General features: G+C 38.4%; 1 long non-coding RNA gene across 1 annotated transcript; it reads right to left on the bottom strand.

Moving 5' to 3' along the window:
* Positions 1-11,771: 11,771 nt before the first annotated feature.
* On the bottom strand, positions 11,772-52,142 carry LOC137159628 (uncharacterized). The gene is made up of 3 exons (XR_010921671.1): positions 52,084-52,142; positions 13,219-13,260; positions 11,772-12,490 (listed from the first exon to the last, which is right to left on the bottom strand). It is a non-coding gene; the product is annotated as an uncharacterized lncRNA (long non-coding RNA).
* Between the last annotated feature and the right edge of the window lie 19,947 nt (positions 52,143-72,089).

The following is a 72,089-nucleotide window of genomic DNA, read 5'->3' as shown; positions in this document are numbered from 1 at the left end:
GCAGGGCTGCCCCGCCCCCCCCCACTCCCACCGAGCCACACCACTGGCGTAGCTGAAGAAAGTGCAGGATCCATGGGAGCAGAATAGGCCTCCCTCGTCACACTATATTGACTTCTAAATTGATACAGTTACATCTGTAACTACTGTGGTTTCCTTTATTTGTCACTGTGACACACTGCACTCCCCATGATCACCCTTATAGTGTAATTGTGTATTGTTTAATGCAAAGTATGTCATGTAAGATGTTTCTGGAATGCTCATAATGTACTGAACATTATTGTTATAGTAATATATTTGTTGCAATAATATGGTTATGAGGCTTTGCTACGCCCAAAGATGCGTCTCATGGCTTAAAACATAACCAAGCAAGACTCTCTGAGCAAAGGGGAAGTTTACACCTCATTAGGGCTTGTATAGAACAACCCAGCTCAACATTCCAGGAACAAAGGACTGGGCTAGATGTCAACAAAGGAATCCATAAAGGACCTCAGTGACGCAGGGTATAGAGGGAATCATACATGGATATTGCATGTCACTTGACTCTGAAGCGGGGGACAAAGACCCAGAGGGGAGAAGGAACATTTTTTTTAAAAAAGAGAGGCATTTTGCTCTTCCGGCTCTCTTCAACCTCCATCTACAGACATCACCAAGCAACTGAAGTGCTAATCACAGCGGGGAGCCTGGCTGGAAAGGGACTGGCCAGCCTATGGTGAGAATCATCTGAGTTTGTAAGGTTGCTGAAAGTGTTATGCTTAGTTTAGAATGAGTTTTGCTTTTTGTTTTCTCTTGACCAAATCAGACTAGTTTTCCTCTGACTTATAATCACTTAAAATCTTTCTGTACTTAATGAATGTTTGTTTGATCTAAAACAGTGCATTTAGTTCAAGGTGTGTTAAAGACTCCATTTGAAGTGACAAAATTGATGCAAATCAATTTCTTTATTAAATTATGAGCTTGCAGTATCCAGTGGGCAGCACTGAACATTATAAGATGGAAGTTCCTAGGGTTACATCTGGGACTGGGAGATATTAACTTGGGTCATTCTGTTGCATGATTTAAAGAGTGGCTGAAGGCTGTGCGTGATCTGCTCAGGAGTGGGAGTTCACACAGGAAGCAGAATAAAACAGGCTGCAAGAGTGGGGGACTGGGATGACAGAGAGATTCACCAGTACAGATTACAGAGGGAAACGTTACAGTCACCATTAAGGGTCTGCACACAAAACAACAAAAAAGAAGCTGAGGATTTAATAGGCAACAAAAAGTGGGGCAATAATCAAAGACAATACAGAGCATTAAAGGTGGCTTCAGAGGCTTTTAGCTTCCTGGACCCAAATTTTGTAAACTTTGTTTCCTCTTACAACTGGTGACATCATTAACAACCTATTTGTTGCTGCAGTAAAAGGGCTTTAGCAGCTCCAGTTGCCACACAGAAAACTCTTCAAGAGTTTGGGGAGACAGTGGCCTCTATCAGCTAGCTTTCTGAACACCCAGCTAAAATAGAGACCACTCAATGCACCCAAATCCTGTCGGGGGGGGCAGAGAGAGAGAGAGAGAGAGAAGGCCGCCTCATCTAAAGACTGAAGTGGAATGTGACAGGGAGGAGGAAGGAGGAGATCATTAGGGTAACACACTGAAGATGTCAAAGATAAGGATGGGGAACACCCCTTTCAGAGAAGGAGAAGCAGTGGCAAAAGAGACAGAGAAACACACAGCCTCAGGCTAAGCTCACTAATATTTTTAAAAAGTTGGGATGAGTTTTGGGTTGGTTACATAAACATAAGGGTTCATATTAGAATGCCTGGCACCTCTCTGTTTTTCTGCATTTAATTCTGAAGTTCTTTTGTTGGCTCAAAAGATGCTGCTTTTTATTATTTTTAATTTCTCTTAATTAAAATTTTTTTAAGTCAAACTGGATGAAATTCAGAATATGCCAGAGTATGTGCATGTGAGTCAAACATCTGAACTGACTGTGTTCAAGTACGTTCAAAATTGGAATAAATGGGCCAATGTCTCAGTTGTGTTGACGCCTCTGTGCACCTCCAGAGCAGCATAAAAGGGCAGCTAACTGCGTAGATGGTCCACAAGAGAAATATCACTGACATGAGATTTCTTGAGGTCACAGAGATGGCAGAATAACCCTGTCCCAGCCCCTTTTGCAGTCCTTGGCATAAATAGAATATCAGAAGTATGCAAGGAAAGGAAGGGGTGTAACCAGTGTGCAGTGTGATCTTGGTAGTGGAGGAAACCAATGAGGATCATTGGAAGCTAATTTAATTTAGAAAGGCTCAAACATATTCCCATATTTAATAAGTCTAATTGTTTCATGTAGTGGGTTGGTGTTCAGAGATAATACATTAAAAGTTGAATCTTTTCTATTTTTGTGGCCAAGAATTAAGCTGACAACTACACAAATGCCAAAATCTTTTATGTCCAGTATTTATATCCCTGGAAATTAAAATTTTTAAATCTAATTAGTCTAACTGTATTTATTAGTCTAATTACTTCCAACCATTTAAAGCTATTTAACTTGTATATTGACATTCAAAAGTATGTTTTCATTCTATTAAACACTTCACAAAATACGATTAATGAATGGGGAAAATCCCATCAGCTATGTATACCTAGCAGGCAATATCCCATTCATGGTTTTTTTAAATTGCTCAAAAGCCATCAGAGGTGGTGACTGCAGATGTGGGGAATGGGACTGTTTGTGCATAAACTACACAGAAGTGCATTTACACCAACAAAAGATTTTATTTTCCACTACATTTTCCAATCAAAAAAGAAGTAGAATTAAAAGGGGAAAATGCAGAAATCAACAAAAACAAGATGCTTTGTCATTCACAAACATATTTCTCAGACTCACACATCTTTCCTTTTTAGAAATATGATTTAATTTTTAAAGCATTATTTTTAAGCAGTCTATAGATTTATGGGATATACATTACTTGATTACATTTTCCATTGTATCAATTGATGCATACTTTTAGTCTGTATTGGGTTTTTTTTTAAATAATTATATTCTGGTTCAAATCAGCAAAGGAGGCTGCAATTTATAAGAACAGACATTTTGTTTATTTTAATCATTTATGATATTACAATTTGTCCTTTTCATTTGTGTAGACTACTCTGTTGTAGATCTAAACAAGGCTGGTGTATGTGGGTATCCTATCTACAATGTACATGTTTGTCTATACCATATATAGAGAAATTACGTGTGACAGTGTAGCTTTTAAACAATTTATTTGTCCCTAATAAACATCACAGGCTTACACCTAGAGCATTGCAAAGCTGGGTGCCTAGCTCTCTTAGGCTCTTTTGAAAGTCCTGGCCTTTATTTATAAAAAATCTATACCCCTGCTTGTGGATAATGTGGCAGCTGAGGGCCTGATGCCTACATTCAGTCAGTTCTCTAAGTCAAGTTAACAATAATGTTAGGGTCAGATTGACCCCCTATGCCTAGGAATATCATAAGGCATATGCACTACCTAAGCCTCATATATGACCTATTTTGAGGGCTTAAAGGGGACTTATGTGGTGCACAGTTTTGTGCCAGCACTCTGCACAGGGATGAATTTCACCCCAAATCAGTTATGGCAGAGTAAGCTAGTGTAACAGTACTTGACTAGTACGTATTAGATATAATGGCTAACTAAGTATTAAACATTTGGCATTACAGAAATAGAGTTATATTTTGCTTTTGTGACACAACACCAGAATCTGCCTTGACATTGATCCCATGTATTGACATTGGCCACACAGGACAAAATTTGGAACTAAATCAATGTCCTTATTTGAAATTTCAGGTAGTCATGAATCCATGTGGTAGCAGCAGTTGCCCATTAGTCTGAAACCACATCCTATGCAATGACACTCTCTTATATAAAACTGGAGATGGAATTGCAAATGGAGATGAAATATGCTACCTCACTGCTGATACATATAGAGATAGTGTATAAAAACACACAATTTGGAACTATTTTCTGGTCCATTTAATGTAAAGCTGAAGCATCCAGACCCTGCTCATATAAGCTTTACTTAAAAAACACATGACTTACTGGATACCATATACACCATCAAGGTGATGGACTGTATTAAGTCCACTCTCAAGCCCTAGCAGTCTTATTGCAAAATAGCCCATATTCCTCTGACAGCATTTCATTTAATTGATGATAGCTGTGAGAAAGGAACAATCAATCAAACATTCCATCTAGCACAGTTACAGTTTCTGTCAGAAAAATCAAAGGAATTCATTAAAAATATCAAGGAATATTTGCAAGCACAAACTGTACCATGGTTCATATCACACCACAGAGGCCCAGAACACAGACCATTTCCATATAAAGTGTCTACTTAGGATGACTTAATGATACAGTTACCTATTTAATCATGCTAATAATATAAATAATAGAACTTTATGACAATGGATACAGTGCACTACAACACTGCTATTTGCAACACCACAGCTAAGGACTTGTCATCATTTCTATTCTAAACTCCTAATGCCAGTGAGTTTATAACTTTAAATCTGATTTAGGTTTACTGGACAAGAAAGTTCTCAGCTTTAAAAAGCACTCATTGTTTTGATCTTCATGAAAATTATATGAAGACAAAACTTTGCCAATCTGCCCTCCTGGATTTGCACAAGATAGTACTAAATAAATACTACACTTGGCTTTTGGAAATCTTACTGGTTTGAATCCAGTAGTGACCAAAAATAATTACCAGTGAATGACCTGTGTTAAAGTGGTAATGGTTTCTCTTTGTTTTCTAGTGGATATATAGCTTCAATCACATAGACACAAAGACAAGCACAGTTAATCAGTGTGACAATCAGAGTACAGATACCCTAAGGACAGAATAGAGGCCTGAACCCCAGAGAATAATCAATTGAATCAACCTGCTGTATAGAAAGTTATTTGTGTATAAAAATAAGAAAAGGTTTTTTTATGAAAGCATGTAGTGTTCTGAAGTTGGTCATTAAGAGACATACATACAGGTTATAGATAAAGGCAGGTATCTGTGTAACTGTGGTACAACTCCAGCATCACCTCACAACAGCATGGTGAGGAATCAGGCAGGGAGGAGCACCACCCATGCTAGTTGTTTAAATGAAACTAAGTTCAAGTATCCATCCATTGTCCAGCCAGGAAGAGACATTAAGACAATATTGAAACAACTTGAATCTGAAAAGAAAAGCCTACTCTTGGAAAATTAAGAGTGGAGAAAACTCTCTTCATCCCAAATCTCTGATTCACCATAGACAAGGGGAGGGAGAGGGGGGAGGAAACAGAAAACAGACAAAACCACTTTGATTTTGCAGCCTTTATGCATTCATAATTCTCATAATTCCTACTGAAATCCAAGAATGTTCTATGAACTTAAGAATTTCAGGATAGTGTATGTGAGTGCGGGGACCGGTTTTGTTTTTATTTTTTGTACATTTCTGGTGCAGTGTGAGGCCTGAACTAAATATAGTGAAGCACTGAGAAGTATTTTTATTATGGTAGTTCCGCCTCTGCCAAATCCAGAAATTACTGGGTTCTCTCATAAATGCCAACAGACTCTAGGGAAGAGAGAGGGCCATTTCCCTTTTCAATAGCCAACAGAGCAGGCCAGTCTTAGAGAGACTAGTGTCCATTCTCTTTCTGTCCAAAGAAGATTGTGAGGTCCTGCTGTAAGATCCTATGCTTCTTCTGGATCAATATGGCTCTAGAACATATGAACAGCAAACTACCAATTTGGCCCAACAGTTGTATCAGTTGCAGGTAGTGGTATCCCTCTTTTGCACTATAGGCCCACTCAGAGCATTAGATTTCAAACTTAGAGAGAATATGGAATATTAAGTTTATTCAACTTTTTGTACTATATTGCCTTTGTAACCTTTATGTTGAAATGTTCCCAATTAATATTAATTTGTTACGGATAAGTGGGCAATAAAACCCAACTTAGTTTTCAGGTTCAAGCCTCTAGGCTGGTTATAGAAAAAATATTTAGTAGAAGACCACTAGGTGACACTTTGAATGACAAAACCAAACTTCATTAAAAAGGAAAATGATTAATTAAGCAAATAAGCACGTGATTACTATTTACACAATACTGCAATTATAAGAACATAAGAATGGCCATACTGGAACAGACCAATAACCCATCTAGCCCAGTATCTGGCCAATGCCAGATGCTTCAGATGGAGTGAACAGAATAGGGCAATTTATTGAGTGATCCATCACCTGTCATCCAGTCCCAGATTCTGGCAGTCAGAGGTTATGGGACATCCAGAGCATCGGTTCTATCCATGACCATCTTAGCTAATAGCCATTGATGGACCTATCCTCCAGAAACTTGTCCAATTCTTTTTGGAACCCAGTTATAGCTTTTTGCCTTTAACACCCCCACCCCACCCCGCAATGCATTCCACAGATTGATTATGTTGTGGAAAGAAGTCCTTTCTTATGTTTGTATTAAACCTGTTGCCTATTAACTTCATTGAGTGATTCCTAGTTTGTTCATATTTGTGACATAGTGAATAACACTTCCTTATTCACTTTCTCCACATCATTCATGACTTTATAGACCTCTATCCTACTCCCGCCCTAGTCGTCTCTCTTTTCAGTTGAATGGTCCCAGTCTTTTTAATTTCTCCTCATATGGGAGCTGTTCCATACCCCTAATAATTTTTTTTGCCCTTCTTTGTACTTTTTTTCAATTCTACTATATTTTGAAATGGGGTGACTAGAACTGCACGCAGTACTCTATATATGTGCATATCATGGATTTATATAGTGGCACAGTTATATTTTCTGTCTTATCTATCCCTTCTCTAGTGGTTCATGACATTCTATTAGTTTTTTGACTGCTGCTGCACAGTGAGCAGGTGTTTTCAGAGAGCTATCCACAATGACTCCAAGATACCTGTTTAAAGTGGTAATAGCTAATTTAGACCTCATAATATGTATAGTTGAGAGTATGTTTTCCAATGTGCATTACTTCGCATTTATCAACACTGAATTTTATCTTTCATTGGGTTGCCCAGTGATTCAGTTTTATGAGATCCCTTTGTAACTCTTTGCAGTGTGCTTTGGATTTAACTATCTTGAGTAATTTAGTATAATCTGCAAACTTTGCTACCTCACTGTTTACCATCTTTCCAAAATGAACATGTTGAACAGCACTTGTCCCAGTACACATCTTTGGGGACTTTCTATTTTCCTGTCTCTCCACTATGAAAACTGACAACTTATTTCTAACCTTTGTTTCATATCTTCTAACCAGTTACTGATCTATGAGAGAACCTTTCCTGTGACTGCTTACTTTGCTTAGCAGCCTTTGGTGAGGCTCTTCTCAAAGGCTTTCTGAAAGTCCAACCACCCAATATCCCCTGGATCACCCTTGACAACACATTTGTTGACACGTTCGAAAAATTCTAATAGATTGGTGAGGCATGATTTCCCTTTACAAAAGCTATGTTCACTCTTCCCCAACCTACTGTGTTTATTATATGTCTGATAATTTTGTTCTTTACCATAGTTTCAACCAATTTCCCTGGTACTGAAATTAGGCTTACTGGCCTGCAAGCATGCCTTTTTTTTTTTAAAAAATCAACATTATATTAACTATCCTCCAGTCATCTGAGCTAAGTTAAGTGATAGGTTGCATACCACAGTTAGTAGTTCTACAGTTTTATATCTGAGTTCCTTCAGAGCTCTTGGGTGAATACCATCTGGATCTGGGGACTTATTGCCATTTAATTTATCAATTTATTCCAAAACCTCCTCTAATGACACCTCAATCTAGGATAGTTCCTTAGATTTGTCACCTAAAAAATAATGGCTCAGGTGTGAAAATCTCCCTCTTATCCTCTTCAATGAAGACCAGCACAAAGAATTTATTGAGACAACAGTCTTGTCTTTTAGTGCTCATTTAGCATCTTGATCATTCAGTGGCTCTGCTGATGTACTTAAGAATTTTTGCTCTTAATGTTTGTTTCTTTTGCTAGTTGCTCCTCAAATTCATTTTGGACCTGCCTAATTATATTTTTACACTTGACTTACACAGTTTATACTCCTTTCTATTTTTCTCAATAGGAGTTGACTTCCAATTCTTACTTAATGTTTTTTTTTTTTTTTTTTTTTTTTTTTTGTCTCTCATGGCCTCTTTTACTCTTTTGAGCTATGATGACCTTTTTTGGTCCTCTTACTAATTTTTTGGGGGAGGGCAGATATACATATAGTTTTAGCCTCTACTCTAGTGTTTTTAAATAGCTGTCATGCAGTTTGCATGCATCTGACTCTTGTGACTGTTTTAATTTTTGTTCAACTAGCTTTGTCATTTTTGTGTAGTTCCCTTTTTGAAGTTAAGTGCTATTGTGGTGGATTTGTTTGCAATTTTCTATAAGGATGTTAAATTTAATTATATTATGGTCGCTATTACCAAGTGGTTCAGCTGTATTCAGCTCTTGGATCAGATCCTCTGCATCACTTAGAGCTAAATCAAGAGTTGCCTCTCCCATTGTGGGTTCCAGAAGTAGCTGCTCCAAGAAGCGGTCATTAAAGGTGCCTAGAAATGTTCTCTCTAAATCCCATCCTGAGGTGAACGGTTCCCAGTCAAAATGAGAAATCTCCTATTAATAATGGGTTTTCTTCTCTTTAGCCTCTCTAATCAACCTGAGCATTTCATCATCACCATTCTTTTCAGGTGGTTGATAGTATATTCTTACTGCTATACTATTATTAATTAAGCATATTCTATCTGTAGAGATTCTATGGTACCATTTGAGTCATAAAACATTTGTATTATATTTGACTCTATTTCTTTCACATTTAGTGCCACTCCCCCACCAGTAGGATACTCTGTCATTCCTATATATTTTGTATCCTGGAACTACCAGATCCCATTGATTATCATCATTCCACCAAGTTTTGGTGATGCCTATTATTTCAATATCCTCACTTATTATACATACAACCAAAGATAAAATATTGTATTAAAGGGTAATGAGTCCTCTGACAACAGAGTGAAGTATAGATTTATAATTCTGGAATTTCACATACAGTTTGGATGTTAATTGGAGCTCTCCTACAATTTAGCAAAACTACTCTTTTTACAATCTGTTATAATACTAATTAATGTTAAACTGCCCTTTACCTTAGTTATATGTCTACCAGCTGCTTATTGGCTCTTTACTTTACACATTATTTAAATTAACTTCTGCACAAATGTCCTTCCCATAATTTCAATATAGATAACATTTTAATCAAATATTCACAATTCTTAAAAACGTTCATTAAAAACCTTGCTCAAACCATTTATAACCAAAACATAACTTCAACATAACCTTGGGTTATGTCCTTGCTAACTTCAGTTTTCCTATCTTATTACCTCCATCTTATCTCTAACTTTCTCAGATTAGCAACTTCAATTTACCATACTCCTCTACACTTAAAAATTAGGCTTTAGCCTACATTAGCCTATTTATTTCTTAATCTAAACCATCCCATAAGCTGCAGCTGTATCCATTTGTTGTATCTTGTCATACTTAGGCCTGGTCTGCATTTACCTCAGTGATTGGGCAGTAGTCAAGGGGAGTTACGCAGAGTACACAAAGAATTTGCATAACTCCCATCGACTTCTGTGCTTCTCTTCTGCGCGCCGTCTTCACTGCACTGCTCCAAAGGGAACCGTGTTCCCGTCGACACAGCGCTACGCCACTTGAGGAGGTGGTTTTAGTACGTCGACTTCTGGATCAACTGAGTGGGACTTCACTGACGTCTCAGTCGATCAAGATAAGTCGATCTGACTTTACTGCCGTCAGTGTAGACATAGCCTTAGACTGTGAACTGCTTAGGGCAGGGACTATTCATTTTGTTCTGTATTTTTACGGTGCCTAGCACAATGGGCCATATTTCATTACTAGGGATCCTAAATACTACAATAATACAATACATAATAATTTTCTCATGTTCTAGGTGTTTGCATAGTTTATGTGAATTTATTTCATTACAGTAGGCAGATCTGATCTCAGAAGTCTGGATTCAGGCAAGTGAAAAACAATGCATGTCACAATGTAATTAATTTTTTATAGACTGATATTTCTTGGGACTTCAGGACAGGGAATCAAATACTTCCATTTTATTAAAGGGCTGGTGAAGCCACTGACATCCCTTCTCGTGAAAAAATGTTCATGTAGCATAAGCAATCAACTTTGGCCTTTATTTGGTTTAATTTCATTTTTAAAATTTGCTGCTGTGTGTATTAGGGAATCTATGCATCCCCTCAGTGTGGTTTTTTTCAGTTTGTTAGTAGTAGTGATGTGCAAGATATAATATTTATACAGTATGTGTACTCCCAATAAAACTCAAGCCCCCATGGAATTAAATGTTACATCCACCTGTATATCTAAAGAAGTTATAATGGAAGTTATTATGGAAAATGCCATCAGCACCCATTATTATTCTAAGTATGAGCTGATTCATAGACATCACTAAATTACCTGAAAAGCATTCTGCGTAGCATTTAAAGAAAAGTAAACTGCACTTATGCTCTACTAATATTTTAAAAATACTTTTATCTTTTATTATACTGTGAGTAATGCTGTAAAGTAATGATAAAAAGATAGACTTACAAAAAGCTGCATGTTTTAGAAAACAAGATTTACCTTTTATCAGTAACATGCAAATAATAATTAAAATGAAAAAGACTTACTGTAAAAACTTAAGATTGGTTCTAAATGGGTCCCTCGTGCTTCAGTAAAAATATCACATTGGGAAAGAGAATAACATTTGTTTTAGTGATATAAGTTGGTATAGCTGTGTCAATATACCTGACTTATGTTTTTCTGTTTTGTCCCTTTCAGTTTAAGGTCCAGACCTAGGAAATCACTTAAGCACATGCTTAATTTTAACTGTGTAAATAGGCCCATTCAATAGGATTACTTACAAGCTTAATTTAAGAACATGCTTAAGTGCACTGCTGGATCAGGGCCTATATATTTATATAATTTAAATATAAGTGAATCACACAACATTTTCTTAGAAAAGTGAGGGTGTGTTGCTTCTGTGGACATTTCATGTTATAGGATATTAAAAGTGGCCTAAGGGATTTAGCATTTAATAACAGAGAGATTTAGACACCTAAATCCCATAGACGCCTTTGAATATCTCACTTTTTAATTAACAGAGTTTCATATTCAGTATCAGATGTTAAAACCACTACCTAGTTGAAACAGGTTACAATAATAACCTTTTTTTTTTTGTCAAAGCAACAGGCACATCCCAGTATGATAAATCTCTGCACTGATGAACAATTTCATGTTAAATTATCTTGCAATGGGAACAAAAACTCCCAATGGGAACAATCATATTGAAATATCTACTCCATTTGTTTCATACTCTTCTTCATTTGGTAAGTGAATATCAAAAGGTTCAAGAAGAAATCTTAGCCCTATTGAAGTCAGTAGGAGTTTTGCCATTAACTTCAGTAGGGCCAGGATTTCAACATCAAAGATTAGATGATTTTCAGGGAAACTCCCTCCTCCCCCAGTTGAATGTATATTCAAGGCTTATCTAAACCCTTGTGTCTGCAAAACTGATCTGGAAACCTCTTGACAAGAAACTTTCTTTTGAGAACTCTGCTACTTCTTGCTTTCATTTAGAACAGACAGACAATGAAAAAAAAATCTGCTGCTATCCATTTAGATTTTTATGTTTGTGCCCTAAACATCTTAAACTGTTCATGGACAATTTTTAAAATGTCAAAATTAATCTGTTATTTAGGCACTCTTGGACTAAGATATTGGGTTTGACATAAAACGAAAACCATCAGATAAATATATTCTTTTTATTCCTGTCTGTCAGCTCAGCTGTGATGATGGAGCCAAATGAAGTCTTTCCACCACTTTCCATCTTGTGCCAGCTTCATTCATCTTTAAATCTTTTTGTTCTGTCATTCTCCACTGTGTCTGTCCCCTGCATCCTCTGTTTCTAGTTCCTTGCACTCTGGTAAGCATTGCCAGTATTTTTCAGGTCCATTCTTGACACATGTCCAAGTCATTCACAGCTGTCTTTCTTGAATCTTCTGTAACAGTATAATTTCTTTTCCTAGCTGTTTTCTTATCACTTCATTTTTTTATTCTCTCTCTCTCTCTGTAGTCTTGAAACTGCTCTGCCATTTCATTTCTGCAGTCAGTATCTTTTGGGTTTCTCATACTCCAATTTTCTGACCTGTACAGTAGTATTGGCATGACAGCTGTCTAATAGACATGGACTTATTTTTATCTAAATTTCTTTAGCCTTTCAAATCTTGCAGAGTTTTCTGAATGCAACAGGGGCTAGTCCAATTCTTCTTTTTATATCATCGTCAGTATTTCCACTCTTTGATACTAGTCCTCCAAGGTATGCACATTTTCCAGTAGTTCTAGTATTTTGTCTTCAACTTTGAACTTTACCTCTTTCTCTTGTATTTCATGTGCCATAAATTTTGTCTTCCCTGTGTTCTGTGGAAACAATTGTGGCTTCATTCACATAGAAAACACTGGGAGATGGTGGCTGTGTTCTGATACCATACAAATATATATACATATTATAGTTTATGTTTAAGACATTTTAGTTTATGTGGACCTTAATTAGATTAATCTGATTTTTAAAGACACATTCAATTTTTATATTTTTTCTCCTCTTAGTGTCACTAAAGAGCAGAGTTATGATTTCTACTGAAGGAAAGACTTTGGAAAAATTGATCAATCTTTGAAAATATTCATATTTACCCTATGCACAAGATTTCAGAGACTTTTAGCAATATGGGAAGTTTGAAGAGTCTGTTACAAGATATATGCCCTAACTGCACACTTTCATACTTTAACATGTTTGGACTTCTTTTAAATTCATCTTTAACTGTGAATTTCCTTGTCTTTATAATGCTACGGTTTGAGATATTTACAACATCCCTTTACTATAGTTTACCTTAAATTGCAGATATATATTCTCAGCCTTGACTCTACTTTAATGTACTTAATGTTGCCTAAGAAGTGAGTTGTGATTTCTCTCCAAGTCCAGAACCTTGGATAGTGACTCATGGGGCTACCTTGTACTGAAGCACATGCTGCTCCTGCTTCACTGCTCTGGTACCCAAGCTAGCTAGATTAAAGATAGCTTGGTATGTCTACTCAGGATTCAGTCACACCCTCTGATTGTCTCTAAGAGTTGGGCTATTCTGGAATCTCACCAGCTGCCCCACTATCTTGTGTGCCAGGTCCAGTGCTGCTGTCTGAAGCAAAAAAAGATCACATTTTTAGCAGGATCTTTGTGCACTCCAACCTACAGTAGCTAGAAATTGTGCCTGAACATCTATTCCCACAATAATAGTGACTGTAAGGTGGTATAATGATATTCAGAACACAAAATAAAAGCCTGATAAACTTCTGTTTGAAAAAATGTGGAGATTGGAAAACCTATTACCTATTTTAAAATGAATTGTTCAAAATACATAAATCTATAAATACATGCATTATATAATAAATCCCAGCCTAACATCTTCTCTGTCTAAAAGTCTCAGGAATAGAATTAAAACTCTGCATTTCAGTATCAGTATTGCATTTAATTTGATTATATTCCCAGTAGAGACAGCTGATTTGTGTGGACCAGTGAGAAAATCTCACTACACAGCTGTAAGTCTTTTATGCAAAAATGAATGTGTTGAATCATTTCTTTCTCAACCATGCTTAATTTTGCCCTCTCTCCACCCCCAAATGCTGTCCATAGTACTTATTATCAAGTGATAATTATGTCTATAAATGTTTAATAACTTCCTTGCTGCACCACATACTAGGCATAGTAAATGATGAAACTTGAGCATGCAACACAACTTCTAACTTTTTAAAATATCCCTGGTCCACTAGACCAAAAATGTTGACAACTATTAATACAATACAGGTGCTGAATCTGGGGAGAGACAGTGTGGTCAAGTGGTTAGGAGTGGAGACGGAAGTGTTCTAGTCTCAGGTTTGCCACTGACCTGCTCTGTAATGTTAGGAAAGTCACTGCATCTCTCTGTGCCTGTTTTCCTTTATCCATATATTTAGATTGTATTAACAAAATAAATAAAATAAAGGACTGTCTATGTGTATGGGTGTCTATGACTATAATAACAATAATTGGATCTAGTCAAAAATTGGCACGTATTCTCCCTCCCCCCCCACTCCAAAAAATGTTTCTTTTAAAGTGGTTTCCCCCCCTCATAAAAAAAAACTGAAAAAATTGGGATTTTGAATTTGTTTCCACTGGAAAAAAGGGTGACGGAGGGAAGCAAATGGGGAGTGGGAGAAAGGGGTGGGGGGCATGATTGCAAACAAACCAAAAGTTTCATATTCTTTCATTTTCTATTAAAAAAATCAGATTTTGGGGAAAAAATAATTTCAGAAAGAGTCAATTTTCTTTAAAAATATTTTGGTGTAAGAATTTTGACTAGATCCAATAGCAACACTAATAACAGAACTTACAGCAACACTTGTCCCCAGGAGTAGAAAATGATAAAGTACTTTACTAAACAATATTCTTAATTAGTCTGAGGCAGAGTACTTTAAAGATTAAGATGAAGAAAGTTAGTTAATACATTTAAAAAAAACAAAAAACTCTCCAGTTGTGTAAGATCCCAAATCAGTAACTAGAATATATTCAGTTAAAGGTAGGCAAATTGGTTTTAGTAAAATATTTCCCTACCCTAAAAGCTTTGCCTATAACTGAAACAAAATCTGAACAACATAAACTGCAAAATTACACTACTTCATGCTTCTCAATCCTTGGTCATAGTTGACATGATAGTGTAAGGCCTCATGTGCTGGTCACGCTAAGGCAAGGTGGGCAACACAATGACTGCAGGTGAATCATACTACATGGGACTCCCAGCTGCTGCCTGTCTAGACTCAATGCCATTCTCCTTGACTACTAAGAGCTACAAAATTCTTGAACTCGGTTGACATTAAATTCAAAGATTCTTATGTACTCAAGGCCCAGATCTTGGTCCATCATGATTGTCTCTGATGTTAGTTGTGAATATTTATAGCCACTATCCAGTGTGTTTACTAGGTTTATAGCAAGGAGGAAAGGATCTGTGTAAACAAGAAACGAAGATAGTCTAGTGTTCACCCTGATCATAGCTGCTCCTCCTTTTACGTAAATAGGCTGAAAACACCCACTCGTTTGAAAAATCAGGCCCTAATTGCTTGTAACATCAGCTGTTGCACAGTAACAGGGAAACCTGAACTCCAGTCTTGGCAAGTAAGTGAAAGAGGAACTAATTTTCAACCCTTTTGTTTTTAAGACACAAATATTTGTTATTTTCAAGTCTAAACATATAATCTGTTACCAGTTTGGGATTTTAACAGTCTAAATAAAGAATTTGCAGTTCACCTTTAAGCATTTTTACTATTTCAATATTGAAGTTCACAGATAGCTTTTCAAAGACTACCACTATTTTTAATAATACTAGCTGCCATAAATAAGCAGTAAATCATTATTTTCTAAAGGTCATTCAGCAAAATTGAGCTCAGCTACCTTCCATCAAAATATACACCAGTTTTATTGCCAAGAGTGCTAAATGACATTCAAATCTAACGCTCTATAAAACGACAGAGGAAGAGAGCACTACTAAGACTATTTTCAGTAACTTGCTATAAGATTGTATCAGTAATGAAAAGCATAATACGATGGGATGTTCTGGCCATTTTGGTTTAAACGGGAGAACAAAGTCTTGCCAAAAATAACCAGTTTTGAACTGGGAGGCGTAAATAAAACCTCTTGCCCCTGAACTTACTGCAGAGCTGTATCCAATGCCGATAGGGCTTGAGAAGTTGGGTTTTCTTGGCATGCTTTATTATTTGTATTACGGTACAGTCTAGGAGCCCCAGTTAGATTGGTATCTCAATATGTTAGGTGCAGTACAGAGTGGAAGAATCCCAAAGAGCTTACAATCAGATTCAAGACAAGACAAAACAAGACAATTGTAGGTATAACAAATAATTGGAAGGGGTGAGGGAAGAAAAATGAGAGGAACTTCAAAAAGATTATGTATTAGCACAGGCCCTGTTTTATTAATTTAGATGGAACAAATGAGTTAAAGGAGTAAACATAAACCAATCACTGTCCAACGTTAAACAGTGTTAAACAAGTTGGAGTTTGGTATACAACCTGCTTAGTACCATGGCAAACACACCATTGAAAATCTTTTAAACTTTTTTATTAAAGAAAAGGAGGAAAATCAACTAAAGCTTTTGAATTGTAAAGTTTTAAATAAGGCTTTCATTTTACAACATTCCCTTTTCTTTAGCTGGAGACAGTTTTTAGAAAGAAAAAAAAATCTTGTTTGGCAGTTTCTTAGGTGGTAATAATAACTGTCCTTTTGGGGGAAAAGGGAAGAAGATAGATGGGATGGACTGGATCTATTGTTGTTACTGCTGCTGTTAAAATTTGATCTCATTTCATCCCAAGTGGTGGTTGGGCACCAATAGAGGTGGCAACGTTATCTTTGTCCCTCTCTTTGGCCCAGTCTGGCCAGGATATTTCCTAGTATTAGGATGGCAAAGGCTAGGAGTCTCACAAGATGCTGGAGGTGGCAGCCACAATGGTGAAGCTTGCTTCAGTAGCCACCATTTGTTCTTCCATCCCTCCACCCCAAGAAAGTCTCTTTCTTTAAGAACCCAAAATGAAAATGATGGGTGGAATAACACATCCCCTCATTATTTTGTCCACCAATTAGGCCTAATATCTGACACACCAATTTTTGTTAAATTGTTAAATGTAAAACCCACATTTTCTTGTTTACCAAGCACAATCTTAATACAGTCCTTGAGTTATACCAGGAGGACTTTTTGTTTAGACTAAGTCAGTCAATCAATCTCTTTTCTGTACATTTTCTCATCAACATTTGTTATTATGATATCTTATGAACTTTTACATACTATTTTTACAGTTGAGTTCACAATCAGAGTAAATTTGTAGTCCCAATTATCACAACAGCCCTCAATTTAGATAGTTCATTATTTTCAGCATTTCCCCCCATTTTTATACTTTAAACACCACAGGATGAATATCAGAAGTCCCTTCAGTGACAGTTCTTAAGGCACTGAGGACTGAGAGTCAACTTGTTACCCTCAGACTCCAGTATATGAGAGTCTTGCTTGATAAGTCATTGGTTGATAAAAGTTGATTGGTGAGAAGTCAGACAACAGAGGAAAAGGTACATGATCTACGGACCTCTGCCAGGGAGGTACCTAGGAAGCTAGAGATAAGCCAATGGATCTACAGGAAAGACTCTTGCCCAGACAGCTGGTAGATGAGGATTTCCTTGTTTTGAAATATTTATATTCTTGCTTCAGCTTGATGGCTGGGTAAGTAGCATCATCCTGTGACTCTAGGTAAAGGGGTCCTTGCTTTGATTCTTCTCCTAAAATTTTACTGAGCAAAACACCAGAGAAAGGGAGTGGGGAGAGGGAAAAAAACAAACAAAAAGCAGTGGGACACAAAAAGCTGAAGATGCATGGTGTCCCTCTCACACACATTCATATGTTCACAGATTAGCAAGTATAAGGATATGACTCTATTTACCTTTGTCTGACTCACTAATTGAATGGTGACTCAAATTGAAATACTGTCCTTACACTTGCTTACACTCCTTAAACTTGCAAGGTAAAATTAACATTCAGCCAAATTGAATTATTGTAAGGCTTGGCAACTGGCAAATGTCTATTAAGCACCTTATTAAAATAAGCTTTTTGTTTCACACAATGAGGACACTCAATCCATTAACCCCCATCTGTGTTTGCTAAATGCATATCTAAACTTAAACCAAAACAAAAAAAGACCCACAGAAACAGCCTCAGGCCAGAAACAAAGCTCACCCAAGTTTAATAGCTTCCAAACTATCACTGCTGGATTAAAGAAATAAAAGCTTAAGTGGAATTCACTGAGTGGAAGAGAAAAGGGTCATGTTAGTCATCAAAAAGGAAATAAAAGAGATCAACATTACTTATGTCACGGTTTCAGCAGCTTGGAATCAAATTAATGGATCGAATCCTGCATACCCTTTACTCACACCACTGTGCCCATTGACTTACTTGTGAAAGATAAGACTTCCAAAATTAGTAAGAATCTAAAGGATATGATCCAATATATGTAATGTGGCCCCACAGTATGCCAACATTTTTATGGCTGACCTAGAACGACGCTTCCTCAACACTCGTCCCCAAGCACCTCTGCTTTACCTACACTACACTGATGATATTTTCATCATCTGGACCCACAGAAAAGAGTCCCTTGAAGAATTCCACTGGGATTTCAATAATTTCCACCGCACCATCAACCTCAGCCTGGACCAGTCCACACAAGAAATCCACTTCCTGGACACTACAATACAAATAAAGGATGGTCACATTAATACCACCTTATACCAAAAACCAACTGACCACAATACATATCTTCATGCCTCCAACTTCCACCCTGAACACATTACACGATCCATTGTCTACAGCCAAGCCTACCCAGATTTGCTCCACCTACAAACACCTACAGGATCTCCATAAAACATTCTTAAAACTACAATACCCAGCTAGAGAGGTGAAGAAACAAATTGACAGAGCCAGACAGGTACCCAGAAGTCACCTACTACAGGGCAGACCCAACAAAAAAACAACAGAACACCACTGGCCATCACCTACAGCCCCCAACTAAAATCTCTCTAACACATCATTAAGGATCTACAACCTATCCTAGCAGATGATCCCTCACTCGCTCAAGCTGTGGGAGGCAGACCTATCCTTGCTTACAGTCAGCCCCCCAACATGAAGCAAATACTCACCAGCAACCATACACCATACAAGAAGATCACTAACTCAGGAACATACCCCTGCAACAAACCCCATTGCCAGCTCTGCCCACACATTGACTCTAGTGACACCATCACAGGTCCTAACCACATCAGCCACACCATAAGGAGCTCATTCACCTGCACATCTACTAATGTTATACATGCCATCATGTGCCAGCAATGCCCCTCTGCCATATACATTGGCCAAACTGGACTGTCGCTATGCAAAAGAATAAATGGACACAAATCAGACATAAAAAAATGGTAACATCCATAATCCAATCGGAGAGCACTTCAATCTCCCAGGACAGTCTGTAGCTGATTTGAAATTTGCTATACTTCTACAAAAAAACTTAAAAAAAACAGACTTCAAAGAGAAACTGCAGAATTGGAACTCATCTGCAAACTTAACACAATCAAACTGGGTCTAAATAGGGACTTGGAATGGTTATCTCATTACAATAAGTAATTGTCACTGTTCACACATTCTCACCTCCTAATCAATGGTTGTGAATAGGCCTCAACTACTCTAACTGAATGGACTTTGCTTATACATAACTTCCCCATTGTTGTTCCTTAACCTTAGACGTATATATATATATACCTCAAGTCTGATTTCTATTCCTTACATCTGACGAAGTGGGTTACAGCCACAAAAGCTAATGCCTGCAGAAATTAAATTTGTTAGTCTTTAAAGTGCTACAGAACTCTCGTTGTTTTTGCTGTATAGAGACTAACACGGCACCCCTCTGGTTTTTATTGTATATCCTGGGAGGTAAGGGAACTGAGACAACTATATACAATAAAATATATAGTCTGTTTTTAGAGATAAAGCAGAAATGTAAATAACAACACCTGAATCCCAGAATTCTGCTGTACATGTACCTAATTTAGTATTATTACTAATTTAGAAATGAGATCAAATTACTATGTACCTAATTTATCATAGATAACAATGTATTGGCAATTCTATAGCAAGAATTAGTGATTCATCACAAGCCAGGAAGTACCATGAACTCTGGTCATATACATAAGTTAAAATAGACTTGTTTTCCCTGCTATGCAATGGATGCTTTATAGGTGTGGTAGAAAAGTGATAGTGGAGACAGTACTCTGGATCTTACTCCAGCATGGCAGAGTTGGGAATGTCTTTGAGTTGTCTCTAAGACAGTGGGTAAGCTAGTCATAGATTTCCAGGTCATAAGGGACCACTGTGATCATCTAGTCTGACTTCCTGTATAACACAGATCATAGGAATATCCTGATTTTTTTTTCCTGTTTGAACTAAAGCATATCTTTTAGAAAACATCCAATCTTGATTTTCAAATTGCCAGTGATGGAAAATTCACCACAACCTTTGGTAAGTTGTTCCAAACTGTTCGATATGCACCTTATTTGAATGTCTCATTTGAATGTCTTTAGCTTCAGCTTTCAGACACTGAATCTTGTTTTTACTTTGTCTGCTAGACGGTAGAGCCCATTATGAAATTTGAATTCCCCATGTGGATACTTTTAAACTGATCAAGTCACCTCTTAACCGTATCTTTGTTAAGCTAAATAGTTTGAGCTCCCTGAGTGTATCACTGTAAAGCACATTTTCCAAGCCTTTAATCATTCTCATGGCTCTTCTCTGAACCCACTCCAATTTATCAACAACCTTCTTGAATAATTGATACCAGAACTGGACAACCATATTCCAGTAGCAGTCACACCATGCCTAATACAGAGGCAATAGAGTCTCTATATTCCTACTAGTTTCCCCTGTTTATGCATCAAAAGATCACGTTAGCCCTTTTGGCCACAGCATTGCACAAGAAGCTCTTTTTCAGCTAATATCCACCATGATCCTCAAGCTTTTTTCAGAGTTATTACTTCCCTGGATCAAGTTTCTCATCTTATAAATATGGCCTGTATTCTTCCTTCCCCCCATGTACATATTTAAGATAAATTTAATGTTTTTATGTAATTTACAATTAAAATGCACATTGTTTACTTACACCTACCTTACCAAGCAAGCTGTATCGCTCTGTATCAATGATCTGTTCTCTTAATTATTTACCACCCTCCCAAACTTTGTCTTATCTGTACATTTCATCAGTGATGATTTTATGTTTTCTTCCAAGGCATTGATAAATAGAGTAGGATCAACAACTTATCCCTGTGGGCCCCCACTATAAACATGTCACTCAATGATGATTTCCCATTTACAATTAAATTTGAGACCTGTCAGTTAGCTGTTCAATGGGTAAGCAACAATCAACAACATTGCTGTCAGCCAAATCAGTGTAGTTGGACAAAACAAAGTGTGCTTTGTGTAAGAAGTTGCAGCACTTTGGGGGATACCGTACAGTAAAATTAAATTGAAGTGCAATTAGCCATCATAGTAGAGAACCCCGGTATAAAATACATCAGAGTACTTCACATTGGCTTTTTTCCTATGGGGTGAAGTTAAACTAGAACTCTAAAGAACATATTCACAGATCAGGCTACATGTACTCATAAGAAAGCACAAAATGGGAAGGAAAGGAGAGAACCTTCTGCACTGACAAAGAAAAAAGCAAAAGAGATTTTTTTTTAAAGAATCTGGTTAACACGAAGCCCAGAAGTAAAGAATGAGTGATCCCCAGTCATGTTCCCATCGCAACCCTAAAGACTTTTCTAACAGCTTGATTTGCATGAGTCATGTTCTTCTGGCCTCCAAGAAAAGCTCACTTTGAACTGTCCCCCATATTATTGTACTAAAATGGCTTAACAGAGTAGCAGTGATTAAAAAAAAAAGTGCCATCCATGGAACTGGTGCCTAAATCTGTTCCCCTGGCATGACGAGAAGGGATCAGAGCCAGCTGTATATACACCATCAATGGTGTGCCTTAGCTGCCCTATATATAGTGGTATTTAATGCTACTAGGGTCATTGTCACTGAGAAGGTAACTTGTTTATTGCTGTCTAATATCAAAATCTGTGAACACAAACATTAACAAATAATGACCACCAGCTATCTACATGTTACACCACAGAAAAAATTCCAGTCCATCTGAGGAAGAGGATGGCACATGGAGGCAGGAGGAGAGGAGAGGAGAGGGGAATAAGGATTATTTTGTCCCTAATCACAGGCACTAGATTAGATTAAAGATCCATAAAGAAACAAAATTGTTGACCTGTGTGTGATTTTACTCATTTGGGTTTTTTTGTTCTTTTCTGTTTGGTTCAATGAACTGATTCTTCTCCTGAACAGTTCATTAAATTGGAACTACTTTACAAATTCCTACAAATGTCTGCTTACCATTTATTTTCCAGGACAATAGCATGTTTGCTTTCTTTGAGCTTGAAATGAAGAAAAAATATGCACACAATGTTTCGTTTTCTTTGATTCTGTGACATAAATTAGAGATTATTAAATTCTATTGTCATCTAGACCATCCCTTTGTCAGTGCATGCTAGGAATGATCTTATTTTCTAGTGCTTTATTTTTTCTCTATTTGTAAATGACTCAAGTAGGGTGTCTCTGACTTCACTTTGAAGACCATTCTACAGTCAAGTAAACACACACTATTAGAACAGACCTCAGCTGATCCCTCCTAGGGATCCAAGTTTTCATATTTTCTCTGGAGCAAGGTATAGAAGGACTGGTTTCATACCAGGGAATCACTGGATCATCAAAACGTGCATGGATCTTGGTTGGGTTTGTGATACCAATTCATGTGAGTTTTTATTTCATCCTAATGAATATACTTACCCTAAATTTGAAAAAAATAACCTTCAAATTTACAACCTGGGGATTTGTAAATTAATATTCAAATTGTTTTTATGAATCAAATAGCCATCCTAAAGAAGATGGGTGATATCCTGCTTCCATTGAACTCAATGGGAAAATGCCCATTAAGTTGAATGGGGATGAGATTTTACTGTCTCTATCTTGCCCATTAATATCAATTAGCTGCTATAAGTATTTTTTTTGCAGGGAGGTGGGGGGGTGGAGGGGGGGAAGGAAGACGAAGAGAAAAGATTATGTTGCTGTCTGGAAACAAACTTTGTCCTATCATTTGTATTCTGATAAATAGGTGATAATGTCATAATGTGTTTCATTTTGAGTTAATCGTGACAAAATTATATGGATCGGTGTTTGTAATTGTTGGATTTAATCCTGTTTGCTGACTAAAACATCCGCAAACTGAGATAACATTTAGAGAAGTTTTTCCAGCACAAAAAATAAAATAAAATAAAATAAAATAAAATAAAATAAATGAATTAAAAAACCCAAAAACTTCATTGACCAGGAAGTCAGGTAGCAATCCCAATAAATCCTAGTGATGCTTGTAGATTGGCGTTCTTTGTGTAACAGTTATTTGATCCAGGGCTTGCATTTAATACACTCCCTCCTCAGTTCCCTCTCATCTTCCTTCTCCCATGCTGATAATTTCCCGCAGAGAAGTCCTTGTTACTGCTGTGCTCTAATGGGTTTTCAATCATACCAACACTTGGCAGGCTAAAAGGGGAAACAAAACCCCAGTGCAGACCAGCCACTGAATTAATAATATATTTTATTATATCCAAACCCCCTCAGCCCAGGCCATGAAAGAGGAAAAAATCCCAAACATACCCTTCTAAGATACCAAAATCCTGATAAAAGTAATGCTAGCCTTTATTAAAAATAAATAAATAAAAGTGTTTTAGGGCCAAATTATCAGTCCAGGCTTAACTGGAACTACACTTTTCTGGTGCAGAATTTCAGACAAATAATCATGGATGCAATTTTGGGCCCAGATTCAGCTGTGCCTACAGTTCAGGTCACTTAGGGTCTGAATCCTGAACTTATTCCACAAACTGGGGGAGCTAAGTACTCAAGTGATCAAGTTTGCAGACACAAAATTGTCCCTGCCATTATACACACCCACCAAAAATAGAAGGCAGCAATGTCTGAAAATGTGGCCCTTACTCTAGTTTGAGTTTACAGAGCATTTCAGAAAGGAGCTATAAAGGAACTGTGTTCCTTATTCTTGTCATTGTTTGATACAGTGACACATATACACTCGGAATAGATTATTTAATGACTTAAATCACCAAGGGCTCTGAGGTTTGGTTCATATCCACATGAAAAGTTTTGTATGCTTGTGTCAGCAAAATAAGATTGGAAATCTTGGAAAAGGGTGAAATCTTTCATGTGAAATTTCTTGTGCTGGAAACTCTGTCCTAAATCACCTTTCTTGTGATATTTTTGTCCTTCTGATTTCAGTACCAACAGTCTTGAAGTCTTAAACTTACTTTAAGTGTGCTGAAAGAAAAAGATTTAATTAAGGGATCAGCAAAGATTTAATTGAGGGATCAGGAAGGGTTTTTTTTTTTTTTTGGAAGGCTTTTTTTTCCCTCTGAAGCATCAGAAATATCCATGACTGGAGGTGAGTCAGGACTGAGGTGGCACCACACATTCTCTCTCTTAGGTGCTTGGGATGGCTGGTTCTTGCTCATATGCTCAAGATCTAACTTACTGCCACATGAAGGGTCAAGAGGGATGTTTTCCCTCCTCAGATTGACAGTGACTTTTAGGAGGTTTCGCCTTCCTCTGAAGCATGTAGATGTTGGTCACTTGCCAAGATTATCTGGGTATATCTCACCTAATCGTTTCCCTGCTCTTACAGCTATTTATGCACATTCGTCCCTCCTCGTCTCTGCCTGTGGCACATAATGGTCTACTTTCCTGTGGGTTGTAATACTTAGGTCTTGTTTTGGTCGCTGGGTTTAGTGTGGGGGTGCTGGGTTGTGGTGGTGGGCTGTGATATACAGGTCAGAGTGATCCAGTGGTTCCTTCTGACCTTAAACTCTGTAAGTATTACAGGAACTCCTAGTGTTATACAATTGAAATCCCTCGTGAGACATGTAAAAACCTTAGGTGGGGCACTGCAATCCTCCACAGATGCACATGCTGTTATTAAAAATATTTTGAAATGGCCTTTGACTTCTCTCCTATTGCTGGCAGCATGTTCATTTAAGCGTGCATGTTCTCCCTTCCTGCTTCTCTAATGCCCCCTAAAGGAATGTATCTTACACAGCATAAATACAGTGAGGAAAACTTAAAATTTCACCTTTCCTATGAAGTGAGTATTTTTCTTTACAGGAAAATAATGACATTTAATTGGATGGCACTTTACTTCATTTAATTTTAGTTAATTTTTCAGAGCAGGGAAGCGCCCCTGGTGCCTTAGTGGTGGAACTGCCCTTCTATCACATAAAATCTGAAAGAAATGAAGGTCACTAAGGGGAAAATTTAACTAAATCTCTCCTTACCATTCTAGAAATGGATCAAAAGTTGTGGGGGGCTTTACTGAGGGGATGGAGAGGGATAGCTGGAGCTTAATGTTTCTCAACCAATCCCTTCTTCTGACTTATTGTAAGCCAATTTGAATTATTCTAAATTACAACACAACACAATATACATCATATTCCGCCTCAACAACTGATGACTTTTCATTGCGGTTACATTTTTCTATGACCTTTACATGTGCAAAGTGTGATAAATATTGTGCTTTATTCACACAGTATCATGCAACAAATTTAACATTACATTTCCAATGAACAGCAAACAGAACTCCAGTTTCGACTCTGTTGTTGGCATTACAGTGTGAATCCAGTCTGAACCCATGTCTTGCAAGAGCAAATTAATTGTTATTCATGTGTCTTAATAAGCTTTTGGCTGAACTGCAGGGAAGCCCTAGAAAAGCTTGCCAGCACAGAGCCAAAGCCTGCAAGTGTTTGGTCAGACTAATTAATAAGATGTCTCGCCTTTAGACAGAATAAAAAACAGTGCATTACAGGGTCAGAAAGATGTCTAATCAGTGGGCTCTTCTCTCAAGCCTCTAGTACATATGAGCTATTTGCTAAACTCGAGCATTAATTCTTAAGTTGCACAAACAAAAGGCTTAATTCAGGACCTGTTGTGGTTTAGGAACCACTGATCTCGACAGAAACACAGAGTTGAAATAACCTCTCTACTCCTACTCGAGATTCCCCTGTTTATGCATCCTAGAGTTTGATGCTGTATTTGGCACTGGTGCAAACACGGCTCAAATCCTGTGTCCAGTTCTGGCGTCCTCATTTCAAGAAGGTTGTCAATAATTTGGAGGGGGTTCAGAGAAGAGTCATGAGAATGATCACCACGAAGACATTTTTTCTAATTTTTTAGACTCAAGAGCTCAATCTATTTATCTTAACAAAGAGAAGATTAAGGAGTGACTCAATCACAGTTTGTAAGTACCTACATGGGGAACCAATACTCAAAAATGGGTTCTTCAAGCTAGCAGAGAAAGGTGCAACAGGATCCAGTTGCTGGAAACTGAAGCTAGGAAAATTCAGACTGAAAAATAAGGCTTTTTAAAAAAAAAAAAAAAAAAAAAACCCAGAATGATTAAACGTTGGAACAATTTACCAAGGGTTGTAATAGATTCTATATCACTGACAATTTTTAAAATTAAGATTGGATTTTTTTTCTAAAAGATGTATGAATTATTTTGACAAAGTTCTATGATCTGTGTAATACAGGAAGTCAGACTAGATTATTTCAATGGTTCCTTCTGGCATTTGAATCTATTAATCTGTTTCTTCTTGTGAAATTGACATTTTTAATCAATTTAATATGCGTGCAATTACTTCAGTATAAAAACTGAATTCCTCCCCCAATAACTGAGGGATAGCTCTGTATTCAGCTTTAAACCACCTGTGATGCTCAAGTTAAACAATAAGAACTCTTTTTTCCCCCCAATAGCTTATTCCAAAAAAAATGTTATCACTTTACTGGTGTTCAAAATTAGTTTTGTGCCATTTTGGGCAAGTTTGGAGGAAGGTAGGGGGAAAATACAGATAATTTGGACAACAATTTTAACATACAAATAACCTGCCCATAAATACAGTAGGTTATGACAGTTTCAAATCAAGCATCCATTTAGGTTGGCATAATTTTGTAGAAGTTTTTAACTGAGCTTACAATTTTCAACTCTAGAAATCAAATAGCATTTATGCCTGTATCATTAGGATGCAGAATTTAACAGACTTCTTGGGTGAAATTTAAAAACAAAGAATTACAAACATTCACACACCTGGACATAAAGTTGGACTTTCCATACATCACACAAAATCAGTTTATTACATAATAACCTCCTTTCAAGCACCTCTTGAACCCAGTCCCCGCAGCATCACATAAACCAGAAATATATTTTTAGGTGATAGAGTTGGCTAGAAATTTTCAAAATAAATTAAAATTTTCACTTTTTAACTCGTTCCATAATTTTGTTGTCTTTTTGTTTTCCTGTATAATAATCTAAGTGTATAAACTAGGTTACTAAATAGCCAGTAAAAGTGAATTGGAGAAAAGCAGAAAGGCAATGAAATCATAGCTATTGTATGACAAGTTTATTTCTTTTTACTCCCACTTGCTATCCACTTCCTAGGGAAGTGGAATGCTTCACTTTCCATTCTATGTCTGGAAAGCATAGACAGCTGAGTATGGACTCAGTATGGACAATATGAACTGTTTAGGAAGTTGATGGTGTGATACCAGACACTTTATCATACATAAAACTGTCTGAATCTTCATAGAATAAAATGACAGATACCAATTAAGAGCTAATGTGAAGAGCTGTTAGAGGAAATCACTGGCAGTGCACAACAAGCTTTCCTAGTTGTACAAAACACAGGGACTATGCTACACATTCTTGAGTACCCTTTACTACCACTTTATCTATTAACTAATTATTTACATATATACACACAAACATTGAGTAATCCTGTAACAATAACCAACCAACATCCTGATAGGAGAAGATGGTGTATCTGTGTTATAATACTTCACCTTTGTCTTTAAAAAAAAAAAAAATACTCATTAGGGCACTGCAAATCCTTATTCAGCAAGTAATCCTAATTCAGGGTATGTTATTGTAGCATGTGTAGGCATACACGAGCTAGCCTTAAATTAGCTAGCTTGGGTAACTAATAGCAATGAAGTTGCAGCAGCACAGCCTGTATAAGCCCACCCCTAGTACCCTGTATACATACATGACCAGTTAGCCAGTGCTGAAGTCTACGCTGCTGAGGCTTCACTGCTATCAAGATAGATAGCTTACAGCTGCCTTGAGTATGTCTACACATGCTACGAGCACATCTCTGATTGCAGTGTAGACGTACGCTCAGTGGCGTAGCCCAATTGAAATCAGTGGGAATGAGTTTGTAGAATTATTATTGTTTGTTATTATGTATTTGTTTCCTGTATCAGTTGTGAGCACACAGCAAAGATAAAAAAAATCTATTCCTTGAAGATCAGACAGTCTAGAAAATAGGTATAGAAAAGAAAAGTCATAGTGGAAAATCCCAAGAGGGAATTATTTAAGGTTGTTTTTTTTTTTTTTCTTTTTTTTTTTGGGGGGGTGGGGTGGCGGGGGAAGGTTAAATGTCATTTTTGTTTGTTACTAGAGAAAACAATTTCTGGATTATGCCTATTTTTCTACTAAACATGGCATCCTACATTGCCATCTTGTTATAATGAAAGGCCAAATCTCAGAGTCCTTTCTCAGATTTTACTTAGCTAGTACTCTGATTCTGGGCCCAGTCTTCAGTGGTGGTGATCATTTACAATGAAGACTGTCAGAAATGAGGGCACAGAGACCCTAGCAAAAGGCTCTCGGCACCCTTCAGAATCAGGTTCTGAGTAAATATTAAGGGTATATTAAGGAGACTGCACCATTTTAGCTAAATTGGCGTAGTTATACCAGCAAAACCCCTTAAACAGACAACACCAATGGAAGGGATTTTTTTCTCTGTGTGTAGTAACACCACCTCCCTGAATGATGCTAGCTATGTCAACAGAAGTATTCTTCCACAGACATATGGAGGTAAGGTCAGGATAGCTATGTTTGTCAGGAGTGGGTTTTTTTTCATACCCGATGACCTAGGTAGCTATGTCAGCTTAACTGTCAAGTGCAGACCAAGCCTTAGCAAGCAATTCATGATGTACCACAATATTGGAAATTAATATTATTCTTAATTTATTTCTCTAGTCCCTCTACAAACATGACAGATGCCCTCCATTGGTTTTCATACTAATCTTGTCTGCCTTCCATTGAAGAAACAGCAATTTTTTCCCTCACAATGCTGATCTTACCCTGTGTTCATTTTTATTTTAAAAATTCTCTCTCAGTTATACAGCATGTTGATCATATATAATTTAAGGGTGTTCTATTTTTCCCCACAGACTAACCAGTGATTTAAATCCACCACTTTATATACCTCTTTAACCTATGCAAATAGATATTTAGTCTTGAACTTTCATTCAATATTTGATCTGGAATAAGATGTTTCTTTTCGACATTTTATGTATCTTTATTTTAACTTAAGAAATGTAAATCATACAGATAATGAGCTTACATGACATAGGACCCTTCCAAGTGTTTTGTTGTTCCAGTCTGATTTCCAAGACTGGTCAAAGTTGTCATTCTAAATGGGGTGAAGGAGACATGCAATAGAAACATCCTATTTCCCTGATAAGAACTTCTCATGCATTTTTATCAGCCAACTCCATGAATTCTCAACAAATTTATTTGAAAAGCAAGTAGTAAAAAAACCTCCAAAACCTGAAAACACTGGCATTCCCTGGATTAGTTGCAGAGTGCTCACAGATTTAGTGTGCTTCATCCCAACTCTGACCTTTTTGTGTGATCTTTGGCAAACTGTTCACCTCTCTGGCCCTTACTTTCCCCTCCCACCTTTTGTTTGCACTGTCTATTTGGAATGTAAGCTCTTATGGACATGGACTGTCTCTTCCCATGTGTCTATACAATACCAAGCATAATAGGACCTCAATCTTGATTGTAGTCCCCAATTGCTACTGGAATACAGATAAAATAAAAAAATAAAATAATTAATTTAAAGTGTCCAGAAAGGAACTCACCTTTGAAGTGAAAACAGCAGCTGGTATATTGAAAGACTACTATAAAAAGGGTGTAAGGTGGAAGCAATACTCCATTCACCTCACTCCCTCAAGACTAGTTTCACTACTGATTTGATTAACAACATACTTTGGCCTCAACTTCCCTACAGAAGAGTGTACACACCAGAGTAATGCTCACTCAAAGTGTAATCTCCATTGAAAGTTCTCCACAGAGTGACATACAGAAGAGATCGTGACTGTAGCAACCATTGTTCACTGTTCTTTTTTTCCCCATTAATAAAATATAATAATTTTGAGTATTTTGCTAGTCTTTAATCATCCCCAAATCATGTCCCCAAAGACATGGAAAGAACCCCATAAGACTAAATTGGCAGTAAGAGAGACAATCATTAAGTTTTGACCCTTACAATTTTTTTGTTTCTCTAGAAACATTTGTCATTTGGCAGATAAAATTATATAGACACCTCCATTGCAGTCAACAAAGAAGAGGCAAGTGATCCTCCTAACTAGTTACTCCATAATGAAAAATTCACAGAGCCAGTACATCACGGGTTAATGACAGTACCAGTTTCCTCATACAGCTACTCCACCAATATGTCTCAGCCCTGTTCTGGAAGACCATCTCTAGAAACTAGGAGGAATGTCAGATTCCAACATTTATCTCGTAGCTGCTTTTCTGTGAGTATCAACAAAGGGGAAGCTGGTGTCATGATAGGGTTTTTTGTGCGTGTGTGCATGCACATGCTACTGGACTGGAACCACAAAGTCATTTCACATGTTAAAATTGAGAAGATTTAATCCACTCTGATGTATAATATACACCACAGCAATTATCTGGTGATTTCCAGAGGGAAGAAAAGAATTTTCCTCGATCATTGCACAAGTAGAAGTCTCCTTCCCAGTTCCAGGCTGCATTTCCCTAGTTATCATTAGAGTTTTGAAAGAGATAGGGTTGGAAGATGAATGCCCTGACTAGGGCTGCTCTTCAGTTTTGTTCATCATTCATGGAACTATTGCAGAATCATAAATCTGGCCTCTATAATTCATAACAAATCTAATCAGAGATCTCTATACCATAACAAGAAAAGTGCATTTGCTCTGCTAGCTCCCCTCTCCCTGGCAAATCTGCATCTGAATAAATTGATGCAAGACAGATATGTTTACTGTTCATTCAAAAGTTGGCAAAAGAATCAAACCAAACACCATAACTTTGCTGGTATTTGAACCTTGTGAACATTTAGTTCAATTTTTATAATTAATTCTTTTTCAAATTATTATTATAAAAATTCAGAGCCAGATCCTAAGGTGTTGTTAAATACGTTGATATGAGGATTTTGTACACTGCTTGAGTCTGTAATCTCTGTATTTTAGATTCCATTTTGTCATGTATTAAATATAAACTCCTGGCTTTATTTAGCATAAAAACAAAAAAATACCAGATACTTTTCTGATTTCACATAAATGGGGTTCATCTTAGGAGGCAGAGGAAATAAGTATTTTTCTATTTACTCTGATAATTGAGCCTACATAGGATGATGCCTTATTTCTTCAATCTCTAATTTAAAAATACTAAACACAACAGTTTTAGAGCTCTGTAATTTATCAGGAACCCTACTTGGTCTCCCCAGTTACTACCATACTGCAAAAAAAAAGTGTGTGGGGTGGGGGAAGGGGGGCAAAGTCAATAAGAATTACACAAGATACTTGCAGAATCATTGGAGTCAATGGGAATTTCACATGAATGATTAGGTCGCTAGTGTATTAACAAAAACTTCCCTCTTCTCTCCCCCGCAAGCTTCATTGCAGCTTGCTGAACCTACATTCCCCAAAACAGCCACCAGATCACTCTGAAACATATCTTTTATTAAGAATTTGATCCTGTACCCATTGAAGTCAATGGCAGAACTCCTAGTTTTGTGTATCTCTATCTTCTTGTCTATGATTAAAAACTTCTATCTTGAGACCATATTCTGTATTCAGCTAAGTCCACTTTGCACTCCATAAGCATCTTCATTTAGCCAAGGATAGTTGGTAGAGAATTACCCCCTCCAAGGGGAATTCTTTGCCAGGCACCTCCTGTACCAGCTGATCCTAATACCCAGAATAAGGAGAATGGCAGTGGAGTAGGTGTGCATAGGATGAGACATAATGGAACAGTCCTAACCAGTCTCTGGTCCAGGCAGTCCTGAATCAGGGAGATGCAACTGGCCCCCTGCGTCCTTCCTCTCCATTCTATCAGAGTACAGAATCACAGCTTCTGTCTCCAAGTAGCTTCAACATAGTAGCATGGAGGGGAAAATGTTTCTGCATCCTATGTTTATTGTTTTATAATTGAAAATATGGGGTTACGTTATCTGATTCAGTAAATTGAAAAAAACAAAAACAGAAGAAACAAAACACAGCTTTCTTTTATGTTTTTGTTTATCATAATAACTGGCTTTCAGGCTTATCCTGTTACTTGCTTTCTCTGGGGGAACTTGAAGTCCCTACTATCAACTCCAGTTGGGATTATTTTTATTTCCTTTCTCAGAAAAATGTTGGTTCTCTGTTGAAAAAGAAAGGCTTAGATTGACGTGTGATGTCTCTCTCACACATATACCACACAGTTACACATTTTAATATCATGTATTTAGGAGCTGAAGTAAACAGTCTAGTGGCAAAAAAAAGTAGCTAGAAACACATGGGTCTTATGTTTTGGTCTTAGCTGAATCTCTCATAATAATGCAGGGGAGGCTTCAGCTGTCATTTCTGAAATCTTTCTCTATTGTCCTTTCTCTTCCACCACACAGAACAGCTGAATGGCTTTGAAAACATTTAAAATATACTGTACCCCTGAAACACATGAAGGTAAAAACTACTCTTCTTATCCCAGAATTCCCATTGGGTTTTCCACACTGTCAGAATCCCTTACTGTTGTGCCACTGCTTCTGCAGAGGGTGAAGAGCAATGCTACTGCTGTCAGTGCTAATACCTCAGCCAGAGCTGTGGTGCCTGCATCCTGTCAGTTAAGCTTTTGCCCAGTGAATGACATGGAGAGAACAGGCTGTCAATACTACTATCTGTGCTTTTCAGATAACACTAACACAGCCAGTAGGTACCTTTCTACTACCTAATCCTTCCAGTCATTAAACGGAAAGGACACATCTAGGATATAATGTAGTAATAAAAGCAATTACATTTTACCAATAGGTGTTGCTCACATGTTAGATTCCAAACACTGTAAATGTGCCAACATTATAATAGCCCATGCATTATACTCCTTCATACTGTGAGGCAACAAGCAAGCATAATTAATTAGTGTTCAGGCTTAAAGGGATCAAGTTACAGGGCACTGACTGAGGAGTTAAACTTTTTGCTTTTAGCTACAAATTATGTTACCAAAGATACCAAGTTACTGTCAATATGATTTTTCTAAAAGGGTTTAGGATAAGCAGATTGCGAGGTAGAAGTGTGTGTGAGGGGGAAGGAAGCACATGTCAGAGAATAGCTAACTTCCTGCTATGACTCTGGTACTCTCTACTCCATACTCATAGGCACCTGCTGCCTCCTATAAATAGTGCCTTTGGTCTCTGGAGTTGGGGAGAGAAGAAAGCATAATACTGCTTACTGTATTGTCTTGGTGATAGCTTATCAGAGCCCCTTCTATAAAAATACTTGCTGGATGGACCAGCCATGAATGGAAACTTCAAGATTTCCACATCATTTTTTTTAAGTATGTGTTCACCTCTTGTCTACCAGACAGGATAGCAGGTTTGTAGCCATATATAACAGATTCTTCAGGTTATACAGGAGATCAGACTAAATCATCATAATTGTCCTCTCTGGACTTAAGTCTGTGAATCTTGGGTGTTCAGTTGAGGTCCCTGTATCTCTGTATTGATTCTGGGGCATCTATCTCTCATCTAGCTCTTTGGTAGCACTACTCCAAAGAAGGAGCTTCCCTTTCTGTGGCTCCCCTAGCAACTTCCTTAAAGGAGAAGTTCCACAGGTCTGAGAGGAATTCACTGAGAAGTCAAGTCATTCTCGGGGATTTATCCATGTGCACTCATTTTTAGATGTATAAAGTTCATTTCTACTGCTCTGATAAAAGGGGGGAGGGGTTGGAGGATATGCTGAGGGAGGCAATTCATGTCTCTTTCTCTCTGGGTCTGTCCTGCCCCATACCCATTTGCACACGCCAGAGCCTCATGGAGAGCTCTTTTTATATCTGGGGACACAGAGAATAGTACCATAGAAACAGCTATTCCCTGAACCGTCTCCATGTATCAATGTCATTCCTGAATTGTTGACTCCAGAACTGGACTTTGTATTTGACATTGGTGTGACTGCTACTGGAATATTGAGTTAATATATCCACATTGCTCTGTATTAGTGACCTGTTCATTATTTACCACTCCCTCAATTTGCGTGAATCTCCAAACTTTATCAGTAATGATTTCACATTCTCATTCAGGTCATTGATAAAAATGAGTGTAGGGACATGAACTGATCTCTGCATATCCATGTGATGCTTATTCCCCGTTTACAGTTACATTTTGAGATATCAGTTCACCATTATTTAATCCGAAACCAAACCTCTCTATCTCATAACATGTATCTAGCCTGCAGTTCATTTCCAGAATCTTTTGCCTTCTATCTTCCTTCATGCATGGAACATGAAAGTTCTCATAGATCATCAGTTGGGCATTTTTTCTGCATTCCTTGAAGATGTCTACAATCTGTGAGATACCCTGCAATGCAATGTCACTAGTGCCAATTTGCATCATCACCAGTGGATCCTTACCCACAGACTTCAGAAGCCTATCCTATCTTAAAGTGACCTCTTGTGTCTTGACTCCAGGAAGATAGCATGCTACCTATTGTCCACCTATGCTTTGCAGAATGTTCTATCCGTTGTTCTTAGTATAGAATGCCCAACAAGGTTAGTCTGTCTCCTTGGATGGATGAATATCTCTTTAGAGAAGCATGATCATCCATTCACAGGTGTGTTCTCCACATCTCTCTGTTCCATTGGACCACCCGGATCTTGAGAAATATCTTCTGCTGTTTCCATATTGTGGACCTGGTATTGATTGGATACTTGTAGCTGTGGAATTCTGGTCCTCTTCTCTCTGGTGGTCACAGCCTGCCCATCCTCATCTGTCTCCAGATGTGTAGAACACTACCTTGTCCTCCAGCCTCTCATGGTTATGAACTTCTAGGCTTCCTCTCCTATATCTTCGCTCTCCACTTCTTTGTGGTGAGTTCCTTTCATTCTTGAATCTGGGGTAGTGATGCTACCCAAATCCAATTGTACAGGAACTCCTCAAATTCTTTCATTTTTCAAACTGTCTCTACTTGCCCTTCCAATCCAAGTAGCTTCACTTCCAGTACAGCCATCAGCTTGCACTTCATACATAAGAAGTCCCTTTTAGCTTCAGACAGGAAAGAAAACAGGACACATCCATTGCAGGTCACAACCACTCTTCTGTCATTTGCCATTACAGTAATGAGTGTACCACTGTAAGGAGAAGTAAAAGCATCTCACACTCCCTTTGGCCAAACCAGACTGTCACTACGCAAAAGAATAAATGGACACAAATCAGACATAATAAATGGGAACATCCATAAGCCAGTTGGAGAGCACTTCAATCTCCCAGGTCACTCTGTAGCTGACTTGAAAGTTGCCATACTTCTACAAAAAACTTCAAAAACAGACTTCAGAGAGAAACTGCAGAATTGGAACTCATCTGCAAACTTGACACAATCAAACTGGGTCTAAATAGGGACTTGGAATGGTTATCTCATTACAAGAAGTAATTGTCACTGTTCACCCATTCTCCCCTCCTAATCAATGGTTGTGAATAGGCCTCAACTACTAACTGAATGGACTTTGCTTATACCTACCTTCCCCATTGTTGTTCCATACCCTTGGATGTGTATATATATATATATATACACACACACACACACACCTCCTCTCTGATTTCTATTCCTTACATCAGACGAAGTGGGTTATAGCCCACAAAAGCTTATGCCTGCAGAAATTAAATTTGTTAGTCTTTAAAGTGCTACAGGATTCTCGTTGTTTTTATCAGGGAACAATTAGCCACTCAGAGACTTCAGACAGTGAAACTAATCAAAGATCCAAGGGTTAGAGCCACCAGGCCCTCATCAAGACACCAGCAAACAGACCTGTCTCAGCTGCTTATTTGGGGGCTCATGATCCAGCTACACAATCCATACACAGAGAACAAGGGCAGCTAGAAGCAACAGAAGAGGGAGTTGGCAATAAAGGTTACAACACTAATGAATATGGGCAGATCTGTTCAGAGGAAATAAAGTGACCCAGCTCAGCCCAGAATTCAAACAATCTTTTACTTTCAATTTCCCCCCCTCACATGTACAGCTTCAGGGGTGACTGGGCATTAGCTTGGTAGATTTTTTCCCCCCAATATTGCATAGTCATTGCTGGATAGGATGGACACATCGGTAATAAAATACCTGAAGAGATTGGATATAAAATGAAAACATTCCCAAAATAAGCAGTACAGGAAATCAAGAGAGAAAACAAGCTAGCTGTCATAAAATTTGCAATAGATTTTTGTTGTTCCCAGGAGGCTTGAATATTTGAAGGCTATATCTGCATTTTGAGGGTTTAGTCAAACCAAACTCTAGACTAAGTTTTACCTTTCACTGAAAATAGTTGACATGCAAGAAGTGGGAGTCAATTGTGGGAGAAAAATGTTGCAAATATTCTAGAATAGTAAAACAATTAAGGACAAGTGCTGCTGTTCTTATCTGAGCAAAATTCCCATAGAAGACCATTGGAGTTCTCTTGGATTATGGACTTCAGAATTTGTCTGTACATTAAGGTGGATCTCAATTTAAAAAAAAAAAAAAAAAAGCCTCTGTATTTAATAATTCATTTTAACACAAGATTTTATTATAGTCCTTTTAGTGTGTTTTGGTTTCTTTCAACAGACCAACCTTATTTTTAATAAAAGGCAGCATTGCAGGATTGTATTCCCTTGTGTGTTTCAATTTAATAATGATTTAAGACTGTGAAATAACAGGCTCAAATGGAATTATTTAATTAAAAAATTATGAAATCAAAGATTACTACAGCATTATACAGAACACAGAAAAGATATACCCCTGAAGATGGTGAAAAGAAGGTAGTTTGGTCCCTTCCTCTGCATCAGGTGGAATGCTGATAGAGTTCATTCCCCCAGCTAACTTCCCAGCCCTCTTTCCCTTCCTTTTATAGAGTGTGAAAAAAATAATCTTCTTTTTGGAGGGGGAAGATCCTTTCCCCATGATAAAATTTACTGTGTTTTCCTAATAACTGATGGAATTTCTTTTATGGTCCTCAGTTTACCTGATTAATGAGTAAAAAGGAATCTCTAACCCAATCATTATTGCTTACAGCTGTGACAACCAATGGTGCTTAATGAGTTAAACACATCTTTCAGTGAATTATTTTATCCATTACACAACCTAACTGTAATAAAATTGTTCTTTATTAATTACCGAGTTTTGTTTATAACATACTTCTATAGACATTTATTACTTTCAGGGTCTTTTTCCTGAACATCTTTATTCCCACATACTTGGAAATGCTGAGGATAATTATATACAGTCAACACTTGATCACATAAAAATTCCTGAGTACAGATCACTCACAAGTTAAGAACCAACACTTTTGACCTTAGAATTCAAACACACTCTTTGCTAATATCATAAAGATTCTAGGGGAATAGTTAATATGCAAATACATTTAATATATGAGAAAAAGATGACTAAAAAGGTTAATATTTTTAACACTCTATGGTTCCCCCGCCCCAACTGTTGTATTGTGCATCTCTTTGACTCAGAAACAGATTCCTTGGAACAGCAAGCCTGTCCCGTGCATTCCCTGAGTGATATGGCTTTATTTAATTGTCAAATTAAATGAAGACTGTCTTTCTCTCTGCCTGGCTCATTGCCCCCACCACCTTCCAAATTCTGGTTTTTACCTTTGGGATTCTCTGGTAATTAAAATACTGTTGTGTTTATCAATAATGTAAAATCATAGTTCATGATTATAAAAAATAGGCCTGAGACAACCACCTCTGTCAATCTCTGATCCAAACATTCTTGAACACTTGTGGAGTTTAGAATCTGACCCAAATTTGCATGAAATAAGCCAAACCTATAAACCTGAGCGCCCCAACATTTTTTAGGGTGTGGCAGAGGGTGGTTTGTAGGATTGAAATATGGATTGGGATCCAAATTTTGTATCACAGATCCATCTCTTATGCATAGATTTCTTCAGTGCATAAAACACTGTGCCACACATGAGGGATGCCCAAAAAATTAGTTCCTGCCTCAAGGAATTTACACCTTAAAAAACAAATTGTGCATACAAGTTAGACACAAAAGCACTCAGGCATTGCAATGCTGAGCATCATGGCAGCTAACTTTTAGGCACCGGGGGGCGGGGGGGGCGGGAAATCACAGGAACAGCATTGTGATCCACAAAGTTGAATTTGGCACCTAGATTATACAACAATGGAGAGACGGAAGTGCCTAAGAATGTGATCCACAAAAGATAACATACTAGGTGGGAGCCACCTAAGCTATCCAGTGAGAGATGCCAACTACAGGGGTGTGTACTAATCCTCACTCCTTTCTTGGAGATAGGCATCTAATTCCTGGATGCATCTACCTCTACTAGCAATCCACGGACAAAAAGCCCTCTCCTGGAGTAAGGCATCTTAGGCACCTAAGGCATTTCCTGTGGGAATGAGTTCGGCAACTACCTCACTCCTGGGGGGAGGAATGCAGTGGCAGTGGTGCCCACCTTATAACTTTTAGCCTAGTGGTGAAAGCACTTGCCTGGGGTGTTGGAGACCCAGGTTCAATTGCCACCTCTCTTCCAGAGGAGAAGAAAGGATTTGAATAGGGGTCTCAACACTCAGGGAAGTTCTAACCACTGAGCTTTGGGTATTCTGATGGGGGACTCCCTCAGTCTCTCATGTTAAAGCTGTCCCACTGTGATAAATCATTAAATAGTCATTGGGTGAGAGAGAGAAGGGGGGTGGGGAATACTCTGTAGTCCAGTGGTTAGGATACCACTGGAGACCCTGGGTGCAGTCCCCCTGCTCCAATCACTCTTCATTATTAATCCACAGTGGAACAGGTTCAAGATTTTAATGATAAGCTCTGATTATTATTATGATAGACAATCAACACACTATTTTAAGAAGTTTGGTAGCAGGGACTTTTTTTTTTCCCCCCCCAGTGTCCCTTTGGTACATGTAGTTTAGTGCATATTTATCATCCAGAATTCTATGTGAGGTCTACACGGAAATGGCCCATAACATTTTACTGAGGTGGCCTTAATAGATTCATCTTTCTATAGGAATTTATTTATTGTATAGGGAATTATTACTTATCACCCTACTCTGTATCAGGCCATCTGAAAGAAGCAAATGCTGTAGTCACCCATAGCTTTCATTACTGTAGGTCCGACATTGTAATGCGGGTTTCTTATTTTTTTAGTTTTGTATTAAAGTGATTCAGTACATGTCACTGTTCCTATTGATGGAAGAGTTACTACTGAAGCACCACACTCCATCGAGGTACTGTGTGGAACCCTGCTGTTGTAGGTCACAAAAAGAGAACAGATTTAAAACTGAAGTCCTGACCACTTGTGGTAATTAAAAATCCCATGGCACTTTTAATAACAGTAAAGGTGTTAACCTCTCTACACTGGCCACACTCCAGATCAGATAATTACATTTTGCGTCCCTGAATTCCCTCTGAAATTTCAATCATTTATATTTAATTTCCTGTGATACTCTATCATACGGTACTGCTGGCGAAGAAAGGACCCTGCAGCAAAATTAGAAAGGAGTGGAACCAGTGCCTGGAATGGAAAACAGAGACAGACATCTGGGTAAAAGGGGAGGTAAAGAAAAGAAAAAGGAACTAGAGAGTGGCTTGGGGGAAAACAAGAAGCCAGACGGATAGAAGGCCCGAAAGAGAGAAGCTCGGATACCAGACAAGACCTGCAGCGTAAGCATTTTTTGAAGATAAGAGAAAAAGGAGCAACTTCCAAAACAAACAAACAAAAAAACAAAAAAACAGAGCAAGACAAGATCTAGGATGTAATTCTAACAAAGGAATCCCTACCTCCAAAAAGCATTCCAAGGTGAAACCGGAGGACAATACAACAAAATGTTGGTGAAAGACTGATGTTTATCTCCTGACTCATCTCCAGTCATGTGACATGGGTAAGGATTACAAGAAAGTAATACCCCAGCGAATAGGAAGGGTCAATAGCCACTCATACTAGTAACTATAATTGGATTAGGGAATGTTGTGAGAATCGGACCTAAATTTATCCAAACTGTAAGCTTAACTGTAAAAAGTATGTAAAACAAAGTGATTGGATTATGTTAATGCCTTTAGCCCACATATTCCATCTAAATTACTACAAAAGGACTCGGGAAGGAAGATGCATATTGAGCTATAATATCTTAATTTTTATTTTCTATTTCCAAAATTGCAACATTCTAATTAGAGAAAAAGCTTATATTGCATCTTAAATAACTTTCCCTGGAAGAAATACTATTTTCCAAGAGTTTGCAAAAACAGAAAAAGGTTTCTGCCCCTTCCCCCCTCCATAATTAATGGGATTTTTTAACAACTTCATTCTTTTACCACCTGGGTTTAGCGCTTCTAGGAATGATTTGTGAGAAACTTCAGCTGTTCTTTGTGCAAGAGACTGAGCACATTGGAACAAAGTTGCCCTCCAGCAGCCGTTATATTCTTTACTTTTAATTCTCCTTTAAGCAACCTTGATATTCTAATTTCTAGTTACTTCCCCTTCACAGTTTGCAGTATCATCATATACCTGATATTATAGATGCATTCTGGCAGCAGCTTCTATAATCTGCAGTTGAACACCTGGTCGGCGTGGCTTTTTTGGGGGCGAGAAGGGGGCAGGATAAAGTTTGACGGCCTTCAGCCCACACATACTTAAAAGAATGTAAATAGTTGAAAAGGTAAGATTAATATCACAAAATTTGTGACTGAGCCTATGGAAAATAGTATTTTACATCAGCCATGTTTAACCAACAATCTCAAACAAGCCTTCCTCGCAGTGGCTAAACAAAAATGGGAGTGAATGTCTCAATGGTGCCTTGCACAGATTACAAAAGGTTTACAAAACACATCTGGGCCAGACTGATATTCACCATCATGATACAAAAGAAAGTATACATTTGTGATCAGTGCTATCTCCTGAATTTGTAGAATCTGCAGAACTTCTTAAAGGAGTTTCATATGATTTTCTCTACCTCCCGCATTTCAGCTTGCTTTGATTTCAGTACAGCTACCAGTGGACAGAAATCCATAAAAATGAGGCGGGAAGGGTGGATAGAAGGAAGTACGCTGCAATTTACACTATAGTTGTCACTCTTGTTAGTGTATGTCTTATACTGGAAAAAAAAATCCTAATAAATGTATTAAGGTATACTACGTATGACTCAGTTGCTACACAAGGATTCCTGTATTAGTTTAAAAACCACTTGATGTTGGTTACATCCAAAACATCTATATAAATATATGCACCTTTATATTCTTACTTTAGTACTACTACAGTTATAAGCATTGGCTGAATAGATGCAGTCAGATCAGGCCCTGGAGACATCTTCCCATCATGATGTGATTCCAGAGGGATAAGGAAAAGCTCTGACAAAGAACTTCTATAAAACATTGCTTTTTTATGCACTATAACAAACAAGTGAAAGCACTGCTGATTATTGGACCTTAGCTAAACTCAGCCGAAGCAGTTTAGCCCAGCACTTTACTCTCTTCAAGGCTTCCCCCCCCTATCTCTCTTGACATATCACCCCCCCAGCATTTCTAACTAATTATTTACTGCACCTGATGCTCGTTTCACTATGTTTACTATATTTCCCAAACATTAAATAAAGCAAGGCTGGTATACAAAGGGTCACTATAAACTTAACACAAACAATTCTTCTTTCTCAGTTCTTTTTTTCTTTTTTTTTTTTTTTTGGGGGGGGGGGGGGAAGGCAGTCACATGTTTTGGGCCTATTACTCATGCAAATATCCAAACTCAGTTTAAAGCCATAGTTCAGTCAGGCCTAGTGGGGGCCTATATTCCTACAGTTTAATTGTGCATCACTCAAGATTAGCTGATTTTCTTTATTTAAAATTGAAACTACCAGGAACCTTCATATTATGCGATAGTTAAGCTCTCCCTTATGCTTGTTTGTCAATCACTTGTTGCATCTTGTCTCATGTTAGACTGTAAATATTGTATGCACATTTTCTGTCTTATAGGTATAGCCTTCCACAATGGGAACCCAGTCCTGGCACAATTTAATAATCTCTTTACAGAGATTGAAAGAGCCAGGGAGAATGAAAAACTCTCTTACTGCTAGAGATGGTGTACCCCAGGTGTACTGTGATAGCAGAATAGCCCATGCAACTGATACATACAATATTCATACAATACATACAATATATGTAAGAGACGTATTTGCAGAGCTGTCCATCTGACACATTTTACCAGCAGCAAATTTACATAGGGGAAAAAAAGAAAAAAAAAGAAAAGAAAATCTCTAGAGTGAATTTTAAGGGGAAGTGTTCTTTAGGGAAAATAAAATACTCATCCATAATAATAAAGAGGGATATGGAGAAGGATAGAAGGAAGAAAAAAGGCGTATGTAAAAAGAGGTTGCCCTTCTAACAGTCAGACAGTTGAGATGAATACTTGAATTCACTCAAGTATGTCACAATATTATATAAGTGCTGTAATTTGTATTGACAGCATCTGTTACTTGTCGTGGCCCAGAGGGTGTCAAATTAGGTATAAATTTGAAAATGCAAATTTTATAGCTTTCTTTCAAAGTTAAATTTTCACATTATACCTGAAACCAGGAATAAATTCCACAGGTTTACTCTTCCCCCTCCACCTACGCAACACACATTAAAACACACAGTTTTAGATAGAACCATGCCTCTGTACTTTCTAGTTTTTAAAAAAAATGGATACACAGCTGAGAGGCGGTTGAATTATAGATGGTGCTGCTAGTATCATTAATGCACAGGGGCCCAGTTCAGTTCCTTAATCACAAGGCCATCTATCCTCACATTTTACCATCTCTTCATGCATACATTAATTTCTCCCAGGCAAAAACAATCTTTCCTGTCTGAATCCAGAAGGTCAGGCAAAGAAGTTTCCACACTGATAGTTGCAATCTAAACTTTGGAGACAGAGGACTAAATTCAAAAAGAAATTTAGACATAGTAACTTTTAGACACCTAGAAAACCACTGGGATTTTAAAAAGCCTGTGTTCAGCACCTAGGCTCCCTCATCCTCTCCTGTTGAAGCTGTTCCACTGTGGATAAATAATGAAAATCATTGGGCCAGAGAGAGAGAGCAAACATGAGAATGACTCTGTAGCCTGGGGATTAGAACCAGAATCTAATCCCTCTGCTCCAATGACATTTTCAAATTATTTATTCCATAGTGCAGTAGCTAGGGCACTCACCTGAGAGATGGCACAGCCCTTCTCCCTTCAAATCCCTTCTCCCACTCAAATATTCGGATGTAAGGCTTCCTCAATCTCTCCTATCAGGCAGAGGGGGAAAATTGAACCCAGGCTCAATGTTATAAATTAACTTTGAGCTCAATGGTTATAAATTGGGTGGTGGTAGCACCACACCCTCCTCCAGTTACCTCAGTCCACACAGGATAGGCAGCTAATTCATTCTCACAAGAGATGATTTACCTGACCCCAGGGAAGGGGTTCCCAGCTGCAGATCACTAGCAGACAGACACTCCTTGCAGCCTGGAATTAGATGCCTATCTCCAACAGGGGCTTAGGACACACCCCTGTCATCAGCATTTCCCATTGGCTAGTTTAGGCAGCTTCTCCCTCTGAATCCTGGCTTTTTTGGATCATATTCTTTGGGCCTTCTCCCCTACATTGTATAGGAGATGAGGCTCCCAACTGAGGCTTTGTGCCTCATGTTGTTCCTGTGACAGAACAGTCATTTGAACCAACATCTTCCAAGTCCTAGGATAGTTCTCTAATCACTAGACCATCCTTCCTAATGAATAAATTAACCACACGACAATAATTAAATACTGCTTCCCTCGGATATTCACATCCCTTGTAGAAAGAAGAAGAAAAATGGGAATAGTCAGAATCCCACAAAGAATGAACAAGTAAAACAGGTGTAACTTCTGAGTATTAGTTGTCTTAGGAGATCTGTTTTTTTGTGTTGGAGCGCTATAGGGCTGACCAGATAAGCATAATTTTTTTCAGTAAATTATCACGTTAATGTTGCAGGCCTTCACCTGCCTGCTAACACATAAGCCAGGATTTCCCTCACCCCATATCCCTTTCTTAGATACCCAAATATACCTAGAATACTCACTGTTGTAATGTCTTCTTTCTATGTGGCATGCAGATCATGCTCAGGACCAGAGAAGGTCAGTGGATGACTGAAAACATTCTTTTGTCTTCAAGCACAAGAGTGGCCTATTTTTAGAGGCTAATAGATGGTGCTCTCTCCCTGCATAGTGAAGCCTAGGAACAACTTCTCTCCTCTTTCTTCTAGACTACAGCCAGCTGACTCCTTTCTATTTGCTGCCTACATATATCTTCTTGGATGTGGAAGGATTAGTTTCAATATCCAAGATGAATGCAGATAGCTAGCTGAAGGGAAAACCATCTGTGAAGCTAGGTGATTCTGGTCAGCTGGGCTCCCCTTTTCAGGAAGCACAATGGAATTTTTCTCTCTCCTACCCTGCAAAGAGCAACTGAGAAGATGGTTTCCAGAAGCCATAGGAGACCTAAGTTCCTTACCTCCTTCCCCCCCACCCAATGTGCAGGTTTGGGCTGGACACACTTGCCTGAACAATTCTAGTCACATGTAGGCTATTTAGGGTATTATTGATTGGCCAGGCATGGCAGCCAGTCTCCTGGTCCTGTAACTCCTCTTCCAGCCCATCCTCCAAGCTGTCTGTATCTTTAAGTACACAGGCAGAGCTGTCAATTTAGGTTTCCCCACCTTTGTCTCTGTCTGTGGGAGCTGCAGCTCTCAAATCTCAAAATGGCAAATGGGCTATAAAAATATCCTATATATCAGATGCCTGAAGTTTACTTATTTTTCCAGTCTACTTCTGCCTATAATATTACTGAAATGGTATTTGTTACTCTCCTGATAATGCATACACCATACATTAAATTCAACTCAAAGACATAAAATCTATGACTGATTACTTTAAAATATGTTTTGATAGTAATAATTAATTTAGAAAACCCCATAACTATAATTAAACTTGCCAAAATATATCTATTACTTTATAACAACATGGGTGGAACACTGTAGAATTAAAATAAATATATATTTAAGTACCTAAATAAAAGTGGCCCAAAATCCAAAGGTGCTAAGAACTAGCAGCTCCCATTAATTTCAGATGAATTTCTGACTGTTCAGCAACTCTAAAAATCAAATAACTTTTTTTAGGTGCTCAGTTATGTAGTTTAGGAACTTAACTTTAGATATCTGGGTTTGAAAGTCAGGAACTTAGAAGACTAAGTGAAAACACCCAAGTAGGAAATCTAGAAATCTTTAATTTTTTTCCAACAGCAATCTTAATCTGCCCCCCTTAGCCCCCTCTGCTCTCTGCTTACCAATAGCAGAACCCCATATGCAAGAAACTAAAGTCTTCCCTATAGTGGCTATACATTAAAAATTAATGGTCTGTGGGTCCTATGTACAATTACTATTGAAACATAATATCAGTTTTTTTTTTCCCTGCATGAGCCAATAGAAAACAAATCGCTATAATCCCTGTGAAGCTATGAGTTTTGTCACATCTGTTCTATGTGCAAGATTTTGATCAGTACACCCGATGTCAACGTACTTATGAATTCCTTGTGCCTGTTTGCCATGTGATTCTTGGATACTTAAATCCCGTTTAAGCTGAAATGCATGGGAAGGAATACAGACCCACAAAAGTGCAGCAAACCATATTCATGTCTGTATCCTTTCCTATTTCCAAAATCAGGTAATGTGCAGAGAACTCTGCAGGATTTACGATTATGCTTTGCCTCATACATTTAAAGTTATTTTCCAAAGGATTGAAAATATCTGATTCCCATCGATTGTCAACATGCTGTGGCATGTTGTAAATTCAGTTTGGAAAAGCTCTAACCTGTGGCATTACTTTGACACTGCAACATGAAACTCGCATCATTTATTTTTCATTGCATTGTCATTAAGCCTTGCAATATGAAATACAAAGAGTAAAAGCAACACAAACGGCAAATTCTCGGGATATCTCATGATGTGGTGTAGGTTAATGGGAGCTTGAATCTGAAACCATATTAGTAAACAGCATTACATCCTTAGTCACCAGCTTATATCCTTTTGCCCATGGTCATCAAATCTCCCTGCCCTGGCTACCGGCAGCAACAAGCCCATACAGCCAAATGGCATCATCACATTATGTATTGTGTTGATCTACACAACACCACCTAGAAACTTCATAATGGTTTTCAGTGGGTATAATTTTAGCATCCTCCTGAAAATTGTGTTCTGTCCTTTTTTAATCACATAGCATTCTCTTTTAATGAATTTCATCCTTCCTGTAGCTGTTCCTAAAACTGGCTTTTTCTTTGATAATAAAATGTTAACCTGTGTATTTCCCATTTTATTGACAAATTCGTGTTTTCCACCTATGAATGTTAAGTAATTCAATATACCCCAAGTTTGAGGCTTCCTCCGCCTTTTCATTGCATTCAGGATTAGTCATATCCTAAGATAAAAATGTAAGTGACAGATAGTGAGCATGGAGGTAAAAAGAATATCTTGATTCTAAACAAAATAAGGAAGCTGTCATAAAATATCAAATAGAATAGATAGCAAACTAAATTCTCTCTATGAAAGCAATTATTTCTAAATCTCAGATCTAATCATCCATGATTCGGAAGGTCAAAGAAAGTGATTATTTATTTTATTTTTTCAGTTGGCTCAATCAATTTGAAGCAGAAATCTACATTATGGTGTAAATTTAAAGCAGAAATCTATGTTATGGTGGAGATAGTGGCAGAGACAAATATCCCTTTGTGCTGAAAGAATCAACACATCTATTTTAGTCCTTATTGGATTTGAACATATGACAACAGTAGTACAGTTCCAGTCTTTTTAATCTCTTCTCATGTGGAGGGTGTTCCGTACCCCTAATCATTTTGTAACCATTCTCTGTACATTTTCCAATTCTAATGTATCTTTTCCGAGATGGGGTGACCAGAACTGCTCACAGTATTCAAGGTGTGGGCATATCGTGGATTTATAGAGTAGCATTATGATATTTTCTATGTTATCTATTCCTGTTTTAATAATTCCTAACATTCTGTTAGCTTTTTTGACTGCTATTATGCAATGAGCAGATGTTTTCATAGAACTATCCACAATGACTCTGAGATCTCTTTCTTGAGTAGTAACAGCTAATTTAGACCCCCATTATTTTGTATGTATAGTTGGAATTATGTTTTCCAAAGTGCATTACTTTGCATTTATCAACATAGTATTTCATCTGCCATTTTGTTGCCCAGTCACCTGTTTAGTCCTTTGTAACTCATTGTAGTCTGCTTTGGATTTAACTATCTTGAGTAATTTTGTATCATCTGCAAATTTTGCCACCTCACTTTTACCCCTTTTTACAGACCATTTATGAATATGTTGAACAGCACTGATTTCGGTACAGATACCTGGTTCCTATCTTGGAGTTGGGAACTCTACCTTCCAAAGTCTGCGGTTCTGAACCATGCTGACTGCCTCAGAGCCACAGACCCCAGGGCTTTCAGGATCTGGGGTTCAGTGGAAGCCAGCCACCAAACTGCCTCAAAGCAGAGCTTCATTCTTTTTTATGGAGAAATCTGAATTTTGTGGTTTTCATTTAAAAAATTGGAGCTAAACCAAATTTTGAAACATTGAAATTGTCTGTAAAACAGAATTACTATGATTAAAACTGGGAAGAAAATAAGACTAAAAACTAAAGTGGGTAGGTTCTGCATATACCCTCCCGAAGTTCAGTCATTTGGGTATTTTATTTTTAAATATAACTATCATGGATGCAGTTATAGAAATATATATTAAACCTCATGCTTTAGGATTTAAGACAATCTTTAACTCCTAAAGATTAGGAAATTGCTTGCATCTACATCTAAAGCATCTGGTGCTGGCCACTGTTGGAGAGAGGATAATGGGCTAGGTGAACGTTGGGTCAGATCCCTAATGGCAACTCATATTTTCCTAACATAATAATCAGATCCATAGTCCATCTAGCATCAAGTCTCCAGGAGTGGGAAGCGCCAGATCCTGGTGGATCTACTTTGCAGGAGAGACATGAGATAATATGCCTCCTATTAAAATCTCAAACCAATCTCTATTAGGGATTAGGTTAACATCTCAAGTATGAGGATTTACATTCCTTCCAATTTGTTTTTAGCATTAACAATTATAACTTTAGATATTCTTGTTATCCATAAAAATGTCCAATCTTTGAATCTTACTAAATTTTTAGCCTCAATAGTCATCCTGTGTCAATGAGTTACATGCTCTGATCATGTTATATGAAATAGAATTTTCCTTTATCAGTTTTGAATTTGCCACCTTTTAATTTCACTCAGTGTTACCTTGCTTTTGTTTTATTGAATAGGGAGAACAGAAGCTCCCAGACTATCTTCACAATATTATTTATCATTTTATCTTGCCCCTTCTTATTCAGCTGCTTTCTAAGATAAACACCACCAATCTTTTCAATCTCTCTTCCTACAAGAATTTTTCTGTGTGCCTCATCATTCTTGTCACCTTTCTCTTTGTAAGATGGGATGACCAGTACTGTACACAGGGGGAAGGGGTTGCAATGGACTGTGAAGGAAGTAAGACTAGAGCACATTTTTATCTTTGATTAAAATACCCTGTCTCCATCTCCTGATACTTTCACTCTGGGCAAATAAAATTTCAGTGTCTCTAACGAATGTAATGGTCTCAAGGGATAGGGGCATGTTGGAGATGAGGCAGTTCTCATGTAAATCTGTTCCCAGATCATTGATGTTTTTAAATATTTGGACTAGAGAACATGAATTAGCCTGATGTCTGATAGGGAGCTAGTGGAGGGAAAAAGTAGTAGCATTGTTTGTATCGTGGCAGTACCTTAGGGCTTCATATAACTCAGAGCCCCATTGTCAATACAAATATATGTGTTTTCAGTTTTATTGTACTGAAAAGCTGGTATGATGAGTTCCTTGTGGCAAGTCCAAATAAAAAGGCAGTGTGATAGGGCAAGCTGCCTTTGAGGTAGGTAAGGCCAATGGGTCAGCTCACACCTATCCCACAGATGTGGCCTTTTAAGAGATCTGATGTACACAACGATCAGGGAAATAGGAAATATGAGTTGAAAGGAAGAGGTTTATCAACATAGAATGTCATCTGGCATTTTGTTTCCCACTCATTCAGTTTTGTGAGATCCCTTTTTAACTCTTTGCAGTTGGCTTTGGACTTAACTATCTTCAGTAGTTTTGTGTCATCTGCACATTTTGCCACTCACTATCTACCCCTTTTTCCAGATCAGTTATGAATATGTTGTAACAATACTGGTCCCATTACAGACTCCTGGGGGACACCCCTATTTACCTCTCTCTGTTCTGAAAATGGACCATTTATCCTACCCTTTATTTCCTATCTTTTAACCAGTTACTGATCCAGGAGAGGACCTTCCCTCTTATCCCATGACTTTGCATAGTTTCCCTTTAGAAAAACCAAAATAATTTAATCATAGAGAAGTAGCAATGGAATCCACAGTCTGGTAAGAGACACTAATGAACAAGGAAAGGTTACAGCTGCCCAGAGAAGCAGCAAGGGGTTGGAAGGTGAAGTTTTTAACTGGCTAATGTAGGGTCCATGGACTGGAACCCTGAAGAGAATGCAGACCTCGGTCCCCTACCTCTTCCCCAGCAGAGAAGACAGTATGAACCTCAGGACTGGAAGAAGCAAGGACTGGTTATCTCAGAAGGGGACTGAGGACCTGAGGTAGCCCAGAACACGGATTCCAGGAGATACCAACACCATAGTGGTAAGCTGTCCCATTAGTTTTTCTATCTAGGTAAAAGGATGAACTATAAATATAAGATCATTATAAAGTTAAATATATTAATTAGAAAATTGCTTTGGAAACCCCAATGAGCTTTTATCAAATTAATAAATGCAAAAATGAAAATATTTCACGTTTATCCCAGTGAGTATTTTCTCTCAGGACTGTATAGAGCTCAAGTAAAATATTTTTATAGACAAACTTAATAAGATTTAATTTGTTTGGCTTATGCTACCATACGACTAGAATTCCAAGGTGCCTGATACAGAGGAGTGGAGGAATGCATTAGGAAATCAATTCCAGTAGTAGTATGTGTTACCCATCCCATGCCCAGGGTAGCCACCTGAAAATGCCAAGGTCAGGGCAGGCTGCAAACAGAAAGCAGATTCTCCCAGCACTGGTGGGTGGCACTGAAGCTAGACTTCCCAACCAGCCACAAACTGCACTTCTGAATCCCCACAGAAACCAGTATACGAATACACAGAGCCCCCTTTACTGCATTTCAGCTTCTGGCTCCCAATTAGCCACTGGGTCCAGTAAAGAGACCAGTTATTTAAACTGTATGTTCTTTACTAAAAAGGTTCCCTCTGACCCCAAGGGGTCAGCCACAGTACCAGTTCAATATAAGTTTGGACCTTACCTAAAATACCATGCTGCCAGCCAATCCTTTAGTAACTCAAACAAAAGGTTTATTGTAGAAAGAAAGAAAGAAACCATAAGAAAATTAAAGGATTAGAGCAATCAAATACCTACAAATGATTAAAAGTCCATATACATCAGGTTTCTAAAAGAATTGTAGAGTTGCAGGCTTATACAGTTCCTCCGATATACATCCAATAACTGGATGGGTCTTAGTCCTTTGTTCACAGCTTCAGTTGCAGATGACTTGATTCAGAGGTAGATAGGTGTTTGAAGCTGTGTCCTGACTGGTGACTGAAGACAAAATGGATTCCTAAGGCCTCAGCCTTATATACCCTCTGGCCCTGGCCCTGTGGTTTGTAGGGTTTTATAGGAACTAAAATGGAGTTCAGAGTCACATGGGCAAGTCCTGGTGCCTCATCAGGTGTATCTCCAGCTTCTCCCCCTGGACTCCTTGCACCTGGGGATATCTTAATGGGCCATTAAGTAGGCTATTGTTCTGCAGCCCTCCTGTCTGAGTCATTACTCAGACAGCACCATTTGAAATATAGATATATAAAATATATCTATAACTTCCATTTCACACATCATACATCAACATAAGTATTATTATCTTACTTAGTATACTATAACCTTCCTAACAGTACATGACATGGCATATCTCACATGAATTAATATGATTTTGACATATTGATGTCAAACAATATAACAAATGTTCTCCCCCGCATTTACCCAGCATGACAGTATGGTCTTCTTCTGTACCTTTTAAAAAATAGATTGAAGTAAAAAATAAAGATTGTTATGGGTTTTAGATAAATGGCTTTTAATATAAAAACTGAAGTTATGCATTTCAAAGTCTTGACTTCTTTTTAAAACTTTGAATTAAGTGTTCTGTTTTGGGCATGGTTTGTTTCAGAGTTTTGAATGTAATCAGTTAAGTTGCTGGTACTTTAAAGGCCTGTCTCCATTCTGACATAGGGCCAAAATGTTATTCCTGTGAGGGGTTCAATTAAAATCACTAGGGCTACTTTCTTGAGAAAGGTGATTCAATATTGGCCTATCATGTATAGTGCAATGAAATAAACAAGTTCTATGTAACTGTTACATATGTATCAGACGTACTTATGGCTTATTGACTCTGTGACAGAAGAGTTAGTTATGATGTCAGAAAGGACTGAATATGATGAAAACAGCAAGTACGGAAAAATAAAAGAAAGAAGCCAACATAACAGTAAACTAAATAGCTATCTTGGAAAAATGAAGCTTCATCAATGGCCTGTTTTTTGTTTGTTTTTTAAGTAAACATAAACCTACAACAGCTCCCCAGACTATATATTGTAATAAGTGATTTTGTGCTTTACCTAAAATGTTGTGGTCTGTTCTCAACAAACCCTGGATCACTGATCGACAGTAGATATTGCCTTTTTTTTCAAGTAATCATTTCTTAGCTCAACAAATCTGATCTGAGATAAAATGTAGATGTCTTACCACAACAAAGGCATATTCTTGCTTGGCTGTCATAAGACCAGTTGGCTTCCTTGTTTGACAAAATGAAGTGTCATGTCTTAGTAGAGTTGCTACTTTTGGCTCTAATATCAGAAAGGAAATGCCAGTGGCTGGTGTTTGGAGTTGAATTAATTAAAATGATCACAACTGGCAAAGCACAGGTGTCTACTGGTAACTAAATCTGATTAACCTATTCATCCAATTTAATATTTTATCATTGTCCCAGAAATCCTATCAAAAGTGGGCCCCCATTCATGGTACTGTAAAAACATCTAGGATCCTGTTCACTGTTGCCATGCATCCACTTTGTGCTAGCTAGGTTAGAGCAAAGGGATGTGAGCACCTGCCCTGCTCCATAAGGTGTGGGATGGAGGAACGAGCAGTGGGAGGCATGATCATTGTGCTCTCATGTCCTGGAGATCCTGCATCCTTGAAATAGCCATTACAACACGAGCAGAATTTAAAGTAACTCTCAGGGCTGCACTAGCCTGCATTGATGACTGTACCCAACCTCATGCAGACCCTGAAAGATGGAGCTGAAATATGCCTTTCTTCTGTGTGTGTGGGCAGAGATGAAAGTGGAATAAGAGATGTTCCTCAAGAGTTAACATTATTCAATCACTGTAGGTATTTTTAAGGTGCCTATCCTTGCTCCACTGAAGATTCAGTGGCTTTCATTACATACTCCACATAAGTGTTGAAACAGCAATTGCACTGATAACAACTCCATTTTACATGGCTAGCTATTAAATGTCATGCGGGACAAGGAGTTTATAAACAGCCTGTTTTTGCAGAAGAGTTTATCTTGTGATGTAAAATCCTATAAATGATTTGTTTAATATATTTTAGGATAAAAATACAAAATTCACATTATTAATACTGAAATATGTTGTATATTCCATGCATTTTCTGGTCTACAATGACTTGATAATTGCTTAGGGGTAGTGAAAATGATGACTTTTTGTTTCCCTAGCAACTCAGTTGTTGTAAAGTAAAGAGTATGCGGGGAGGGTGAATAGAAGCCTGCTGTTTTGTTACTTAACATCACTTTCTCTTCTGGGGTTATACAGCATTCAAAGGGGAAAGAAAAACAAGTGTGGGAAGTGTGTGGGTAGCAGGGTGAGAAAAGGAAAGTCAAATACCTGCTCCTAGCCATGATTCTAGATCAGATTTTCAGAGCACCTGCCTGTGCTTCATTGAGAAGAGAAACACTGGAAGAAGCTCCCCAGCTGAAATCATCAGGTGCAGCTGAGCCTAGTTAAGGTCAGAACTAGGGAGAAAAGAGCTGGTTGGATTTTAGAGCCCCAGGGAAGCTTATTCAGACTGAGAGCTAAAATGGGGGTAAATGTGAAAAGTAAAACTGACCTGTTCATATTGTTTATTTTGTTGTGCTGTTTAAGGGCTATGTAGCTGTATAAAGCAACCATGGGCCAAAGGCTCTGATAGTTTGTTTTATTTTAATGGCTAAGAGAACTTACAACTAGATCTGAAGCTCAGAGATAGTTTTCTTTATTCAACATAGTTCCTGCTGAGCTTGTCAAGCTAGGTGGGGCCTATCCTTGTCACTCTTGTTCTTACATGTTTATGTGTGTTCAAGAAGAAAAGCTTGTAATATCTTTTACATCTCTGAAATGTTTTCATTAGTATATGTAATTTGTAAGTGTCTTGTCCATCCCTCCTTCTTCATACATATATATAAAATTAAAAAGAGTAATGTGGCTATTTAGTAGGTGCCGTGGAAAGAAGAAAAGATCTAATGGGATAATGCTGCCACCTTGCATGCTTACATTACTTATAATATGACTGCATATGCTTGCTGGATAAAGATCCTGAAAGCCTTGCTCAAATGGTGATTTTTTTTTTAATATAAAAGAGTGACTTGAAATATGTCTATATACCAAAAGTCTGAATATAGCCAGAAAAGAAAAATCTAAACTCACAAATATTGAAAAAAGAATTAAGGAAGCATATCTTGAGAATTATGCACATTATATCATATCCACAGACTATTTGAAGATCTTAAGGCACTTTTCAAATAGTACTTGAGCCTCTGGGGGTAGTTCCTACAACACACATTTTAAGGAGTGGGTAAATTAAGGTACAGATGTTTGCATGAGAATAATCACACAACTGGTCAGTGGCTGAGCAAAGAATTAGAGCCAAGAAACCCAGACTCTCAGTTCCCTGTTATTGTCATTAAGCTTCTGCCACAACTCTGAAAACTTTAAACATTTTAATCGGTGCATAAGATGACAAGTGTTCAGTAAGATCTTTGTCATTGTCCTGTATGATCTCAAAGAACTTATAGATGTAGTGACACTTAACACTACTGCATCCATGAGATGCTATAAACTAAATCTAGAACTAAATGAATTATCACTTGGAGATTTATCTTCCATTTCTTGAGATGTAGTTGGAGAATACAGAAACTTCCATACTGTACATTGGCTGGTACCAGAAACTTCAGAGAAAAGTGCAAGAACCCCATGGTACAAAGATGTGGGCAATTTGTCCCACACATTCTTGTTCTTGTCTTTAATAGAGATTGGCTAAAGTCCTGAAGCATGAGGTTTAATATCCCTTCCAAAATTATTGTCATTAATTATCTATCTAAATGTCCAATCCCTTTTTGAATCTTGCTAAATTCTTGGCCTCAGTCACTTCCTGTGGCAAAGAGCTCCACGGTGAAATTGCATGTTATGTAAAGGTATTTATTTTTACTGGTTTTGTATTTTCCTTCTTTAATTTCACTGAATGCCTCCTGCTTTTGTGTTTATGAGCAAGGAAGAACTGACATGAAAGTTTTTTCAAGGCCCTGGATATTCTTGACACCCTTCTCTGAATCACCCTCTAATTCTGATCTATCCTTTTTGAGATGGGGTGCCTAGTACTCCACACAGTATTCCAGATGAGACTGCAGCATTAATTTATATAAAGGCATTATAATATTTTCCATATTATCCACCCATCCCATTTCTGAGGCTATGTCTACACTATGAGCTAGGACTGTGACTCCCCTGTTCACATACACATACTTATATTAGCTCTCATTACATACTCTCAAATAGCAGTGTGGCTGCAGTAAAATAGGTTGCGTCAGCAGAGCCATGGCTGAACGATGCTGCATACATATCCACCAGTTTCAGGTACATGATCAGGGGAATTACAACCCTAGCTTGTAGTGTAGGCATAGTCTTAGAAAAGTTGGCTCTCTGAAAACCATAAGCTGCTGACCAAGCAGATAGTTTTAAGACATTAACAGTTTACAAATTGTGGTTCATGGACCAACAATGCTCCATTGGGCTCATTCTAATGGTCTGGCCTAACTCTCTTCTGTTAATGATACTACATGTGTCAAGATGGGGAGACCTCTCAACTACTGGAGAGAGCAATTCAACAACATGTCATGGATAAATGTAAGTTTTTCCATAATAAACTTATTTAAGATCTCATAAAAATACATGCCACAGGCTACCTAACTACTAGTTTTTAAAAATTAGTGGCCTACATGCAACATAGAGTACACTTACTGCAAATTAATTATTGCACAAGTGCCAATAACTAACTTGCAGATGGTGGTTCCATTTCTACGGTGAGTGAGTGATCCATACATTGATTTATGAAGCATTTTTCACATGATTCAGAGTATTGTGTAGGTGAAACATAAGTGCTTTCTACTTTATGGTACTATGGGATGCTTCATAGGAGAAGTGCTATATAATTTTAAATTGCATCACTGTAAAAGTCTGTATTAATAGTGAAGGGATGACTTATGTGAAATGTCTGAATTTTAAAAGCAAACTTCTGTAATAAGTTTCTGACTGAAATAAGGCACCAATCTCTCTATGTTAAAAGTAGAAACAACATTATTTCATTGAGTATAATGAAGTTAACTCTTGATCAAATAATTCAGGGCACTCTCATCACACCAAGCTCCTTTCTTCTCCTGCTTTGGCTGAAAGTATTAACTTTTGTGATGCTCTTTACCCCAATTGCCTGGTCCAAGCATAGGAGTCTGAGGTCAGCTTCAACTCTGAGACACACAAAAGCCCTAATGAAAGCTTTGACTACTGCGCTGAACACATGAATAAACTGTAGGCAGTCTCTCAGTCTTCATTCAAAGCTGTTTATTAATAGCAAAGTTATAGATAACCTTTACCTCACCTATTTAAAATATGTTTTCGAGATGATGTTGAAAATAAAAACAAATGGGTTGACGGAGATGATCCAAACATTTACCTTCTCCTTCATATTGCCAGGAAATAGTCTTTTATTGCACTGAACCTTAACCGCAGCAACCCATATGGTTCAAGTGGAACTTAGCTTATTTAAATGCATGGCATGATTTTGTGAAATGCATCCAAATATCTGGGTTATAAGGATTAGTACTCCTAACTCTCGTAGCATTTTTGACCCCCTATGTGCCTTCTTATTTGAAAATATTTCACAAGATCTCACAAATGCCTTTCTAAAATTAAATTTCTAATTATTTGGAAGAAGCCATTTACTATTTTCTTATCTGTGTAAAATGGCACCCTGTTTACTCCACATATATGTTCTGTATGTGCTTTCAAGTCATAACTGATTACTAACAAAGCCATTTTTTTTAGTTCTGCAGAGCTAGTATCTATCTAATAAAGTGTTCTTTATTTATAAAATTACATTAAAAATCCCCAAAACATTATGTTAAAAGCATGTTAAGGTTACAAAGTCAAAAGTTAAGAAATGCCAGAGTGAAGATTGCCTGCACAATCTTAATTTGTCCATGCACATTATGATATTCTTTAATTACAGGATCACATATCCTTTTTTTTCCTCACAGGACCCCTACCTCATTCACTACACAGGATGGACTGTGATGAGGCTGTCGTTTGCAGGATTGCTTCCTTTTTTGTTGCCGAAATTGGAAGGTGTAGCAAATGAGGAACAGTACTACAGGAAGAAAAAGGATGGTTCTACACCTTAACTAGGGTATGGGGGTTTTTTAAACTTAAAATTGAAAAAACAAAATCAGAAGCTGCATAATGTGAAACCATATTGATTTCTACATGGATTATCAGCAGGTTTGGGATCTCTAGGTCCAGAGCATAGTCCTCTACCATTTGGGCTAACAGAGAAATTGTGGTAGCAATAGAAGGCTGCAACTAGAAATTGATGGAGATGCCCTTTGCCAGTAGATTTCCCTCCTTCTTGCTGACAGAAAAGAAATGTTGAGACTCAGAAATAATGGGTTCATTCCCAGGTTCTGGAGGAAAGCATGCTTTAGTGGTTACAGATCCTTCTGCCTCCTTCACTCTCTCTGCTCTCTGGCCTTTTTTGATATTATCCCCCTCCCCGCCCCCATCTCCGGCCACTGCACTCACCTTTACTAGTGTCCCTCCTGGTTTCTGCCATTTCCCACAATGCTCAACTCCTGTGCTTATCACCACCCTGCTCCTATCCTCCCATATCCCCAAAGCTGGCCTATGTTCTTTGCTCATCCCTTCCACTGCTCCTGCCCCTCTCTGTCCACTCCTGGATCCTTTTTCTAATTCCCCATTCCCACTCCACTTCTGCATTTAACTGAGTGTGCTCCTTCTCTGTGCTTCCTTGGTGCCAGGAGGGAGAAACACTGAGAGCACAAGAAAGACATTCTTCCTGCTCTCACTTCTGGCACCTGTCACCACTGTGCTCTTCAGTAGGCAGGAGAAGTACGCTTAGTTGCTCTAAGGCAATGGCACATGTACAGTCTAGACAGCACACAGGACATGTGAAAGAGATGCAGCATGCTCAATGAAGATGGAATATTCAGAGGTTTTAACTGATAAACTCTAAGTGTCTAATGAGCTTGTGATAATTGCAAATTTTCAGTTTTCTGAAAACTTTTGAAAACAATTTTCTGCAAAACTTGGCCAAATGTGGGTGAATTTTTACAAAACCTCAATATCAAAAACCTCATCCCCTGACAGAAAGGTGATTCTCCTACCATATTTCAAGACCATGATCCAAAGCACTGAGGTTTCTAAGTGAAACAGTATGAAGAACTTGTTTTTAACATAAACAAAACATATTTTCCCCTAACTTAATTCTCTGAAGCGGCTGAACTGTTTTAACTGAAACTTTCTAAAACAATTCAGCCAATGGTAAAGACATTGAACATGGAAAATGTCATCCCAAACAGTTTTAAGTTTGGCAGTATTAAACAACTGAATTCAGGGTCTTATAATGGAAAGTGTCAGGCAACTGTAACTACAGGTGTCACTACCTGAACTGCTTATAATATACTCAATTGCACTTGTCAGAATATCTCTCTCTGATTCTGATCTCTCATTGAGCTCTCCAATTCTTCTAATATTTCTCATTCAGTCCAGCCCGTGACTTACTCCTTCCATAACTTAGAGTTCTAGTCTGCCTTCAGTACTCCAGTACATAATGTTTATTTCCAAAAGCAAACTAATATATACCTACCTTACCCATTGCCAAAGCCTGGGGTTGAGAGGGAAGGTCAACAACCTGGCTAGTTAGGCTAGTGAAGAAATGATTTCCAGTGTCAAGTGCCCTTTACTGAGAACACACAACCACTGCACTCAGGTAATTAAATCTAGTTAATATTAGATCAAGCAACATAGTTGACCTCAGTTGTTGTTTCAAATAATTTAGGGTATTATTGGTGAAAATCAACACATTGAGTTGCAACCAAAAGTAAATAGGTAGCCAGCACACTTGTTAAAAGTGATACGATATGTTCACTTGGAATAATACAACCTTCTAGAAAGTCAATCACGTTCTGTACCATATGTAGCTTCTGGTTGGTTGTCAAGTATAGCTCTATCTAGCACTTACTGTCTTCTAGACTAGATTGTAATATGGTATAGATCATATAGGCAAAGTCTGGATCCAAGGGAAATGTCTCAAATATCTAGCCACATACTGATGGAAAAAGGTGCTGTTGGACTATGAAGCCTGTTGCCTGATTGTGTATTATATTGATTACTCAAGAATTCCCAATTAATACTCTGAGGCTTGGTAGTTTATTGTCCCAAGATCAGGCCCAAGTTATTAAAATTCAAGTTTAATTGAGAACCCCGACATACATGGTTGCAACACCCACCTTTAGGAAAAACCTTCTCTATTTTATAATACTTGTATTGACATAGTGAGCAAAGTTACAAACACTGTAACCCAGAAAGGTAGATAGAAATAATATAGAATGTGTGTCTGAGCATCCATATACTCACACCATCCCTGCAAAAGGAACTGAAGTGTTAGTCATTATCATCGTCATCGTCATCATCATCATCATCATCACCACCACCACCAGTGGTCATCATCCTGACATCTCCATAGAGTTACATCTCCCAAGGCACACAGGCTGGGCTACGACATTTCTAATGTGTTATGATGATGACACTATGCCTAATTCATATTCAGTAGGGGTTTCTCCCCTTTTTCTTATTTGTATTTCCTCACTCTACTAATAGTAGGGTGCCCTTCTCCCATATATTACTAGCCTGTTTATCTCAAGCTTATTAATATATATGTCAGTTAGTTCCATGGCACTCTTGTGGTCAGACATCTGCTGATGATCCTAACTTAAAATATCCCAAACTGCTATAAACTAGCATCTTCTAGTTACCTGTCAGGAGTTTAGTCACTACAGCATTCAATCTTGTGATATCTTATGTTCTAGGGTTACTCCTGGTTAACTGTGTATGATAATGCTGTAGGACCTTATCTCTTGTTTAACTAAACTATTATCTTACAGGCCTGAGGCCTATTGCTTTACTGACCTAATTGATGCCCATGCCTTACCTAGAAAATACCTATATCTATAGGCTACAAGCCACTGATAACTTCAGGAGCAGTTGGAAGTCCAAAAACATCTGTACTTTTGGATATACAGTGGACCAACCCCTTCAGAAATGGATATGAAATCCCTTTAATCATGACCTCAAGATGATGAAAATGAAACCTAGAGCCTCATGTCCTCCGTGAACCATACAGTTGGGACAGTTCCCACCACACATGAGATCCTCAGGGCAAAGAAGTAGTGTCTTCAAATCACATCTGAAAGATCATAGAAAAGAAAATAGGGAGCCACTCATGACTGATATCTATCCCAGCTATGAAGTTAATAGAATTCCATCAAGCCTTACGGACAAGAGTACTAAGGGTTGCCGAGAGATCCAAAAGTAACAGTGTAGGTCTTTGATGATCTTCCTTATAAAGTGCAACCAGTAAGATTAGTACAGCCTCACTGCCAAATCCAGGCTAAAAGCTTGACTGAAAAGGACCACAAAGACTAAAGGATTCCAAATGGCTTTAAATTTCATGCACCACAATCTTTCTCAAATACAAAATCTTAGGCCTATGAAAGGGGGAATTAGATTATATTCTGCACTGTGTATCCTCAAGAAAATTGTCAGATGTGTTCATATTGCAGAGTCCTTGCTGAAAGTGATAATGTAAGACGTAGGAAGAGCACAGCTTAATTTTTCTTATCCAAGATTAAGTTTGCCGTGCTGGATATTAGAAAAATCATCATTTGGTTTGCAAATTAGCAATCTGTAAAATGAACACATTTGCTATGAAATACCTGAGTATGAATACATTATCATAAATCATACCTAAGACACTCAAGTACTATGATAAAGATACTCATACTACAGAGATGTATGCAGCATAAATATCTAAACTGACTAGAACAGAATAAATATGAAGCCCCCAATATCCCTTTTACACTCATTTTTCTGACTGAAATTACATTTGGAAGAAATGATCAATAACAATCTTATTTTAATACTAAATTTACAATTGGAATTTAAATCAAAGTATATAAAAAGTACTTTAAAGTGTTGTTCCCCCACCTTTAAAAAATAACAATGATGAATACTTCTAACATCTTGAGTGAAGAATAGTAATTAAGAAAAGTTAAACTCTATCAAAATCTATTAGAAATCAAATCAATTTTTAGATATCAAGTCAATCTTTTATATATCAAGTCAATTTTAAAAAAATTATTTCTAGACAATTTTGAAAATCTTGATTCAGTTTTGAACTCTACTTAGAGAAACCACATAAAAGCATATGTTTCCTGCTGCCGACCCTATAAAGTTATTTTTCACAGCAAGCCTGAATGCGATGGCTCATGCCAAATACCAGATTTTGTTGTTGTTGTTTTTGTTGTTTTGCATTGGATTCAAGCAATTCCCAGTGCAGGAGGTGGCAGAACAACTGCAATATGCAAAAGTGGCATTTGGAGTGAAACCAGAGCGGCAGCATCTCAGGCACCTAGCACACTTTCGGGAGCTTGAAAATAATTATGATCTCTCTTGTTAGAACAGGATATTTTTCTCTGTCGTTTATAAGACATCCCTTTAGAGTTAGTATGTGGATAATAATTTTCAAAGGCAGAGAGTGGGAAAAAGGAGAGAAGGAGGGTGGGGAAGCTTTAAACCTTATTAAATAATTTGTAAACATCCTTGTCAAGGCTCCTGCCTAGAGAGGGAGCATCTCACATCACAGACCCTTTTTTCACATCTTTACAAGCCTCCTCATATTGCCTACAAGTTCATGCAACGCACTACCTTGTCCAATTTCCATCTCCCTCTCCTGCAGCAGAGCAATGATCTTCCAAGTGAAACTTGCTTGCTCTGGTACAACTCACTTTGCTGTGTATTTAGGGAAACAGACAGGCAAAGTGAAAATTGCCAAAGCCAGTTAATCTTTGAAGTGTGCTGTAGTCACAGCACATCGGTCACATTGGAGCAACTCCTGGAGAAAGAACTAAGAATGGAAAAGAAAATGGGGGAAAGAGGGCAAAGGGTGAGAAAGACCTTTCAGGCTAAAAGATGTAAGAATCAATATAATGTTACTAGCTATACAAATTAGATAATACTCTGTCCATAGGAAAATGATCATAAAAATACTGGATTAAGCCTCTAAACGTGATATGATACTAGGCGACCCTGCATTCACACCCTGCACACTACTGCAACAATATTTGTACAAAATATGCCTTGTGAGGTATCATATGAAAGCTAATAATATGCTGGTTATTTATATAATTGTAAAATGCATCTGTTAATGCCATATGTGAAGTTATGAATTCTCTCTGTATGAAGTTCCTAGAGCATGTTTAAGACAAGACAGCCTCGCTGAGGTAAAGGTGATAAATGGCTCTGTCCTAGACAAAGGAATGTGGGTTTCTCTCAGTTTACATAACAGCAGTAAACAAAACTATTGAGCTAACCAGCAGGGGTTATTCTGCTCCTGAACTCAAGACAGAAAATTAACATGGCTTCTGCACCCCAGAGAGACACTGGAGACTGAGTCCACAAGAGGCCTTCCTGATTTTAGAGACAAAGGTAATTCCTTGGGAAATATAAGGAACAGAGACTCTATCTTTGTCCTTCACCTTAGGAGATAAAGTGATTCGATCTCTGTGATGGGTCCTGGATAATATAAAGCTGGAAAAAGATATGTTGGGTGAAAGAAACCATCTTGAGCAAAGACTGCATCTTGCTAGATTAAGTTTTAGACTTGTAGATGTATGTTTTCACTTCTATTTGCTTGTGACCATGTCCACCTTTATCTTTTTTTACTTAGTATCACTTAATGCACGCCCTTTTTTTTTATAGACTTGTTTTGTTTTTTTATTATAAGTCATCAGTGCTGTGCAAGTTCAGTAAAGTGTGTGCTTCTAGGAAGCTAACAAGCTGGAGTGTTTTATTGTCTCTGCAAAGAGAGTGAACCTAACACTTTCTCTGTGTGAAGGACTGGTTCCTGCAGTTGGATGATTTGGGGGTGAATTGAGGTTGGGAGATTACTAAAATCAGCCTGCACAGAATAACCAAGGTGAGGCTAGTCGGCTGCTGACAGGCTGTTGGGGTCTGCACCAAAGTTGAGCCACAAGACATCCAGGGTAATAAGGCAGACCGTGGCCAAAATTCTTATTGGCCTGGGTGCACCCCAATTCTAAGGTGGGTTATTCAAAAGTATTGGGCACTTTGATCTAAGTCTGCACCCATGGACATAAGTGGAGAAAATTGACTTCAGTGGCAAGAGAGTGAAGTCAGTGTTCAGCTTGCTCACTTTGTAAAAACTTTAAAAAAAAAATCTGTACAAGGTAAAATCAGATGTAATTTAATTTGCTTTCACTGTGTTTCCCTCCTAAACATTTAAGACTAAAGTTAATTTAAGGCTTTTGGCGCAAATTAAGCTATGGTCGTGTTACAGAGAATTGTCATTATTAAATCACAAGATAAAACACATAGAAGAGTAACCATTTCCCATATTCTCTTTTGTATTACCTCAAATGTACTGTCCATGTGATCTCTGATCACTGATAGGTACATAGCCAAACATTAATGTGTCTTTCTTCTAACCATTAATGGTTCTTTGAAACACAATCAATCAGCTCATCAAAGTGCTGTCATGAAAATGTAAGCTACAACATGCATGCAAATTATTTTGTCACTCTTAGTTACTGTGAAGCATAGGAACTGGTGAAATGCCATAAAGTTTTTTTGATCAGGAGGCAGAACTGAGGAATTATGAAAATAATGATTTCTAGTAGACTGATGTGTTGGACCGCTTGTGTAAAGTGCTCTTTCAAGTATCACAGCCCCATTTTAAATATTTTACATACTTTAGTCATTAGGGAGATGCTTGTTATAAGTTGTATATATGACATATTCCTGTAGTTAAATGGTATTCACCATATAAACAGAATGTACAGCCCATGGACATAAAGGGCATATAAAGGGCACAATCTGTTTATTTCTGTCTTACATTTGAAGCACCTGAAGAAATATACACTTACTCCTAACGATGGATGAACCAATTCTGATTAAAAATAAGAATGGACCAAAATTTCACCTACGCTGAGGTTAAAAAAAACTGGCTTTTTGTTTAACTCTTTTGTTTTTATTTTCATAATAATCTGTATTTCTTGGCAGTGTTTTTTTTATTATTTATATAGAACAGTAGTGGAAGTGCTGAACTACTTCAAGAGAGGCTATTTTCACAAGCTGGAGGCAGTGAGTCACTACCAGAAATTTCACCATAGAACCTAGTCTCATAATTTTTCAGTTCTACTTTGCAGAATCAAAAAGATAAGATAAGCATCCAAAATCTTGGGTATTCTTACTCTAATTTATCCACCAAATTCCAAGGTTGGCTGTCCCCATTTACAATATGGTCGTATTAGCATTTGTTATTTAAATCCTTGCAGTTAATACATATGTAGACTACTTAAATTACATTTGCCTTAGTGCTGATTGGGTAGAAAGTGACATCTAATAGGCCATCTTATTCATATCTCTTCTTTAAGCAACTTTAATTTGTTTTATCTTTAAATCATCTCTAATAAGCAGTGTGCTGTCTAGCTTTGTACATGTCTATTGATGGCAATTCCAAATACCCTTTGAAACTTTTTCCATTGCTTGTCTTTCCTTATACTTATAGTCATAACACTTCCCCAAATGTATCATAAACATTTTCCCTCGTGCAGCTTAAACCTATTAATATTGTCATGGAAGTTAATGATGTAAAGGACATATTAAATTACAGCTTGGTTGTCACTGAGCCATACGTGGCCACACAGAGAAGTAAAGGGGAATAAAATCAGCCAAGTACAGGTCTGGATAAACAGGAGCATCTGCAGGGTTGCTGCTCCCTAGTTCAAACAAGTGGACAGAAATGAGGAATGGACGAGGTCTTGGCTTGGCTTTAACTCCCCAATGTTCTGGCAAGCAGAGCTGAGCCAATACAAAAAGAGATGTAAACTGCCGTCTCCATATGGCTGCAGAAAATTACTTACTTACTTCCCTCAAGGAGCAAAGGGAGAGGGAGGGATTAAAGACTTACAATTTCTCCCCAGGGTTTTCCTGGAGATGGCACAACTCACATTAGTCCTTATTCAAGGTTTTCAGTAAAGGCTCAGTTGAGCCCTAAATTAGTCCATCATTTGCCAATTCTGATTGCCCTAGAGTACATTTTTAGTGTTTTGGCCAGTCTTGTTTTAAATTAATCATAATTTCCCTTGGACGATTATTCCTGTGCATATCACGTGAGTAGGAAGTTGTTTTTCCCCCAACCCCAAATTCTGCTTAATAGCTTAAATTCTCCCCATTATTCCTTGCTGTCCTGACAGATGAGCAAACTACATTATGGTAGATTAAAGTGCCCGAATCAATATTATTTTTACTACCTTTTTAGGTGCTGGTTAACTCAAAGGAATAAAACTCGCATCACAGACCTAAATTGCATGTCAGAATTTGGGGCAGTTCAAACTGTATGAAATCCCAAAACACAGACATGGATATTGAGAATTTAAAAGAATCTGTTCTCTCACGCACATTTTAGACCTATCTGTCACTAGCTAAAGAATAAATGATAATAATAAAAAGCCGAACAGCTTAAATACAAATAGTACATGTGGGTACTATAAGGTTTAGAAATAATATTGTTCTGCATGCTTTGTTTGGGCTTTGAGTGGGATATCAGTTCTAAGAAGAGATAATAACATGGGCATAGTTTATGGGAGTGGGCAAGTGGGGCATTGCCCTCCAATACAGAGGCAAGGTATGTGAGGGGCACATGTGGTCATGTGCCACTGCCCTCCCACATTTCTGCAATCAGCGAGCTGCCCAGGACTTGCTTTGCTTGGCTTGCCAGGGAAGGAGGGGGGCTCTGTCATTCCCAGGCTGCGCCTCCTCCTGCCCCTGGCACATTTCTGGCTCACTCAGTCACCTCTTTTGCCACAAGTTGGGCCTAGGCTGGGAGTGGAGGGGACAGAACGGAGCCACTTCTCCTGCCAGGTGCTTGCTGCCTCTGAAGTTGGATGATGCTTCCTGTGTCCTAGAGCTGGTTGACTTCCACTTCTGTGTATGCTGGGCACCCTGTTTCCAGTACCAGTAGGGTGACCAGATAGTAAGTGAGAAAAATTGGGACGAGGTGGGGGGTGATAGGTGCCTATATAAGAAAAAGCCCTAATATCGGACTCTCCCTATAAAATCTGGTCACCCCATTTACCGGTGTGCACCCACTGTGGTGGGGCACACGGCAAGGGGGGGGGCGGATATAGGGGAGGAGGATGAGGTGGGGGAGAGGTGACTCTGAGGTAACCAGGCAGGCGGTTCTGAGCTACAGACCATTCCTGGGAGGAAGGTGGGGCAGGGGTTGAATGGGTGTGTATGTTGTTCTCTTCACCCCATGCCTGGGGGAGAGGGAAGGTGCATGGCTAGTGGAGGACTGTGTGCACTAGAGCATGCAACAGGCATGTCCTCATGCAACTGCACCTCTGTGGTTCTCATTTTTCTCCCCTTCTTCCTCCCCTTAGCGAATGCAACTAAACAGCTCCAAGCTGGTGAGTAAAGCCTGCCTCTGTGATTTCTAATGGGCAGGTTCCTGCACCTATGAGGCAGCTGGATTTGATCTGATGGGAGCGATTAAAATTTGAGGGGGTGCTGCAGCTGCTAGCAAAGGGTATGTGGGGAGGGCTGGAGGAGGGTATACTGTCTGGGCTGGGAGGCCCCTGAAGGGGGGTACTTCTGCAGTGGATGCCAGTACTGCTGTGGTTTAATCATGGAGAGTTTTATTGTGAGGGCTTGCCGGATTTGTCCCAGTGATAATTTGGGGTACTCCAGTAGGGATGGAAGAAGGATGGGCTAGGGCAAGGGAACAGTGGCATACCATGGATCTCTGGCGTCCAGGGGCCAATGCTTGCATTTGCATGCCCCCCTCCCTGTCAGTGGCAGTGGCAGCACCCCACGGGGAGGGAGGATGTCTGAGGGCCAGTTTCTCGCTATCCCCCACTCTCCACCCTGCTGTGGTGCGGCTGGGAGCGGGAGTTGCAGGGGAAGATGCCCCCAGGCTGCATGGCGGTGGTGGGGTGCGTGTGTGACGGGTTCTACCCTGGAGCCCTGCAGTTGGGTTGGCTGCCTGGCCCCTGTGGAGCCAGGAGCCCCACGACTTCCTGGTGTCCTTAAACTTCCACAGGTGGGATGTCTGTGAGGCTAATCATCCCCTGGGGAAGCAGCCCCCTCCCCTGCCTGAGCAGCCCTGTCTCTACTGGTGTCACAAGAAGCTTGCCCCAGCCTTTTTAACATGGCGATATGAAGGTGGGTGCGCAGATCATGGTGAAATCCGCAGCTTCCTTCCAGCTGAGGCTCTGCCACACGCTGCATTCCTATTGGCTGAGCAACACTAGGCCAGTGAGGGGAGGGGGAAAGAGGAACAAGCAAGGTCCTTGCTCCCAGTCCTGCTGATGAGGGAATGGGAGGGGGGAAGAGAAGCAACTGAGCAAGCAACATCGCTCCCAGCTGTTTATGCTGCCTCTGTGTCCAGCGCAGGGGGGGGCAGGAGGACACTTGCTCTCCCCCACCTTTCCCCAGCGGGAGCCCCCAGCAGCCAGGCGAGGACATCAAAGCCAGGTCCTCCCCCAGCTGGAACCCGGGGGCATGGCCCCCCTGCCTCTCCCCTCAGTACACCACTGCAAGAGGAAGAGAAGGGGATAGGAGAGTGGAGGTAGGAAAGTGGGAGCCCAGCATGCAGTTTTCTTTTGGCAGCAGCAGCTGGGGCTCCCCCATTAGGCCAGCATAGCCCACGCTCCCTCCCCCCGTCCTAGGCCTGACAATCCAGGTACCAATCCAGGTGAGGGAGAGAGCCAGTGAGCAGGGGAACTGTCTTCAGAGCATGCATGATGCGTGTGTGTCGCGTGTGCATCGCATCCCCAAATATAGCAGTCAAACTATACCTATGGATAATAAGTATGTTAAATATAATTCTGGAAAGCAATTCCACTAGTGATCACCACAACATTATAATACTAGAGGATCTAGGAATCTTTAGAATGTGCGAAAGCTAACCTGACATAGCAAAAGTCGCTATAGTTATTGCAACAAAGATTATACTACCAATACGGAAATTCAGCAAGCAGCTTAGCAGTTGCATGATGCATGATGCTGTGCTGTGTTAACTATTGCTTAGAGCAGAAAGATGACTGGAGTCAGGGCTCCTGGAATCTATTCCTGATTCTGCCTACGTGACCTTGGGCATGTCATGTCACCTAAAATGGCACCATTTTTTGTTTGTTTTAAGAGCTTTGTTCAGCTTTGAAATGATGGTAACATATTTGTCACTCTACAAGCCACTGCTATCACTTTCCAAAGGATGGCTTGATAAAAATCCTTAGTTTGGATACAGTATTGTATAGGACAGATAAAAGCCAAGGTACACATTTTTTAATAGTGACAGTGATTAAAAATTGGAACAAATTACCAATGTCTGTAATGGATTCTCCATCTCTTAAATTCTTCAAATCAAGACTGGATGACTTTCAGAAAGTTACTGCTTTAGTCAAGCACAAGTTATTGGACAGAATACAAGAATAATGGATGAAATGCTATGGCCCGTGTTATATAGGAAGTCAGACAGGATGATCTGATGCTCCCTTCTGACCTTTATATCTTTTAACTAAAAAAACTGCAGTTTATAAAGCAGATGTTTGGACTGTCTAGAATTTCATAGTCTACAATATAAAGTCAGGTGCTTGAGTATTATAAGGGAATGTAACCCTCCATAGCAGAATGATCTCAGCATATTTCTTTAGTTTCTATTGTTGAATGAGGACATGAGGGCAACACTCTTTCTTTCAGATTCTTAAGACTGAAAAGTTCTGGTGCAGTTCATTTTGGACTTTGAGAAGTAGTTCACTCATCCAAGTCAGCCTTTGAGAGGTCAATGCATCCACATGGATTTCTTCTAAAAGGGATGCTGGTGCCTGCCAGCCTTAAAAAGAGAGAAGCCCCCTTATGCCTGGTTGTGTGTCAAGAACATTTTCTTGTTCTCTTTGTCTGTCTCAGTGCAAATCACGATCCAGTATACAATCAAGATGATTAATGAAGTGATTTAGAGAACTGTTGTGAGGCTTAATTAATGTCTGTAACTCACTTTGAAATCCGTAAATGAAATGTGCTATAGAAATGTACTTAGAAGGCCAACTGGTGACAGAAACAATTAAAACATTCTTGCACTTGTTTTAATACAATCCACAACTTTGAAGAATTTTCATAACTGTTTTTCTGTGCAACTGACCAAAGCTAAAATAATAAAACTAAAATACAGTATATAATAAAATAATTTCATTGTTCCCTAGTTATATTTTTAATAGAATTTTGTTTTGCCTTTAGTATCGTCAATGTATATAAAGCATGTATGTTTGTACTTTTATTTTATTCTTACAATAAAAGTCAAATGGGAAGGAAAATATTTTCATTGTAAATTCTGATCTTTTGGGTTTTATGCTGCACTTTTCCTAAACGTTTGATCTTATGTTTCCTTTATTACTGGTGATAGGAAATTATCTCTTTTTCCGCCCACCTTCACTCTTAAATAGCCTTTGGCTAAATAGCTGCCTACCATACTTAATCAGGGTTGTTCTGTGCCCGGAACAATTGTCTAAAGAAATATTTCTCTTTATTTCTCAGGAACCAATAAACTTAAGCCAAACCCTGCACTTCTTGTACTAAGTGAATTGGAGATAGGATCAGGGATATAAGCAGAGCTATCTATGTGAGGCATTAGATATTGTGATGTCTTAGGGCAAAGTGGCTCAGGGAGAGCCTGAGGGGAAAGTGCTCTGGGACACATCTTAATTATGATTAAAAATTGATTGGCATGTGTTCCTTCCAATGCATGCTGATAACTGCAAACTCCTGGCCAGAGGACCAGGGTCTCGATCACACCCACGATCCCTTAGAATTAATCTCCACATTCTGTCCCCTTAGAATTAATCTCCACATTCAGCCCCATTTGGGGCTGTAATATGCTTGCTAGTCCTGTCTAGCAGTCTGCGGAGGGCTACAGCACAAATACTCCTGAGAGGAGAGCTCAAATTAGCCGAGCTGGGTTGGGGATAAGAGAAGATAGGGTGTTCAAGTCTTCTCTTCCCCTAACCGCACAGCTCACCCCGCCCCATACACACATATACACATTCTAGTGCCATGCCAGTAACTCCCAACCTTTCCAAACTACTGTACCTCTTTCAGGAGCCTGATTTGTCTTGCGTACCCCCAAGTTTCACCTCACTTAAAAACTACTTGCTTACAAAATCAAACATAACCATATAAAAGTGTCACAGCACACTGTTATTGAAAAAAACTGCTTACTTTCTCATTTTTACCATATAATTATAAAGTAAATCAATTGGAATATAAATATTGTACTTACATTTCAGTGTACTTAGTCTCTAAATCACTAAATGAAATCACAAATGATTGCTGTAGACATCCCTGTTTTTCAGGAATATGCTGTCGGACTATGTGTGCTTTTCAGCAAAAGTCCATTAGAAACACAATAATATGTATGCCTCACGACATAGACCTCTCTTATGACAAGCTGCTTCAGTGTCATTTGGGTATTGAAACAGGTTATTTTTGACAGCCTAATTATGGTTTTAGTGGCACCAATATTTGAAATGTATGCAAATGATTTATTTACATAAACAGCCATTTATTTATGGAAATGCAACATTATTGTAAAACTTATATTTGATAATAAATGGGCAAGTAAACAGCTCAAGCACCACAAGCTCTGGTTACATAGAAGTGGGGTTTGATAGCTCAGCCATTCTTCAGTGTTTATAGAAACATACTCAGAGCTACAAGCTTTCTCTGGAGATATCATAGTTAAGCATTTGAAAAGTTCATCAGTTTTTGTTATTGAAAGCAGAATACCAAATTGCGTGCATTAGCAGCAAGAAACACAGACAGTGATATCTGATGTGACTACAGATCTCTTTTGTCTGTTTCAAATTTATTCCCACTCTCCCCTTTCAAGAAGAACATTGGTTTCAAAGGTATCTTTGTTTTTGCATCTGCCAGCAGCTGGTGGCTAGAAACAAGAGCAGACTTTCTTTAGCAGACCTGCTAGCTGGATTCAGAACATGAGAGTGCATCTCACACACAAGCAGATCTAGAAACAGAAAGTTTTTATGGGCCTATATTACCTTACTTCTCATAAAACTGCATCAAAGGGAGAGGTATTTATTGTACAAACTAACAACCTTGGCTCTGTTCATTCTACTCTGCACTCTTCCTTTCTGAAAGCAACACCTATGACAGGGTAGAATAGGCTGTGAATGGTTCTTTGTGAGAGCCAAAGTCTGTAGGAACAATTTCAGATACTACAGTGATGAATGCTATATAAATCTACAGATAGATTAAATCATCAGTCTGTTTTCTGTCTATTTTCCATTCACACTTCCCCAGGACCCTGTGCAGCGCTGCTGGTCCAGTCATGCTGTCATTGACTGGCCTCTGCCAACCACATGGGACTGCATCCCCTGTGTTGTCTCAAAGCTTGGGAAGATGAGCTATTGCTCAGAGTAAATTATATTATGTGATGTGGACATCAAATGGGAATATGTACCACACAGTGGTGTGTCCCTCCACCTAGTTATGCCCACCCAAGTACTGCTAAGCTTGTACAGAGATGCCTAAAAAAGAATAGAGGCTCTATGCAGTATGTGGAGGATGGATACTGCTATTTTACTGCCCCCTGGCTACTTCTTATGGCACCTGATGGAATTTTCACTTTCATGATTTTACTCTACTCCATACCATTTAGGGAAGAGAAGTTGGTCCCATGGTCTGTTGGCTGTGGTTCTGTAAAGAATCAAAAGTAGTCTTCCTCTAACTAAACAAATAGAATAACAAGGGCAAAGCAAATGGGTTCAGATAGATTAAGCACTGACCCTAATCTTAAACATAGAAAGAATCTCTTTACAAAACCAAAGTGACCACAAACAGGGTAGCTGCAGTGCCATGATTAAAATTCAGGCTTCCCAACTCCTAGTGCTGTGCTCTTTCTGCTAGATCACGCTGCATCTTTAAGTGACACAGGAATTACAAGGCCTAACATCAGCAAGCGTGGGAGCCTATTTGCATCCTAACTGAATACGCTAACAAATCAGAAGAGAGCCTTAGTGTTTAAATGTTTGAATA

Source organism: Emydura macquarii, unplaced genomic scaffold, assembly GCF_026122565.2.
Source record: "Emydura macquarii macquarii isolate MOO-44397 ecotype Brisbane River unplaced genomic scaffold, CSIRO-AGI_Emac_v2 contig_1876, whole genome shotgun sequence".
Taxonomy (NCBI): domain Eukaryota; kingdom Metazoa; phylum Chordata; order Testudines; family Chelidae; genus Emydura; species Emydura macquarii.
Note: the sequence above shows the minus strand (reverse complement) of the source record. Positions and strands in the feature narration are given on the sequence as shown.